Source organism: Canis lupus, chromosome 35 (genome assembly GCF_048164855.1).
Source record: "Canis lupus baileyi chromosome 35, mCanLup2.hap1, whole genome shotgun sequence".
NCBI classification, from domain to species: Eukaryota; Metazoa; Chordata; class Mammalia; order Carnivora; family Canidae; genus Canis; species Canis lupus.
In genome coordinates this window covers 26032647-26104735 of record NC_132872.1, presented here as the reverse complement: position 1 = coordinate 26104735, position 72089 = coordinate 26032647, and the positions used below count along the sequence as shown (strand labels likewise).

The 72089-nt window shown below is 40.8% G+C and overlaps 2 protein-coding genes, 1 long non-coding RNA gene and 1 pseudogene across 20 annotated transcripts; 3 read left to right on the top strand and 1 right to left on the bottom strand.

Annotated features, from left to right (window-relative positions):
- Positions 1–11833: 11833 nt before the first annotated feature.
- Positions 11834–13066, top strand: LOC140625003 (glutathione S-transferase A4 pseudogene; annotated as a pseudogene).
- A 3735-nt stretch (positions 13067–16801) lies between these two features.
- Positions 16802–49077, top strand: GPR15 (G protein-coupled receptor 15). 14 transcript variants are annotated; one of them, XR_012024412.1, is made up of 4 exons: positions 16802–17557; positions 36944–37049; positions 38159–38307; positions 38418–39600. XR_012024412.1 is itself a non-coding variant. In XM_072812119.1 (4 exons), the coding sequence occupies exon 4, from the start codon at positions 43834–43836 to the stop codon at positions 44914–44916; it is 1083 nt and encodes a 360-aa protein (XP_072668220.1). In that variant the 5' UTR covers positions 16817–16936; positions 17413–17557; positions 36944–37049; positions 43795–43833; the 3' UTR covers positions 44917–49077. The 14 variants fall into 14 exon arrangements, 6 of the variants coding, with proteins under 6 accessions (XP_072668220.1, XP_072668224.1, XP_072668223.1 ...); XR_012024409.1 differs by lacking the exons at positions 36944–37049; positions 38159–38307; positions 38418–39600 and adding exons at positions 23044–23465; positions 24315–24390; positions 24584–28454; XR_012024407.1 differs by lacking the exons at positions 36944–37049; positions 38159–38307; positions 38418–39600 and adding exons at positions 23044–23465; positions 24315–24390; positions 24580–28454.
- On the bottom strand, positions 27311–48435 carry CLDND1 (claudin domain containing 1). 5 transcript variants are annotated; one of them, XM_072812125.1, is made up of 6 exons: positions 34862–34947; positions 33964–34014; positions 33433–33742; positions 31160–31270; positions 28895–29032; positions 27311–28754 (listed from the first exon to the last, which is right to left on the bottom strand). In XM_072812125.1, the coding sequence occupies exons 3-6, from the start codon at positions 33722–33724 to the stop codon at positions 28534–28536; spliced, it is 762 nt and encodes a 253-aa protein (XP_072668226.1). In that variant the 5' UTR covers positions 33725–33742; positions 33964–34014; positions 34862–34947; the 3' UTR covers positions 27311–28533. The 5 variants fall into 5 exon arrangements, with proteins under 5 accessions (XP_072668226.1, XP_072668228.1, XP_072668230.1 ...); XM_072812127.1 differs by having other exon boundaries at positions 33964–34007; positions 34862–34946; XM_072812129.1 differs by lacking the exons at positions 33964–34014; positions 34862–34947 and adding an exon at positions 48241–48435.
- Positions 49078–56480: 7403 nt separating the features above from the next.
- On the top strand, positions 56481–59630 carry LOC140624849 (uncharacterized). The gene is made up of 3 exons (XR_012024296.1): positions 56481–57178; positions 57283–58759; positions 59385–59630. It is a non-coding gene; the product is annotated as an uncharacterized lncRNA (long non-coding RNA).
- The last annotated feature ends 12459 nt before the right edge of the window (positions 59631–72089 follow it).

Genomic DNA, 72089 nt, shown 5'->3' with positions numbered 1-72089 from the left:
CTATCACATCTTTCTCAAGATGGTTTCACACTGAATTTGAATAATGTTTATTGCATCGAGTGTCAGCGACTAATATGTTGGCACAATGGATGAGAAGACGGTAGTGTTAAGCAGGGATAAATGTTTAAAGGGAAATTAATTCTTAAGAAGTTAGTTCAATCAGGAATATTGAATAAGACAAGTCTTACTTCCCTGAGGAAGCACTGTCACTTCAGAGACTTACAAATTGATACTATGATAACAAGAAATTCTGTGTTGGTTCATCAGTTAATATTGAAATGTGACCTCATTGTGTATACAAAGATTAACATTTGAGCTAATTTGTAGGTATTTTTAATGGTGGCAATACTTTCTTTTCACATTTTGATTATTGGGGATTTACCTGAATATGCCATTTCCTGTTACCAGGCTGAACTTAATTATGTGAGTTTCCAGAGCTTGGTGACATGGAGAATATTTATTTTATACATACACTATTATGCATGTCATTTATCTCCCCTTTATAGACCATTCCTTTTTAGGATTATATTAGTCCTCATTTACTACCCATTTCCAGCCCAGAAAAATTACTCTGAAGTTGGCAATGCTTGCCGGTGCAGGTCTGCTTTATCACTGAACCAATTTCACCATATGATTTTAAATATTGGTTCATAAGTGATGCTGACTGAGCATAAGTAAAATGTAATAGCTACAGCCCATTCAACTCTAGAAATCATACTTACTATTAAAATTTTAATTCAGTTTAATATCATAACTCTCAGGTTATATTTATAATCTGTCAGGAAGGGACTATATTTGGACTATGTGCAGGGGAGAAAAACCCTGCATTTTAGTAGATAATTGTTCCTACATTGGACCAAATAAAATATCTCCTTGCATAACTGAATATTTACTAAGATGTCTGTAGCACCAGCTCTGGATACATAAGGTAGGAAAGGAAGTATGCTGTGATGCAAAACAATATGAATATACAATATAGCATAGTAACTATATTTATTCCTAAATACTTTATCTGTTTACACTTAATAGATATAGTCATATCATAGTGCCATCTTCTATAGCTCATAAGACATAAATAGAAGAAGTTCTAATTTACTATAAACATTTACGTTGTACTGGTATCATCAAAAATTTACTAATACTCTATGGATCTTGTAGTTAATGGATAAATGCCTTCCAAAACTTCAGAAAACTTAATTTTAAAGATAATCTTAAAAATACAGGAAACGACTTTATGCTACATATGTTTTAAAATATTTTAAGACAATATGTTTTAAAAAATATTTCATAAGAAAACACTTCCTGGTTCACTATTCAAACTCTTAAAAATCAAGCACATCTTATGGATATTAAACAGACAATAAAGAAATATTATGAACAACTTTATGTGCACACATTTGATGATCTAGATGAAATGGATCAATTCCATGAAGCACACAGTCTGCCAAAACTCACACATAAAGAAATCATCAGGAAGAGTAAAGATGAAAGAGTAGTAGGGGGACCCTGGACTTGTCTTGTCCTGGAACACAGCTAGGTTGACATCAAATCATTTTGAACAGATAGGAAATTGATCTGAGGATTAAGAGAACAACCTGCACAATTAGAGGGAGAGAATGTGGCCGGCATGGGGTGCAGAGATGTGAACTGGGGTAGAGAAAAGCTGAGGTGTCACAGAACAGAGGAAGCCCTTTTTGTGGAGAGAAGACAGAAAGAGAAGGGAAGGGAAATAGAGCGACACATCAGATTCCTGCAAGAAAAACACTCTCATAAAAGCATTGACTGAGGAATCAAGAGAAATGGACTGTCACACATTTTTGCAAATAGTGGAGCTCAAATTCTGAGGTTTCAGAAATCTGTGCCATTCACTGGAGTCAAGCTGGGTGAGCAGTGGTGCTCCTGGGGTGAAGGAAGGTGGAGACTTGGGAGTTGACAGTGGATAGCGTTGTATGGAGATGCCCTGGGTTGCACCAAGAGAGAATGTTCCCCTTCCTGGAGTACATTTGCAAGAAGGTATATTGATTGCCTCTCCAAGGACATAAGGCTCTCTGGGCACCATTGAGCGGCTCGTCAACAGCAGGAGACAGAAGTGTATACAGAGGGCAAGATAACCTGGCCAAAGCTTTTTGCTGTGTTACACCATTAACTCCAGGCACCTGTGTGGCTGTGTGACTGCTTTTCTGGGACAGTACAGCACCACACACAGTGCTTCAAGGCTCTCCTCTGGAGGAAGGGAGTAGGTCTGTGCCTTGTCAGGCAGGTCCTTTAAGATGTGGAGTTTTGAATCCTAGCCACACCAGATATAAAACACAGAACTGAGGCACTCAGCATGCCAACAGCCTGGGCACAGGCAGGTTGGGGGCAGGGATCTGATGAAAGCCTGGGACATGGGAGGGGAGATTGTTCACTTTTCTGTGAGAGTTCCTAAACAGCCAGGGAGCAAGCTCCTCCTCTCCTGGGGAGGGGGGGGGCATGAGAGAGCTGGATGATGCCCTCCCCCCAACAACAACCAAGACTGTTGGACTTCAGTGATCAAAACAGTGTCCCCAGGGGAGACTGGAGCTAGTTACACTCACACCCCCACACACACCGAGCCCTGCAGGGGCATCTTTCCCAGAGCAGGTCTGACTATGAGCCAGTGCAGCAGACCTGGCCCTCAGAAAACCAGCACATGCCCCCTACATGTACCAAGTCTGTTGTTCATAGAATGCTCCAAAGCAACAGCTTCCATTCTGGTGGAAATAGGACCAGGCTTTCTTTTTTTCTTTTCTCTTCTTTTGAATCAGGCTTTATTGTTCATTTGTTTGTTTGTTTGTTTGTTTCATTTACTTTTCTCATTTTGGGATTAGATTTCTTCTTTCTTTTTTTTTTCCTTTGGAATCAGGCTTATGGTTTTCTGTTTGTCTATTTGTTTGAGGGTTTTTTAGTTCCTTTTCCTTTTCTCCTTTTTGAATCAGGCCTTCCTTTTTCCAGGTTTATTTTGACAGACAAATCAAAGCACATCTAGTTAAAGGTCCAAAAACTCCCCACTGCAAACAAGGAGGAACTCTGCTGAGGACATATCTGTGTAAAAGAGCAGCCAAAACATGCCAGCAGAGAGCACACAGCATACACCAGAACACTCCCTGAAGCACCAGGTCTTGGACAGAGCAGGACACCTTCTTAATATAGCATTACACTTAGGAGCAGGAAACATAACAAGCTTTCATAACTCACAAACGACAGAAAACTAGACAAAATGACAAGACAGAGGAATTCTCCCCAAAAGAAAGACCAGGAAGAAATCACAGCCAAGGATTTGCTCAACAGATATAAGCAATATTTTCGAACAAGAATTTAGAAACAGTCATAAAAGTACTAGCTGCACTTGAAAAAAGCATGGAGGACACCAGAGAAACACTTGCTGTGGAAATAAAAGATGTAAAAATTTGTGAGGCCAAAATAAAACATATTATAACTAAGATGCAAAGCCGAATGGTTGTGAAGATGGAAATGAAGATGGAAAGCACAGAGGAATAAATAAATGATACAGAAGATAAAATTATGGAAAATAATGAAGCTGAACTGGACAGAGAAAGAAAACTATTAGATCATGAATAGAGACTCAGAGACTTCAGCAATTCCATCAAGCGCAATAAAATCCATATCATAGAAGTCCCAGAAGAAAGAGGGCAGAAGGATTATTTGAACTAATTATAGCTGAGAACTTCTCTAACCCAAGGAACGAAACAGGCATCCAAATCCAAAAGGCACAGAGAACTCCCCTCAAAATCAACAAGAACAGATCAACACCAAGATATATCATAGTGAAACTTGCAAAATACAGAGAATTCTGAAAGCAGCCAGGAACAAAAGGTCCTTAACCTACAAGTGTAGACACATAAGGTTAGCAGCAGACCTGTCCACAGAAGCATAGCAGACCAGAAGAGAGTGGCATGATGTATTCAGACATGTTAAATGGGAAAACTATGTGTCCAAGTATACTTGGCAGCAAGGCTGTCATTCAGGATAGAAGGAGAGATAAAGAGTTTCAAAGACAAGAAAAAAACTAAAGGAGTTTGTGAACACTAAACCAACTCTGCAAGAAATATTAAAGGGGACATTTTGAGCAGTAGAGACCAAAAGCAACAAAGACCAGAAAGAAACAGAGATGATCTACAGGAACATTGACTTCACAGGTAATGTGATGGCACTAAATTCATATATATCAATAATTACTCTGAATGTAAATAGCACTCTGAATGATCATGAGATCGAGCCCTGCATCAGGCTCCACACTCAGCACAGAGTCTGCTTGAGATTCTCTTTCCTTCTCCCTCTGCCTCCCCTCAACTTGTGCCCTAAAATAAATAAATAAATAAAGTCTTAAAAACAAAAGACATAGGGTATCAGAATGGATTAAAAACACAAAACTCATTAATATGTTTACAAGAGACTCATCTTAGACCCAAGACATCTCCAGATTGAAAGTCAGCGGGCGAAGAACAATTTATCATGCTAACAGACATCAAAGGAAAGCTGAGGTAGCCATAATTATATCAGACAAACTAAATTTTAAAACAAAGACTATAAGAAGAGATGAAGAAGGGCACTATATCATAATAAAGGGGTCTATCCAACAAGTAATCTAACAATTGTAAATATGCCCCTATCTTAGGATTGGCCAAATATATAAATTAATTATTAACTTTAAAAACCTCATTGATAATACTACAATAATATTAAGGGACTTTTACAGCAATGGACAGATCATCTAAGTAGAAAATCAATAAGGAAACAATGATTTGGAATGACACACTGGACCAGATGATCTTAACAGATATATTTAAAACATTTCATCCTAAATAGCAGAATAACACATTCTTTTCACATGCACATGGAACATTCTCCAGGATAGATCACATACTCGGTCACAAATGAGGCCTCGATCAGTACAGAAAGACTTGAAGTCAACCACAAGAAAAAAATTGGAAAGACCACAAATACATGGAGGTTAAAGAACATCCAATTAAAGAATGAATGGGTCAACCAGGAAATTAAAGAAAAATAAAAAAATATATGGAAGCAAATGAAAATGAAAACACTACTGTTCAAAACCTTTGGGACGCAGCAAAGGCAGTCATTAAGTGGGAAGTATATAGTAATACAAGCCTTCCTCGAGAAGTAAGAAAAATCTCAAATACGCAACTAACCTTACATCTAACAGACCTGGAAAAAGAATAGCAAATAAAGCCTAAATCCAACAGAATGATGGAAATATAAAGATTAGAGAAGAAATAAATGAGGTAGAAATTTTAAAAAGAACAGATCAACGAAACTAGGAGCGGTTCTTTGAGAGAATTAACAAAATTGATAAAACCCCTAGCCAGACTTATCAAAAAGAGAAAGGCAAAATCGCAAATGAAAGAGGAAAGACCACAACCAACATCTCAGAAATATGAACAATTATAATAGGGTAGTATTAATAATTAAATGTCAAAAAAAAGACAATCTGGAAAAAATGGATAAATCCCTAGAAACATATAAACTACCAAAACTGAAACAGAAAGAAATAGAAAATTTGAACAGACCCATAACCAGCAAAGAAATTGAATTTGCTGATTACTGATTTGAATCAGTAATCAAATATCTCCAAATAAACTAGAGTCCAGGACCAGATGACTTCTTAGGGGAATTCTACTAAACATTTAAAGAAGAATTAATGCCTAATCTTTATGAAACTCTTCCAAAAAATAGGGGTAGAAGGAAACCTTCCAAACTCATTCTATGAGGCCAGCATTACCTTGATTCCAAAACCATACAAAGACCCCACTAAAAACAGGAATTACAGACCAATAATCCTGATGAACATGGATGCAAAAGTTCTCAACAAGGGGCACCTGGGTGGCTCAGTGGTCGCATCTGCCTTTGGCTTAGGTCGTGATCCTGAGTCCTAGGATCGAGTCCCACATCAGGCTCCCCACAGGGAGTCTGCTTCTCCCTCTGCCTCTGTCTCTGCCTCTCTCTCTCTCTCTCTCTCATGAATAAATAAATAAAATCTTTAAAAAAAAGTTCTCAACAAGATAATAGCAAATTGAATCGATGCAGAAAAAACATTTAACAAAGTACAACATCCATTCTTGATAAAAACCCTCAAGAAAGTAGGGATAGAAGGAACATACCTTGACATCATAAAAGCCATATATAAGACCTCGATATCATCCTCAATGAGGAAAAACTTAGAGCTTTTCCCCTAAGGTAAGGAACACGATAGGCATGTTCACTCTCACCACTGTTGTTCAACATAGCACTAGAAGTCCTAGCCTCAGCAATCAGACAACAAGAAGAAATAAAAGGCATCCAAATCAGTAAGGAAGAAGTCAAACTTTCATTCTTTGTAGACAACATGACACTCTGTGTAGAAAATGGAGAAAAAACTCCACCAAAAAAATTGCTAGAACTGATACATGAATTCAGCAAAGTCACAGGATATAAAATCAACTTACAGAAATCTGTTGCATTTCTATATACTAATAATGAAACAACAGAAAGAGAAATCAAAAGTTCCATCCCATTTACAACTGACCAGAAACCATATGATACCTAGGAATAAACCAACCAAAGAGGTAAAAGATCTATATTCTAAAAACTGTAGAACACTTATGAAAGAAATTGAAGAAGACACAAATAAATGGAAAAGCATTCTATGCTCATGGATTGGAAGAACAAATATTGTTAAAATGTCTCCACTACCCAAAGCAATCTACACATTCAGTGCAATCCCTATCAAAATACCACCAGCATTTTTCACAGAGCTAGAAGAAAAACGATTCTAAAATTTATACAGAATCAGAAAAGACCCTGAGTAGCCAAAGTCATGTTGAAAAAGAAAGCCAAAGCTGGAGGAATCATAATTCTGGACTTCAAACTATATTACAAAGCTGTAATCATGAAGACAGTATGGTACGAGCACAAAAACGGATCAATGGAACAGACTAGAAAATCCAGAAATGGACCTATGATCAACTAATCTTTGACAAAGCAGGAAAGAATATCCAATGGAAAAAGACAGTCTCTTCAAAAAATAGTGTTGGGAGGGCAGCCCGGGTGGCTCAGTGGTTTAGCGCAGCCTTCAGCCCAGGGCCTGATCCTGGAAACCCAGATCAAGTCCCACGTTGGGCTCCCTGCATGAAGCCTGCTTCTCCCTCTGGCTGTGTCTCTGCCTCGCTCTCTCTCATTCTGTGTCTCTCACGAATAAGCAAATAAAATCTTTTAAAAAATAATGTTGGGAAAACTGGATAGCAACATGTAGAAAAGTCAAATTGGACCCCTTTCCTACATCATACACACAAAAAAATTCAAAATAGATGAAAGACCTAAATGTGAGATGGGAAACCATCAAAATCCTAGAGTAGAACATGGGCAGCAACCTCTTTGACATCAGTCATTCCAACTTCTTACTAGACACATTGCTGGGGACAAGGGAAACAAAAGCAAAAATGAACTATTAGGACTTCATCAAGACAAAAAGTTTCTGCACAGCAAAGGAAACAATCAACAAAAATAAAAAGCAACCTATGAAATAGAATATATTTATAAATGATATATTGAAAAAAGGGCTAGTATCCAAAATCTATAAAAAATTTATCAAACTCAACACTCCAAAAATAATCTAGTTAAGAAATGGGCAGAAGACATGGACATTTCTCCAAGGAAAACATCCAGATAGCTAACAAACACATGAAAATATCCTCATCACTCATCATCAAGAAATTACAAATCAAAACCACAATGAGATACCACCTCACATCAGTCAGAATGCCTAAAATTGACAACTCACTAGGCAAAAGATGTTGGCAAGGATGTGGAGAAAGGAAAATCCTCTTACACCTTTGGTGGGAATGCAAGCTGGTGTAGCCACTCTGGAAAGCAATATGGAGGTTCCTCAAGAGTTAAAAATAGAGTTACCCTACAACTCAGAAATCACACTATAAGGTATTTACCCAAAGGATACAAAAATACTGATTCAAAGGGGCACATGCACCCCGATGTTCATAGTAGCATGATGAGCAACAGCCAAGTTATAAAAAGAACCCAAATCTCCATCGACTGATGAATGGCTAAAGAAGTGGTATACATATACAATGGAATCTCACTCAGCCATCAAAAAGAATGAAATCTTGCTATTTGCAATGATTTGGATGGAGCTAGAATAAGTTATGCTAAATGAAACAAGTCAGTCAAAGACAAACACCATATGATTTCTTCCATATATGGAACTTAAGAAACAAAACAGGTGAATATAGAGGAAGTGAAAGAAAAATAAAATAAGACAAAAACAGAGAAGGAGGCAAACCATAAGACTCTCAACTATGGAGAACAAACTAAGGGTTGCTGGAGGGTGGGGGTTGGGGGATGGGCTATGTGAGGGACTGGGCATTAGGGAGAACCCTTGTGATGAGCATGGATTGTGATCTGGGCGTTATATGTAAGTGATGAATCACTAAATTCCACTCTTGAAACCAATACTACACTATATGTAACTTGAATTTAAATGAAACCTTGGGGGAAAAGATAAATCATCTGTATCTCGCAAGCAGACGTTTAATTTTTAAAGTTCAGCTTATCAGTTCTTTCTTTATGGATCATGCCATTGGGATTATATCTAAAAAGGCATTGCCAGCCCGAAGGCATCTAGATTTTCTCTTACGTTTGTTTAGAAATATAAAAGCAAATCCAGAAAAAAAGAGTTAAAAGGGTTGAGATGGCTGATGGTTGGGGAAGGCAGAAATTACAGTGAGGGTACTATTACAGTGAGGGTACAGTGAGGATGCTATTTTTCATTTTAAGCCACATAAAGTAATATGGTTTCCAAATTCTGCATACAAACCACTTTGACAAAAATCAAAGATAAATTTTAAAACATTAGTAACTGTGCATTACATTCAGCTTGAACATTTTGTTCCTTTCCACTGCCAGAGTCGATGGTATAAAACTAAGTTGGTATTTTTGAGGAAGGATATGTTCATTTAAAACATTTGCAATCCCAAGCTTCTTTTGGCTTCTATGTCCATCAAAAATATTAGAAACTCCCTGAGAAGATGCTTCCAGTACAAGAAGGGGTAAGAGAATATGCACCATATTTGCCAAGGCAAGACCCAAAGAGAAGGTGTGTGTTAACTGTTACATACAGGGAATGAAAGTATTGTTGGTAAAAGGCGAAAGATGAGGCTTCAGGTATCTAAGAAAGGTAAGAGTTTGTGATGTTCTTCCTGAAAAATGCCAGGGCTGGCCCAGGTAGAAAACAGACAGGGCCTGATCCAGCCACTGGCCCTATAAAATATTGCAACCACAGGATGTATTGGCCCCTGTGGGAGGAAATCTTCTTTACTATCTCACTGTGACTTATGCTTCCGTTGGGTTATTGTCATGTGGCCCTTAAACTCAGGAATTTAACACAACATAACCACTATAGTATCTCCCATGATTGCGGGGGGGTGGGGAATAAAGGAAGAGGGGGCGCTGACTGTGCTCACCTAGGCAAGTTCTCACTCTACTATCACACAGTTGCAGTCAGATGATGGCTGGGGCTGGAATCACCTTAAAGGCTTTTCCACTTGTGTGACCTGCCATGGTGCTGGCTCCCAGATGGAATCACAGTCAACATGGGGTGCCTCCTTGGGACCTGGTGTTACAGGTTGGATTGTACCCCCCTAAAAAGATTTGTTGACGTCCTAACTCTAAGTACCTCAGAATGTGACCTTACTTGGAAATGAGATCTTAAAGAGGTAATCCAGTTAAAATGAGGTCATTTGGGGGGCGCCTGGGTGGCTCAGTCAGTTAAGTGTCTGCCTTCCACGCAGGTCATGGTCTCAAAGTCATGGAATGGAGGCCTCGGCCCTCGGCAGGATACCTGCTCAGCAGAAAGTCAGCTTCTCCTTCTTCCCTCTGCCTCCACACCCCTCTCTTGTGCTCTCCAATAAATAAATAAAATCTTTTTTAGGGGCACCTGGGTGGCTCAGTGGTTGAGCGTTTGCCTTCGGCTCAGGTCATGATCCTGGGGTCCAGAAATTGAGTCCTACATCAGGCTCCCTGGAGGCAGTCTGCTTCTCCCTCTGCCTGTCTCTGCCTCTCTCTCTCTGCATCTCTCATAAATAAATAAAATCTTTTTAAAAAATATTTTCAAAACAAATGAGGTCATTTAGGTGGACTCTAATCCAATATGATCAGTGTTTTATGTCAAAAGAGAAATTTGGACACAGAGACAGATAAGCAGAAGGAAAATAATGCAGAGAGACACATGGAAAATATATGGAAAATATCATGTGAAGATGGAGGATTGGAGTGATTCTGCTCTGAGCCAAAGAATGTATAAAAATGCCAGCAAACCACCTGAAGCTTAGGAAGAGGCAAGGAATGATTCTTTGGTACAGGTTTCACAGGGAGTACGGCCCTGCCAACACCTTGATTTCAAGCTTCTAGACTCCAGACCTGTAAGATGATGATAAATTACTGTAGTTTTTAAGCTCCCCCCTTGTGACCTTTTGCCACGGCTATCCCAGAAAAAAAAACACACCTTTGTTTCCTCACAGCAAGACTACAGGGTTCCAAGGATGAATGTACCAAGGGAACAGGGCAGAGGAGCATGGCACTTTGAGGGTCTAGTGTCGGATGCCCCATGTGGGGCATGTGTGCTATCCTTCACCACTGACACAGTCACAGAGGTTTCCTCACATTGAAGGAGAGGGGACAGGGACCCCTTAATGGGAAAAGCGTGAGCATGACATTGTAAGAAGGGCATGTGGAATGAGATATATAGTGTGTTGGCCACCCTGTTTACACAAATTATAAGAGTCCAGGAAAAATTGAGAAATATAATAGGGCAGGAGTGAGGAATCATCAAAGGCTAAGTTCAGAGACAGAATGTTAAGGACTGCTTGACTCACCTGTTCTATGTAAAATGTGTCTTCCCCTGTATAAATGTAAGATCGCTGTTTTGAAACAAAAAGGAAAGCAGTGGACTCTGAGTTTGGCTCTTCAGTTTCTGGGCTCCCTCACTTCTATCCCCCCAATAAGCCAAAATACTACGAGAGAGCTATATTGTCATCCCCATGGGACATGCAAGAAAATAAATCCCCATATGATTTAGTCCCCTGATCAGTATCCCACAGTCATATCTGTGACCTGAACCCCAGGCTAACGACAAACCCACACTCGCACTCATCACCCAGGAAGTCATGAAAGATCCTCCAGGGGTTGCACTGAACTGTTTTAGTTTGGCCCAGGCAGTGGAGAAAAGCATAGTACTTTTAAAAAAGTAATTTCCAAGATTTAAAGACCAGGAGAATATTTATAAAAGCAAATTTCAACTTCTCTTGAAAAGCTGGGAGATATGGCCACAATTAGTTCTTTAGATGCCACCTGCCTGTCCCCTTTGAACATTTGAATGTGTAATTTTGTGTTACAAAATACTGCCTCTCATCAGACTTCATTATTTCAATGGTTATTACAGTGAAAACATTTGCCAACTTGCTATTATAAACTATAAAATACGCTTTTGAATAATTTCTCACTGTCTCAGCTCACTTTTTACAGCAAAAAATTTAAAAAGGAGAGAAGTAACCAAAAAGTCCCAGAAAGGGGCATTTGTCAATTCACTGATTATTTAATATATAGTCAGATATGTAGTGGGTGATTTAAAAAGCAAAAATAACAGTAAATAAATAAGCAAAGTAAGTTTCTTTTTCAAAAGGAAAATTTCTCTGTGTGCCTCTCATGAATAAATAAAATCTTTTTTAAAAAAAAGGAAAATCGTATACAGTAGACTATTGACTGCTGAACTATACATTTTTAAAAAATTGTTTCAGTTTTTGACCGCTCGCTGAGCGCTTTGTAGGGCTCCGGGTGCTGCGAGCCGACTCCAGAAAGCCTGAAAGGCCATCATGGCAGCGAAGCCCAAGCTCCACTATCCTAATGGAAGAGGCCGGATGGAATCCGTAAGATGGGTTTTAGCTGCTGCTGGAGTCGAGTTTGATGAAGAATTCTTAGAAACTAAAGAACAGTTGCAGAAGTTGCAGGATGGTAACCACCTGCTGTTCCAACAAGTGCCCATGGTTGAAATTGATGGAATGAATTTGGTGCAGACCCGAAGCATCCTCCACTACATAGCGGATAAACACCACCTCTTTGGCAGGGACCTCAAGGAGAGAACCCTGATTGACATGTATGTGGAGGGGACGCTAGATCTGCTGGAACTGATTAGCATGCATCCTTTTCTAAAACCAGATGATCAACAAAGGAAGTGGTTAACATGGCCCAGAAGGCTATAATTTGATACTTTCCTGTGTTTGAAAAGGTTTTAAGGGATCATGGGCAAAGGTTTCTCCTTGGTAGCAGCTGAGCCTTGCGGACATTATTCTACTCCAAACCATTTTGGCTCTAGAAGAGAAAATCCCCAATATCCTGTCTGCATTTCCTCACCTCCAGGAGTTTACAGTGAAAATAAGTAATATCCCTACAATTAAGAAATTCCTTGAACCTGGCAGCAAGAAGAAGCCTCCTCTGGATGACATCTACGTGAGAACCGTCTACAACATCTTTATGCCATAAGCATCACATACATCTGTGAGTGAGAGCTAGCCCCTAGAGATTGCTGTTCCACAGTAGCATCTTAATTGATGCCAGGCTGCCCTGATCCCAGCTCTGTCATGGTGCTATGTATAACTGTTCCTCAGTTGGTCTTTCATGTCAAGATCTTTTCTAGAAACATTGACCTTTTGTTTTGTCCGGTGGATAATTGTTATGCAACTGTTTTCTGAAAGCCTTTTCGGAGAGGCTTGCATTTAAGTTAGATCTGATATAGTTATTCATTTCCTGATAACCAGAATGGGCAGGACCTTGTATTCTCCCTTGAGCTTTTTCTCCCCCGCTTCTTATCCCTGTCTAAAAGCAGTATCTTCCTAATTTTTGGTGTTTTGTAACAACCCAGAATATCTAGTGAATAATTCCTCTCAGCTATAATAAATCTGTGGTGTAATGAAGGCAGTCAATATTAGCCAAAATAAAGAATTTACAAATCAAAAAAAAATTGTTTCAGTTTTATTGGGCAGGAGGTACAGGTCTGACTTTGACAGAAATATGGTGAAACAAAGCCAACATAATTCATTTTAAGCAAATATATGTTTTCCTTTTATTAACTATGAACTTATTATTTTACTTAAATTACCTTCAACTCTTTGCATTATGCTTTTTGTTGGTGACTCAGTACCAATCCCAGGAGACAGACACAAGACTAGTTGGTCTCGTTTAACGTGTACACAAGGCAATTTTCTTTCATAAAAGAACGAAAGCCAAATGCTAATGTGAGAGAGACTGCGTTATCAAATTAGGTGCTAATGCCAGAGAAATGAATCATTAGATGCTGATACTAGTCACAGATAGATTTTCTTTAATACTTGAGAAGGTAAGGATAAAATCACATGTGAAATAAAAGAAAATCGGCTGAGATAAAAGTCTAGACCTTTCTGTGAAGAGAAAAAAAATCACTGGGAATTTTTTTTAATTTTTTATTTAAATTCGATTTGCCAACATATAGTATAACACCCAGTGCTCATCCCATCAAGTGCCCTCCTCAGTGCCCATCACCCAGTCACCCCATCCCCCACTGGAATTTTCTTTAATGCAGAAATATGCATCTGTGTGGAACTAATTCTTCATAAAAGCAAAGAGGGAAGGTGAGAAAAGAATTACCTTTGTGCTGTGAACACTGATGGGCAGATTAGGCAGGCACCTAGGCTGACTGGTATGTCCTCTTGAAGGGGGCTGCAGGACATATGTTTAGCATTTGCCATAAATCTGAACATAGACTAAAAAAGTGACTTGAGGTCACCACAACTGGGGACAACAAGGAAGGGAAAGTTGATTCATTCACCCCTGAAGACAGCTCATAGACTAGCTCTATGAGTGTCAAAGGAATGTAATTTGAGGGGCTCCAAGCTATTCTAATCAAAATATCTCTCGACCCTTATAGCAAGTACATGTTCCACCAGTAGAATATTGAGACAAATATGGTGAATAGATTTTATCTTTCCTGCCAAATTAGTAAACAATAGCACAATTAATCAGAGGGGTATTGTCTGTGGACTCAAAAATGAAATATGCTCCGCATGAGAGAAAATGATCTGCATTGTGTTTTTAGTGGCAGTCTCTGCTCCACATGATTTCCCAGAGGGCAGGGGTGCGGCGTGCATTCCCAGGGCCTAGCGCAAAACCTGGCACCAGCTGAGGGGCTCAAAGTCTATATTCAGGAAGAAAGAAAGGCAGGCAAGAAGGGAGAAAAAAATAAGAAACCAAAAATTAAGAATACGATCTTGGAAGTCCAGGTGTTCAAATGGGAATAAGTTACCTGGAAGCTCTGACTCATCATCCTAACAGCACAAATCAATTCAGTAGGTATTTTGACAATGATTCAGAAGGAAACAGCCCAGAGGAACGAGGCACAAACCTAGGAAGCCATCGTTCGCATACACCAAAAGCCAGATAACTGCCCCAAACATGTGACTCCCAGAAGGCCAGGTGGTGGCCTGAAGACACCAGGCTCAACAGAAAGAAGCAGAACCCAAAATGAGAGGAACAGAATCCCTGAAACAAATTATCTTCTCAGTTTTATGTTGGCTGCCCTGTCTGTGTGGCTCTCAAAAGGACACATCACCTGAGAGCTCTCTTTGACTTATTTTATCCCAGGAAGCAAATGTACTACTGAGATCTATTATGACAAGAATTCTTGCAGAAGCAAGCTATGACCACCACGGAGATGAAATCTATGGCATAATTCCCACAGGAGCCTGAGGGTTGCCCTCCCCTTTATGGCCCTGCAATGTCCTTCTCAACCCCCCGGACCACGTGTCATCTTCCTTCCTGCCATCCCCAGGAAAGTGTATACTGAGCTCCTGTTAGTGTAGGAAAGGATACAGGGCTATACACAGTAAAAGGAATTATATCAGCACAATCTCTGCTCCTTAGAAATTTATCTAATGCAGGCTAGTTAGGAAAGAAAATGGTATCAGATATATATAGTGTATTCAATACAATTGACCAACAGTAGACTAATAGAACTCCATCCTCCTCAATACTTCCCTCCTCTCATGTTTTCCTTCTATTTAACTAACTTTGTAATTAAACATGTAGCCCCTACTTAAAGGGAAATACTCATTTTTGAGACATAAGATTTATTACTCTCCTCCCAAGGCAACGTGCACCAAGAAAATGACTTTCATTCATTGGAGGACTGATGAAAGGAAACAATGAAGCACAACAACTTAATAATTATTGTATATCTACATGCTTACATCTGAAAACTGAGGGTTGTGGATAACCAGACTTAAAAGATTAGTTCATACAGGGTGAAAAGTCAGCTCATTTGTTTATTTACTCAATACGTTCTCATTGAGCACTTTACCCTAGAGTCTGTACTGCACTAAGCACTGGTGTACTGTGAGGGGAGTCAGACAAGACTCCTGTTCTTGTGGGTTTTAACTAACCCAGGAGAGGAAGAAGACGATAAGCAGAAATTATTACAGTTCTATGTTGAGTAGGCTTTAAATGTAACTTACTTTGTCATCTCAGTTTAGTTCTATCAAAAGTTCCATATTCCAAATTGAGATGTGAGGCTTAGATGTGAAGGATTTGCAGGAGGCGTGTCTAAAAATCTATCTTGGAGGTTCTTCAAGAAGTTAAAAATAGAGCTATCCTATGACCCAGCAATTGCACTGCTGGGTATTTATCCCCAAGATACAGATTTAATGAAATGAAGGGCACCTGCACCCCAAAGTTCAGAGCAGCAATGTCCCCAATAGCCAAACTGTGGAAGAAGCCTCGATGTCCTTCAAAAGAAGAATGAATAAAGAAGATGTGGTCTATATATACAAAGGGATATTATTCAAACATCAGAAAGGATGACTACCTACCATTTACATCGATGCAGATGGAACTGGAGGGTATTATGCTGAGTGAAATAAGTCAATCAGAGAAAGACAATTATATGGTTTCATTCATATGCAGAATATAAGAAATGGTGTAAGGGACCATAAGGGAAGGTGGGGAAACTGAGTGGGAAAAGAATCCAAGAAGACAAACCATGAGAGACCCTTAACTCTGGGACACAAACTGAGGGTTACTGAAGGGGAGATGGATGGGGGGATGGGGTAACTGGGTGACAAGCATTCAGGAGGGCTGTGATGTGATACGCACTGGGTATTATATGCAACTGATGAGTTATTGAAAATGACATCTGAAACTAATGGCGTACTATATATTGGCAAATTGAATTTAAACAAAGAAAAGAGAAAAATAAATAAATCCTATTCCTGAAACTAGTATTACACAATATGGTAACTGGGATTTAAATAAAAACTTGAAAATAAATAAATAAACAAACCTATCTTGGGACTTTCAGGGTCTCACTCCCCACAAAAATATATAAATGCTTTGGGGTTAATCAGAGTTTGGAAAACTAGGAGAGAGACATCTCTGGGGAGAGATGCTGCAGGCTTACAGGCTTTCCCCAAGTCCCAGTCACTGTGGTGAGGAGGGAAATAGCCAGTTGAAAAGGGCTTTACTGAGGGAGCTTGCCATGCGCCCTCTGACTTTTGACAAATCTGTGAATGAATATTTGACTCACTCTTGAAAAGTCTGGCAACAAAAGGGGTCAGTCAGATGAGCCTGAAGCATGAAGCAGTGAAACCCCAAACTGAGTTAAGAGAGACTTAGCTGTTCTTGTTTCTTGGGGGCTAAATGTCTTCATCACAATAGGAGCAGACTGGGAGTCCTGGTTAGAGAGAGAGAGAGAGAGAGAGAGAGAGAGAGAGAGAGAGAGAGAAACTCTTGAACACCTGAGAGCAATATGATCCCAACAGAGAGAAATCAGCCTACCAGGAACCCAGGGACTGAGGGGGGCGTGGTAAGCACACAGCTAAAGTAGAGACATTGATTTCACTTGTTAAAAGAAATACAGTCTGAAGGTCTGTAGAGGGAGGATCTCTGAGAAACTTTCCAAAGTGGCTTTTAAAAGAAAAAGAACCAGCAATTGTGCATGAGCTACATGCCCCCAGGTCAGATGACAACTGTACCAGCCGCAGTAAACTGTCCCTCTCCCTAATCTACTTTTGCCACAGTTTGACCCTGAAGGACCAGAAAGTCTCTGCCCACGTAGGAGAAAGTGACTGAGGGCTGAGAGACACTCAGTCCCCTCCCTATGGTAGGCCCCCCAGCCAGAGACAAGGTTGAGCTAAGAGAAGAGACAGTTTCAACTTTGAATGGCATTTTAGTTTTGATACTTCACTAATTGACCTGGATTATTGGAATGGACTGAACTTTTCTCATGTCTCTCGCAAAAAGGCCTTCACTATTATTTAGTGACCCCAGAACCTCCCTTAGATTATATTAAGGTATGAGACCATTGGACCATGGAGTTTAAAAGCAGTGATGACAAGTAGAATCACTCCCCAACCTGGACTTTACTGCCTACCACATTCAAGAACTTCGGGGTGTGTGAAATAATTAGAGGGAGAATGAGCCTGAGGTAAGTGGTCCGGGGAAATGTGCTAAATAAGGAAATATTAAGCTTAATTAGAAAAATAAATAGGAGTAATCCATGTAAAAAAGTGGGGAGGGTGTGGGGTGTGGGTGGGGGGTCAGAAAAAGCCATTCAGGAAGAGAAAAAGGCCTTTAGAAAGCCTGCGGTGGGAAAGGAGATGGTTCTAGATACTGTGACTGCATAACAAATGATCCCACAATGTAGCAGCCAAAACAACAAATTATTACTATCTCTTACAGTTTCGTAGGTTGGTGGGGCTTAGCTGAGGGGTTCTTGATTGGAGTCTGGTAGGGTTACAGTGAGATAGTGGTGAGGCCAGAGTCATCTGAAGGCTTAGCAGGACTACACATCCTAGTCAGCTGAGCACATGATCAGAAGATGACTTGGCTGTCTACACAAGGTCTCTCCATGTGGTCTGGGCTTCACAGCATGGCAGGTGGGTTCTGAGATGGAATGTTCCACAAGTGAGGATTCTAAAACTAAGTGTTTTAGAATAACCTTTTATGACTTCGTTGCATTACTTAAGTCAAACTATTGGTCAAAGCAATATAAGCCAGCCCGGATTCATGGAAAGGGAACAGAAAACACAATGAAATGTGTTGGGTGGGTGGGAGGGTGATCAAAGAATTATAGGGTCATGTTTTTAAACTACTGCAGGCATGGCCCATTGTAAAAATTCAATGTTCAGCTTGTTTGAAGAATAAAATTTGCTGGCGAGAGTGAAAGGCCATATATATCCTAAGAATAGGCCAATATATCCTAAGAATAATGGGACAAAATGAGAAGATTGTCGAAAAAAAAAAATTATCAAGGGCAATTTGGGAAATAAAAAATATATTTTATTTATTTATTTATTTATTTATATAAATATATATATTTATTGAACCAAATATCTTCCTCTGAAATAAATAAATTATTGTTTATTAAATATATATTAATCAAGATGAGCACTATTTTAGTAATCGAGAGAGAATGGCATAATATTGGGCAGAGTTCTTTGAGAACAGGTCCTGATTGGAAATCTATGGTAAAATGTCCTTTTGATGAAAAGTTACCTCTTGATGAATATGCCTTTGAAATGATGCATCTTCATTTCCATCAAAGTACTCATACTCCCCTAAATTTACCTATTAAATTCCTAACTTTATCTAACAGTGCCCTGATTTCGGTTGTAGAACTTTCCTTCATAGTTTAAATATAGATAAGGATACATCGACTCCATCAAACTTCTCCAACAGTGTTCTGAATTTTTTGTTTTTATTTAAATGTTATTACTGAGTATGTGTTTTGATAGGATCTCACAAAAGGAAAATATTATAACTCTTACAGTAAACATTGCCACATATGTGGCAATTTGTTTATGGATAATAGTAGGGAATCGAATAGGACTTTGGGGGCAATTGAGTCTCTCCTGAAATTTGTTGACTGAATAGTTGTCATTATTCATCAGCTTTTTCAACAGGTGGCTCTCAGGACCAGTGTGTATATTACTGGTGATGGCATTTCTTTAACATTAGGTGGCATCAGTCTCTATCACTTTTAAAAATTTTAATTCCAGTATAATCAACATACGGTGTTATATTAGTTTCAGGTATACAATATAATGATTCAACAATTCTGTACATTATTCAGTGCTCATTACAACAAGTATATTCTTAGTCTCCTTCACCTATCTCACCCATCCCTCCACCCACTTTCGCTCTGGTAACCACCAGTTTGTTCTTTGTGTTTAAGTCTGTGCTTTTGTTTGTGTGTCTTTTTTCTTTGCTCATTTTGTTTTGTTTCTAAATTCCACATATAAGTGAAATCATATGGCATTTGTCTCTGACTTATTTCACTTAGCATTACACTCTCTAGATCCATCCATGTTGTTGCAAATGGCAAGATTTCATTCTTCTTATGGCTGAGTAATATTCCATTGTATGTATATATTACATCTTCTTTATCCATTCATTTAATGGATGGGCGCTGGGTTACTTCCAAAATTTGGCTATTGTAAATAATGCTGCAATAATCATAGGGGTACATATATCTTTTTGAATTAATGTTTTCATATTCTTTGGGTAAATACCCAGTAGTGGAATTACTGGATCCTATGGCAATTTTATTTTTAATTTTTTGAGGAACCTCCATACTGTTTTCTACAGTGGCTGCATCAGTTTGCTCTCTCCTCAACAGTGCACGAAGGTTCCTTTTTCTCCGCATCCTTGCCAACACTTGTCGTTTCCTGCGGTTTTAATTTTAGCCATTCTAACAGATGTGAGGTGATGTCTCATTGTGGTTTTCATTTGCATTTTCCTGAGGATGAGTGATACTGAGCATCCTTCCATGTGTCTGTTGGCCATCTATATGTCTTCTTTGGAGAAATGTCTGTTAATGCCTTCTGCCCATTTTTAATCAGATTTTTTTTGGGGGGGGTGTTCAGTTGTATAAGTTCTTTATATATTTTAGATACTAATCTCTTATCAGATATGTCATTTGCACATATCTTCTTCCATTCAATAGGCTTTTTGTTTTGTTAATTGTTTCTTTTGCTGTGCAGAAGCTTTTTATTTGGATATAATCCCAATAGTTTAATTTGGTTTTGTTTCCCTTGCCTTAGGAGACATTTCTAGAAAAAACAGTGCCACAGCCAGTGTCAGAGAAATTACTGCCTGTGCTCTCTTCTAGGTTTTTTATGGTTTCAAGTCTCACATTTAGGTCTTTAATCCATTTTGAATTTATTTTTGTATGTGATGTAAGAAAGTACCTCAGTTTTATTCTTTTGCATGCAGCTATCCAGCACCATTTGTTCAAGAGACTGTGTTTTTATTTTTCCCCATTGCATATTCTTGCTTCCTTTGTCAAAGACTAATTGACCATATAATGCAGGTTTATTTCTGGGCCCTCTATTCTATTCCATAGATCTATGTGTGTATTTTTGTGCCAGGACCATACTGCCTTGATTACTACTACCTTTTCAGTATATCTTGAAATCTGGGATTGTGATATCCCCAGTCTTTTTCTTTTTCAAGATGGCTTTGGTTGTTTGAGGTCTTTTGTAGTTCCATACAAATTTTAGGATTATTCGTTCTAGTTTAATTAAAATGCTATTGGTATTTTGACAGGGATTGCATTAATTCTATAGATTGGGTGGTATGGATATTTTAACATTTGATCCTCCAATCCATGAATGTGGAATATCTTTCCATTTGTTTGTGTCATCTTCAATTTCTTTCATCAATGTTTTCTATAGTTCTGAATTTTTATCTTCTAACCAAGTTGATAAAAAACTTTAAACAAACAAAAAAAAGTTAAACATTTTCTAATACAAATTCCTCATATGAAATGTGCAAAAACATCACAAAAGCCACAGTGATTAACTTCAACTGTCCATTTGCCATCACAACTGGCAAAGGACTGTACCCACATCCTCTTCTAGGTAAGGGAAAGAAAGCTATATCTATAAATCTCAAAGTTACCTTGTAGGACCTGTTATAGAGCTTTCCCTCCAAAGTGTTAAACTTGAACTCTTGTCTATCAATTTTAATTCTTTCCTAGATAATGTAATTTTAAGCATATATTTTACAATGGGGCTTTCTAATAATTTCAACTTCACTCAGAAACCTCTTACTTCTTGAGCAACTACTCTATGCAAGGCAATGTGGAAGACATTGGGAGACTAAAAAAAAAAGACTAAATAAATAGTAAGTCCTAGTAGAGTAGATGAATGCATATTAATCAGTGTTACGCAAGGTAGAAAGTGACCAAAGACACAGGAAAGAGGTTACTTGGTGTGCTATAAGGAGTTCAAAAAAATAAAGGACATTTTAGATGAGCTTTAAATTATTATTCTATTTGGTAATGAAATGGTTATGATTCTTGAAATTGTAATTTCAGCGAAGTGACATGGATAGGATTTGAATAGGTTGAGAATAGTATTCCAGAAATAAAGGCAATGTAGCAAGAAGCATGGTCCTAAGAAAGTGCAAAGTGGATCAAACAATAGTGAGTTTAACCAAAGCTAAAGGAGAGGACAGAAAATATTGCAAAGCTAGAACTGGCTAGCTCTGCTAGCACTTGGATGGGAGACTAAATCTAGACTATTCTAGATTGTTTCTATAAGCAATGGGAGATCTTTGAAAGTTATTGAGTAAAAGGTTGAAGTGATTAAATCTATGCTTTTGCAAATTGGACTGGCAAGGGATATAAAATGGACTACAGGAGAAAGCTGTCAGCAAGGAGACCAGCAGAGAGGCTACTGTCATCCAGTAGCCCAGACCAGGGTAGGACAGGGGGCTTTTAGTGAGATAGACATTATAGGAGTAGAATAAAAAAGCCTTGGAAACCAACTGGATACATAAGGCATACATATGGCACATAAACAAGAGACATACATAAGGCACAGAAACAAGAGAAGTCGAAGATGATGTCACCATTGAAAGTCTAGGTGACAGGAGAAACACAAAGAAAATGGAAACTGGAGAAATCATGAGAAGAAAGAGGAGTTTAAACCTGGACATACTAAGTTTTAGGTATCATGAAAATATTCAAATGGAACTGTCTGGAAGTCAGAAAGCTTAGACCTAGAGCTTTGGAGAGAAGGCAAGGCTGGGGATCTGAAATCATCTGCAGGGCAGCCCCGCTGGTGCAGCGGTTTGGCGCCGCCTGCAGCCTGGGGCGTGATCCTGGAGACCCTGGATCGAGTCCCATGTCAGGCTCTCTGCATGGAGCCTGCTTCTCCCTCTGCCTGTGTCTCTGCCTCTCATTCTCTCTGTCTCTATAAATAAATAAATAAAATCTTTAAAAAAATATGTTTGAAATCATCTGCAGATTAATTATGGTTACCATTTCTTGAAATCCTATGATGTGCCAGACACTAAGTGTTTTGCATGTATTATTTAGGCCTCACACCAAATGTGAAGATGGACGTTTATATTCCAGTGGGACATAAAAAATCTATTTAAATTGGTAAAATTTCTCAAGCAGAAAAAGGAAGAGCTGGGATTTTAAGTAGATCTGTGGGTGTGAAAGTCTTGAATTATCTACAAGGTCACACTGCTATTCACCTAGGACGGTCTCTAGCACATGGAGGAAGTCCATGCTTCCCTTCTGTGGAGGACAGGAGAAGGCCCCGATATTCTCAATTCAGAGAGCAGGCCTCTTCTTCCCTTTTCTCCCTCCCATCACCTTTTTAGTTCAAGGGTGGAGGAAGGGGGAGCATCGCCTGGGATGATGGCTGCAGAGTTAGGATAATAAAATTGGTTCTGCTACCTTTGTGTAATAGTCCAAGTGTCTGAAGTCTTTCTAGAATTTTTTTGGTTACTTTCTTGCCTTACATGGCCTTGAATGCTCCTTTAAGTGCAGGGCAACAAGTGCCACTCTGCAGCTTACTATGAGTGCTCGCCAATAAGGCCTGCGGTGTGCGTTCCTGAAACCTGTCGCCATGCCTAGCTCTGAAAATGAACAATCTGAATCAAACTGCATTGCAGGTGGTTGCAGTTGACTTGAGGAGCCTGAGAACAAGCCACAGAAATCCAAGCTTTTCCTGTTCCCTCAACGGAGGTGGATTTAAACAAGAGAGAGACAGGTTTTTTTTTTTTTTTTTTTTTTTTTCTGAGGCAGCTAATCCGAAATTATCAACTGATACTTAGCAAAATCGTTGAAAAACCAAAGAGCCCACATTAGCACAGTCTTGTCTGAGACAAAAGATAAAAGCAGAAGCTTTAAAAATTCTCCCACTTTGAGATGCCAGGATGGCTAAAAAGCCCCTGCAATGGGTGAAGCACTGTCTGTTTGGGAGTGGCCCTTACACTGGAAACTGAGTCTCCTCGTGAAGGTAGGGCCAGGCCCAGCCCTCACCCTGCAGGACTGCCAGTGCGCACCAGCTCCAGCTCCCCATGGCACAGGCCAGGTAAAGGCACCCCCCCCCCCCCGCCCCGTGTGTTGTGTCAGCCTTCAAAAACAAATACCTAACATTTCAGGATCTACTTAGCTGTCACAGTAACCTATCAGGGCAGATGCTATTTTATCCTCATTTTCGGTGTCCCTTCTCAAGCTAGCGTAGAGGTGAAGGTCAACCACGCATGCCTCTGTCCCCTGTGATTTGAAACCAAAAGAGTAGCAATGTGATGAGCCAATAAGCAGACAGGGGTCAAAGCACACACTGTATTTATCAAGGCCTAACCACTCCAAAGTACAGGATCCCCAAAAGTCCTGGAATAAAGAAAGTCATTTGGGATTGAAGCCAGAACAAATGGGGCTTCCTAATACCTCTTGCCAAATCCAAACCTCGGGGCGAGCCCTGGGAGGGTGTGGGGTCTGCAGGCACACTCCTCACGCACATCTCCATCCCGCAGTGGTGTGACAATGGGAGCTTGCCTCGAAGGGCCAGTTTGCAGCAGAAGAGAGTGCGGCAAAGCACAGCAAAGAAATAGCTTCTAGAAAGCAGGCACCATGCTGGGTCTGTTGACTGCACAGAGCCCAGTGTCCCTCTCTAACAATCTGCCGAGGAAAGAGGGAATCCTATAACTTGCCTTTAAATGTAGTTTCAAATATAGTTCTCAAACACAAGTTACTCACCGGAATCACTTTGAAAGGTTTAAAGAATAGTAGTGACCTGGCCACCCCCCCAGACCAAATAAATCAGAAAATCTCTGGGGCACAAGTATTTTTTCAAGTTCTCCAGGCAATTTCACTGTGCGGCCTAGGCTGAGAACCACCGCTTGGTCAGCCTGGTAACCTCTTCCATCTCTTCATGCAGCCCGTCAGAACAAGCATTCTTTGGCTACTTTATGTTCAGCGATTTACATAATCTGCACTGCAACTGTATGAGGCAGGTATGATAATCATAGCATTTCACAGATGGGCAAAGTGGGGCTTGGAAAGGCTAAGTGACAGACCTGGGATTACAAATTTAGCATTCCAGAACGTCTCCTGAGCTAGAAACTTAACCATTGCGCACGGTGCTGCCTTTTGTGCATGATCCTAGCAGTATCTCCGATCATACTGTATTCTTTCTTTTTTAGGAAGGAGCAAAAACAACTGGAGAAACTAAAAGAGTTCACTCCAGTATTCCCTCACTAAAAAGAACATAAAACTCCTGCTGTGGAAGCTGAAGAAGCAGAATAAGGGTTTCCAACACCTAACTTTTGTAGAGATTTCAATAATGTGTGGTAAGGAATAATAATAAATCGAAAGTCGCTGGGTGTTACAATGCATGTTGGCAAACTGAATTTAAATTTTAAAAATATATAATCCACTACAATCAATCAATCAATCAACAGTCGGAGATGGTTTTAAATTGTTGAGCAGACAAAGTCAAAGAGTGTAACTTTTTAAACAGAATCAGCTCACTGGTTTTGAACAGCCGTCCTCGGTATCTTGAGACTGAGACTAAGAAGACTGGATAGCACAGAGAAGCCTCAGGCCTAAGGATGGTGAAGTACGGGCCGTAGGAGGTTATGGGAATGTGGGAGTCCAGGTTGCCCACTGACAGCACGAGCTGCATAGAGAGAAGCAGGAGCAGACACCTAGGAGGCTGAGAGGGGCGGGAGGGCTGAAGCAGAGTTGAGGTCATGTTCCCACCCTGAAACACTGAGTGAGAGATGAATGGTGAGGCGTCACCCAACAAGTCAAGTCTTTTCAGAGGCGAAGACAAACCAGAATTACTTTTTTCTCCTAATTTCATAGTTTGAAAACACAGCAAAGGTAGAAACTAATATGAACTGGATCTCACCTTAATGTAAGTTTGCAGGAAGGGGGTAAATGTTAATATGTCAAACATATTAACTTTGCTAACAAAACTTTTAGCACCTGAAGAAGATTTAAATGACTCTTACGGCAATTTCTTCCATAGAGCAAATAATCTAATTCATTCTTTTTGCAACTTAAAAGTGGCAAGACACTGGCATGCATCATAATTTGATCCAAGGGAAGATGCATCTCAGTAGGATAGTATGTTGGAACACCTAGTGAGCAATACGAAAAGAATTCCTATACACAGATGTTTCCTTGTTTTATTCCTCTCTTTTCAAAGTATGAATCATTATTCCCTTATGAATAGAAGGCTGAAGGAGGACAAGACTCCACCTATGTTGGTCAGCGTAGAGTTGCGTCAAGCCTGTGAAATCTTAATTTGTGTCTTCAAAGCTAAGCCATTTACTTGCTAGGAAATCTCAGGAAGTTTTGTTAACAGGCAAAATCTGGTTAGTCCAATAGGTCGTTTTCATTTCTGGTGAGAGTTCACGTGAAGGTTACTTTTTAAAATGTCCTCACACCATCTTCTTAGAGTCAGCTGAACATGACTGAGTCTACATTGTAAGTTTTAACAGGGCTGGTCTGCAATTTGGTGACATCTCTAGAATAGATAAACAAACTAAATTTGATCTGTTTGACGGCCATCTCATTTTTCTCACTTTTCATCAGTCCTCCTTTAAGTGACTTAGCAACTCTGTCCCCTCCCAACACACACACAGGAATGCTCTGAGCAGGTAAATGTTAACACATGACTCTTACATCATTAACTTATTGAGACCCCAGAGTATCAAGATAGTGGGTGCACAGCATTAACTGAACAAATAAATTCTAGGATTATTCTGCCCTTTTTACTGTGTCAACTTTTACTGTTTTTATGGCTATCTCTAAAAATTTTTGAAATTAATCTTTCACCAACAAAGATATAAAAGATATTTATTCACAACATCTAATGAGATTAGGAATCCTAAGATTTTAAAACATGTTTCTTAAATTGCCATAAAACTCATGCCCTGAAAAACTTAAGAGTTAAGTTTTAACATTGGGGGTCGCTTTCAAAGATTAGGTGAAAAAGAAATGAACACTTTACTTGCCACTGATTTTCTATGATCAGTTTTAATAAAAAATGGTCAAATGTCAGCAATTTCATATGGTTCTACCTGAAGAGAAACAAGAAACAGCTGAAAACCTAATTTTCACAGCAAATGAAACAACACAGACCCGTGTTTTCCAAAGAAAAAAAGCCTTTGCAAGAGAGGATGACCTCGGCTATTTTGAAATGTGCTGGAACTATCGACGACACATATTCAACACCAGGGCTTATGGTGCTGGCTTTCCAGAATTCAGGATGCTAGAAGTGAGGCTCTAACCCCAAAGTCCGATACTGTTTCCACAGTGCATATTAAAGACTGATGTCGGACTGATGGTCACAGACAACTTTGGGGTGACAAGAAGAGACGGGGGCGTTGTCCAAAATAAGTATCTTCCCAACACAAAAGTGCCACCTTGGTCAAGAATTTTAAAACCCCACGCCCAAGCATTTTGTATGTTTACTTAGCTTTTCTACCTTCCACCAAAGGTGCTGAAAGACAATGCAAACCTCAGGAGGGAGGAAGAGAGAGAAGAGGGAGTAACCAGCAACTGCAGAGGCAATAATCGGCTGTACTGGCTTTGTTGTAAGTCAGAAGCGGACCTGATTATCTCTGTACAACACAAACATCCACAGCCATTACAGGACCTTATAAAAAAAAAAATCTAGCCACGTTAAATATGATACTTAGAGATCACAAACTACTGTGAAAACATGTTTTTAAACTCTGAAATCTTAAAGGGATAAAGAGCCTCGTTTTCTAATGGGGGCAAGAGCTTCCCTTATTTTTTGGAAGATAAAACAGAGACCTCAGCAACAAAGCATTTTCCAGAGAACCAGAGATATCGTTCAGAATCCTGTACTTCTTTATCCTAAAACATTGAGATTTAAATCAACTCAGAAAGTATACACAATTGAGTTTCTTCTCATTTTTTATTTTATTTTTATAAAAAAGACAGATTCAGGATATTTGTAAGAAATTACTAAGTTACATTTTTTTTAAAATCTGTCAAGTGCTACAGTAATGGAATAAGATTTTTTAAAGTTCAATGTTTATAGACATGTTTATAAAAAAAAATGACTGAATTAGAAGATGTTAAATAATGTTGATACACACCAGGAAGGGATTTAGGCAAGGAAAGGCACATCATTTCACCACAAGAAATAAAGACCATAGTTGGAAGTTAATGACCAGCCAAAGCTTTAGGTCTTGTGGTAGTTTTCCTAGCTCTGGAGGGTCATTATGGTTGAACCTTCTTCATGGTATTGAGCTGGAATAAATAGACAGCGGTTGGAAAATTTTACTCTGTGACCCCAAAGTAGTGTTACAAAGAAAGCACTCTTAATGAGCCTGATGTGTGAGGAGGCAAGGAGCAAAAATCCAAAATGGTTTGGTTGTACTGAAAATCCTACTGACATATTAAGGAGAGTTAAAAAAAAAAAAATTAAAAAAAAGTAAAATAAGGTTAATCCTCTTGTCTGGCTGAATTGGAATTCTTGCAGTTACAAAGTTAAAATTTCAAGTAAACACTGTATTTTTCACTTCCTTTCTTGCAGACAGACACAGTATAGATAAACAGCTGCCATATTTCACCTTGAATAAAATTTTATGCCAGTATTTGGGGGAAAGGATCTCAGATAGTTTCCTTATTTTATATAGCTTAAGTCTTTGAATATAGCACTAATGTTCTGGCTGACTGGCTATCTACAACAGCAAAGTGACCCTAAGTCTTGACAAAATGAGTTTCTCAGAGACACTAAAGAGTTTCTAGTTGAACAGATAGTTATTTACTGAAAAGTCTAACTGACATCAGCAGAAGTCTTGGGGCCAATTTTCCCCTATCAATTTTCTTTCACAAATTTGTCCCAAGTGTCTACCCATTTCTGGCTGTCTGGACTCTGAACCTAGATTAGTTTGTGCAAAAGATGGAATCATTCAGAATAATGCTTATAAGTTTTAGTGGTATTAAGAAAACAACTGTCTGTGTGAATAAATAGAATGGATTTTCAGGATAAAATGGTATATCCACAAAAAAATTTTTTTTTAATTAAAAACAATGGGAAAAGGGAGATAAGGAAAAAATATCAATATTGAAAAATAATAAAAATGGCAATTGCAATTCAGGCAGCTTCCCCCTCATGCCACACGATATGCCTTCATTAAGGTGTACTCTTTCCGGTTGGTATGGGCAGCCCAGATGAAGAGAGCGGAAGCCATGAACTGTAAGGGAGCTGAAACACACGCCAGGCAGAAGGACCATCCAAATTCACCAGACACATTCTCAGGCAGCTCTAGCTTCTGGTGTAGTAGCTCAATTCCAGCAACATAACAACTCACGGAGCCCAGGGTACACAGACCTCGGGGGAGAACAAAACATAACTAGGTAAGGGCATCGTGAGAGCTTTTCAGGCAGCACGGCAACACTGCGTGTGTTTAAGGATTACGATCCCTCTGTCTCTATGGAGGAGGAAGAGGTAAGTATACTGACAAGCCTCACCTGCAAGGAGATGGAGAATGCCCGTGGCAATGGTGGGATACAAACTTCGGCAGATGCAAGCACAAAATCCAATCACAGCCCCGAAGCACATCAAACCGAGACTAACGAACGGTAAAAGGAACTGGCAACGCCAAAGATCTAATTTTGAAAAAGACAAAAAAGAAATGTTACCTCAATTTCAGACAGTTTTTTCACAATGACAATTTCTTTTATATACTAATTAGATCTTTTCTCAAAAAGTGAAAAAGGAGGGGCCCCTTGGATGGCGCTGTCAAGCACCCCACTCTTGCTTTTTTTTTTTTTTTTTAAATTTTTTATTTATTTATGATAGTCACAGAGAGAGAGAGAGGCAGAGACACAGGCAGAGGGAGAAGCAGGCTCCATGCACCGGGAGCCCGACATGGGATTCGATCCCCGGTCTCCAGGATCGCGCCCTGGGCCAAAGGCAGGCGCCAAACCGCTGCGCCACCCAGGGATCCCCCACTCTTGCTTTCTGAGGCAGGTGGTGACCTCAGCACCGAGCTGGGCTCCTTGCTCAGTGGGCAGTCCGCTTAAGATTCTCCTTCTCTCCCCGTGCCGCTCCCCCGCTCATGCTCTTTCTTTAAAATAAGTTTTAAGATCTTTTTTAAAAAGTGGGAAAGGAATACTTTCTTTCAAGTAATATTGAAGTTTCTTTTCTAAAGCAATTGCCCCAAAGGATCCTACCTGGTGAAAGTAAAGGGACACTAACAGTTAACACTGAGGGCTCACTGTGTGTCAAGCACTGTTCTACCCATGCTTGATATAGTCATCCTCCCAAAATCTCTAGGAAGGAAGTACTACTATTATTATTATTTTTTTAGGAAGCACTATTATTCTTCATTTTATAAATGAGTGAACTGAGGCAAGAGGTATAAATAACTTGTACAAGGTAACACAGTAAGTGGGAGTGCTAGCACTTGAAGCAAAACTTTCTGGCTCCACATACAAATGAATCTATGTCCTTATAGGATCTCAAGGCAGGAATAAGAAGGAAATGAACAGTGATTATAAAAGATCTGTTGAAAGACTATACATAAAGCACAAAGCAGAGGATCGCTGCGCTCCACAAATGGCAGCTGTAATTATCAGAAATTCCCTCAACATCAGGTGAAGAAAGCTGATGCCATTACAAAGCATCCCCCTCCATTTTTACATTGTTTTAATTTTTAGTAATATATTAGTCTCAACTCTAAACCAAAGTCTACTCTCTAGTGCTAGTTTTACTTTCTGGAACTACATAGTTTTTTCTCCAACTTCCCTTCAAAGTCTGTTAGTAATAAACTTCTTTCCATATATTCGCAATACAAAATTGAATACCTTGAAGAGCACAGGTTTAACTGCAGGTTACCTATGCAGATTTTTAAGAGAACAGTATCATAAATGTATTTTCTCCTCCTTAGGATTTTCTTAATAACATTTTCTTTTCTCTAGCTTAATGTAAGAATACACCATATACTACAACATACAACATAGGTGTTAATGGAGTGTTTTAGGTTATTGGTAGGGGTTCTGATCAACCCTAGGCTGTTAGTGGTTGTGTTTTGGGGGAGTCAAAGTTATACATGGATTTTTCAATTGCATGGAGGGGTCGGTGCTCCTAACCCCTATGTTGTTCAAGGGTCAACTCAATGCTTCTCTTCATGGCATGGTCAGTCTTGTGGGCAAGCTCCAGTAAGTCTCTACAGCCTAAATGCCAGGTACAAATCTGAAGACAGTATTTCCTAGGTAGTCTGACCATCAAGGAATAGAATAATTCCTAATAAATATTTTCATTTGTTTTTGATATCTACACTTTTGTTGCTACCACCTAAACCTGGATTAACATTTTTGGTAGCCTTGACTCTTGACTCCCATACAGCTTGCAGTCAACTTTCTTCACATACCCCTATCTGAACTCAGGTAACTGAACTGTTTATCTCTAATACAGGAATTTATTATTCATCCCTATTAAATTCACTTTTTAAAAGGGCCCACTAATAACATATTTGGGGAGATCTGGATTCTGTCATCCAACGTGTTAGCTGCTTCTCTCAACTTCACATTTGCAATTTGGTTAAGTGTGTATCTAACTTTAAAATGTTATCAACAGAACAGAGTTCACCGGGATACCATTAGAGATCTTATTTCAAGTTGATGCGATGTACTGACTCATCCTGTTCCAATATCAGAGATCAATGAACAGAAAATGTATTTCCTTCCCCACCCCCCGAACTGTACCACTGAGATCAATGTACATGTACTCACAGGTCCGAAGTAGATCAATCCCACTATTGTGGTTTCCAGGATCAACAAATTTCTCCATGAACTGCTCATTTAGCGTGAAACTCATGCATTTTGTGACCACATCAAACGACTCTGGAACACGAATAACAATGATTGCTTATTGTTTTAATCATAAACATTTAACAGTAATTATTCTCTGAAATAAAAAGTGATATAGAAAGATGTTCCCAGAGGACAGCAACCTCTTTGGCCTTGAGTGACACATGGGATTCACAGATGCCCAGTGGATGCCAATGGTTGTCAGGAGTGGGGTTAAGACATGGGCACAAGAAAGTAAAAAAAAAAAAAGGAAAAGTAGGAGCAACAAAATGAATGAGAATAGATATAGGAAAGAAGCCTAAAAAAGAGGAGAAGACAAAGAAATAAATAAGATCTTTAATTTTTCTATCCCAAACCTATTCCCCCCAGCCATCTTCCCATCTCAGGTAATGACAGTTCCATCGTTCTAGTTCCTCACACCAGAAACTTTAGTCATTGTTACCCACATATATCTATCCCACCAGGAAATCCTCAGTGAGCCTATCTTCAGAACCTGTCTAGAATCCAACCACTGTTCAGTGCCACCACCATGGCCTACGTCACAGGCATCCCTCACTGGGTTCGTGCAATAGCCTTCTGGCTTCCATCTTTGCCTATTGCCTATCTGTTTCAACACATCTGTACAGGTGACCAGGTCATCTTTTCTCGGCTCAGAGTTCCACCACATTCAAAGCAAAAACCGATGGGATGCCTGAGTGGCTCGGCAGTTGAGCATCTGCCTTTGGCTCAGGGCGTGATCCCAGGGTCCTGGGATCGAGTCCCACATCGGGCTCCCTGCTTGGAGCCTGCTTCTCCCTCTGCCTGTGTCTCTGCCTCTCTCTCTCTCTGTGTCTCTCATGAATAAATAAATAAAACCTTTAAAAAAAAAAAAAAAAAAAGCAAAAACCGAAGCCCTCATCATGCCTAGGGAATCCTGCAAAGTTTGCCCTACTCCCAGAGTAATTTCTGACAGCATTCCCAATCCTCCCTACCTCTCCCTCTGTTCCAGCCCAGTGGCTTCCCTGCTGGTCCTTGAATATTTCAGGCATGCTCCCACCACGAGGCCCTTGCGGTTGTTCCTTCCAACCTAAACGATTCCCTCTGCAGTTTTCCATATAGCCAACTCCTTCACCTACATCAAGTCTTTACTCAAGTGACATCGTCTTTCCTATACTACTGAACATCGGAACTTATGCCCATCACATCCCCTTCTCTACATATTCCAGATCCCTTTATTTTGCTGCATTTTTCATAGCATGCATCATCTTCTAATATACTATAAATTAACTATTATTTATATTATTATGCTTATTCAGTTTACTGCCTGCACCCCTTATTAGAATGTTAGCTCCCCAGGACTAAAGGAATTTACTTTTTTTCCCTGATGTACTACATGGGATACGGAGGCATGTAATATTTGTTGAATGAATGAAAAATGATTGGTAAGATTCAAACATCAAATGCTCTTATACTCTCGTAATTAGAACCAGAACATTTTACAATTAATTTCAACCAATCCCCCAACTTTCACCCTCCCCCAAACTACTTTCTTTTTTCCATTATATAATCACAACAATTGTCCTTTTGATGTACGGTAACTGTTGTGCTGCCAACTGAATACAGTGCTTCCCAATAAGTGGTCAACAAAAGTTATCATAAATGAAAACAAACTAGAAGTTGTTCCTTAGAAAGAGCTCTAGAGTTTCCATTTTAATAATTGCGAATTAAAATTTTTTTTAATGTTAAGAATGTCAGTCGAATTCTATCCTCTAAGACTCACAGGGCAAATGATAATAACGACCAAAACACAGCTAACACAGAAAAAGATTATCAGTTCGTATTTGTTGATTTGATCTGGATACTAATCCTTTTACCAATTACCAAATATTTTAAGTCTCCCGATGTATTCTTCAAATCATTTCCTCATGACACGTGTGAGATAAATAAAAAGAACTTTCCTGAGTAAGTAGAGATTTAAAATGGCTTTCCCAAGATAAGGACAGTTACTTATCCAACCACTATTAAGGAGTATCACGGTAAATCATAGAAGTTGGGCAGTGAATGTACGTGGTAGAGAGAGAGAGGAGACACGTAGGTCTATTTCTTTGGAGAGAAAAAAAACCCCACAAACCTGCTTATACATAAGTGGGTCATCATCACATCACTGTTTATTTTTGAGTAGGTGAAATAGACAGAAGTTAAAATAAGAGAAATACCTGTCCTTTCTGGTGGGCTATACCAGTATGTGTTTTGAGGTATAGTGATACACCGTCTCCACAATCCCATGGTGCCATTAAATCGGAAAAGTGCATCATTGTAAGTCTTTTCATCTGCCTCGTCACTGGCAAAGTCGGTCCAGATGCTTTTGTTCAAATCACTGGAGTTTTCTTGAACCGGACTCCGATATTCATACCAGAAGTCTGTGCCAATGGAGGCTGCCATGTAGATGGTGGAAATGAGGCTAAGCACACAAGCAATTACAAATGCTGTAGCAAAACGGTTATCCATTCTGGCATTCAGACTGCTCTGTTTGAAAGTTGGAGAAAGAAGAAAGTCAGACTTCGAGGACGAATACAGATTATTCTGGACCGAATTCTCTCAAAATCGCCCTTTATCCTGTTCCCCACCCCTTGGCCCTTAAAGCAACGCGCAGTCATTAAGGAATAAAAATAAATAAGGGCAAGCATGTTCTTAAGTTCAAAATAAAAGCTCATTATCACGAAAGTACTTATTCGATGCTCACATACCCAGGATGCTACGGAGACAGAGGTCTTGTTCTCTAGTCTATCACCTGCACACTAAAACAGACAACACTGAAATGGACATACACATTACGGGCACGAACAACACACATGCTCAGGGTCAGGGGGCGCCGGACACCAGGTCTTCACGACAGTCTGAATTTTCATTCAAGCTGCAGAGCATTGAGGGGTTCTCTCGGGCTTGGAGTGTGGGGAAGCAGAGAAACTGGCTCCTCCCAGATTCCTCCGAGGAGGAAAACCTCCGACGAGGTGGAGAGTCTGGAGCGGTTTGGCAGAGCGCTGAGGGCTGCGAGGCTGCGGGGCTGCGGGGCTGCGGGCAAGGCTGGGCCGCCTGCAGCTCCCGGGGCGCCGCCGGGTCTCCGCCCCCCGCCCCCCCCCCCGCCCCCCACACTCTCGCATCTCCGCATCCGCAAACTGAAAGATCCCTCCTCAGCCGGAAAGAAAACTGAATCCGGCAAAACGAGCGCGCTCGGGGCGCACGGGCCGCGCCGGACCCTCGGGGCGCACGGGCCGCCTCGCCCCTGCGGCCGCAGCGCTCGCAGGCGGCGGGGCCTCCGCTCCCGAAGTTGCTCCCGGGTTCTCCCGGCCCCGGCCCCGGCCCCGTCCATCCCGGGGCCCTCCGTGACCTCCGGAGGTGCCGGCACCCAGGGCGGCCGGCTGCCCGGGCCCGGGCCCGACACCCGGCGCCGTCTCCGCGCAGGTCGCGGCCGGGTCGCGGCCGGGTCACGGCAGGTCGCGGCCAGGTCGCGGCCAGGGCCCGGGGCGCCAGGCCCCTCCCCAGACCGCCCGGCCCGAGGGCAAGCCCGCCGCGGCGCGGGACCCGCCCCTCCTCCGAGCGCCGCCAACGCCCGCCGACCCAGCGACGCCGACCCCGCTCACTCACCGCCCATCCTCGGGCCCCGCCAGCTTCCCCCTCCGGCTCAGACCACAGCGCCCTACTCTCCCCGCGCCTTCTCTGACGCACTTCCCTGCAGATCCCGCCCCCTCCATAACTCCCGCGCCTCCGCCTCCAGCCGACGCCGGGCCGGGCCCCGCGGCCCAGGGGGCTTGTGGGAGTTGTAGGAGGGACGGACGCAGAGCTGTGGGACGCGGCGGCCCGCATGGCTGGCGCCGCGCGGTGCACTGTGGGGGTTGTAGTCCCCTGCGGAGGGAAGGCGGGGGCCCCGGAGCGCGCCGCAGCGCTGGTGGAATCGTGTGTTCTTTTCTTTTTATTTATTTATTTTTATTATTAATGAAGAGAGAAAGAGAGAGAGAGAGAGGCAGAGACACAGGCGGAGGGAGAAGCAAGCAGGCTCCATGCGGGGAGCCCGACGTGGGACTCGATCCCAGGTCCTGGGCCGAAGGCGGGCGCTCCACCGCCGAGCCCCCCCACCCCCCCACCCCACCCCCGGGCGTCCCTGGCACCGTATTTTCTAGGAAGGAAGGAAGGAACACAGCTCCGCCGACCGAGACGACCTGTCCCTGGCCACCGCCAGTCACTGCGTGCCACTGACAAAACAGGTTTCCCAGTCCTGTGCTCTCCCTTGTCGCACACCCTACCTCTAACCGTGTCAACAGCAATAAGGTTACACTCTTGAAATATCAGCCTATTTATGTTCTCTCCCCGTTGAGGCAGATAGTCTTTCTGGTTTTACTGCTGAAGTGTAGACTGGGAGGGATGTGACTTGACGGGGCCCGCCTAGAATGGAACGACGTTGTTTGGATTTCGCCTGACTGACGTTAGTGGCTGCCTTCTCTTTGTGGCAAGTGATACTGGTTTTTCTATTTCATGTAGTAAAGTTTCATTTTAAACTCAATTCCAGTGAAATTCAAGTGTTAAGTTATAATACTGACGATGCCAGATATGTCAAAAAATACCTGAATTTAAGAAATTGTTTAGGTAGTGTGAAAAAGACTGAATTTGGGGGAATGCGGCCTTAAGCAAAAAAGGTCACAGACAGCCTCAGAATTTGCAGATGGCCATGCGTTCACGGCAGTAACAGAATGACTCTAAGCCTCCAAGTATTGCACAGAAATTCATTGACAGAAAGCAGAGACATCTTCGCCATAATGTGTGTGGACCCCTGAACATGACCGAGGGCGGGTAAATGATGGATTTCTCAACAGATACCTACAGAGACAGCTAACTCAAGGACCAGAAAAGCTCTCAGACCCGAGCCATCCCCAAATGCCTTGCAATTCATCTCAAAGTTGATATTAAATTCCTACCATCCTGACAGATGGTATCTGTTTCTCTGGAATTATATTTCTTTTGCCTGAGTTGGCCAACTGATATTCATATCCAGGTCATAAATAAAATAAAGTAATAGCCAAATACAATATTAAAATATAACTGGATTTTCATGTAGAATGCCTGATCAGAGGAGAACTTTGTCAGACGCACCAACTAGAGAAAGTGGTGGAGGTACGTAGGCAAAGTATTTATGTGCAATTTGATTCTTCCCAAATTTGTTTATATACCAGGAAATATCTTTGTCCATTGGCCTCCATTAGAAATCCCCTACCTTCAGAACTATCTCTCTGGTGAAATCACATGGTAAATAAACCCAGGTAAAAGGGAAGTCTGAAAGAGGAAGAGGAAGATAACACCTCGATTCATAGTCAGGGAAGCTGAGCCCAGGGTGAATAACTGACTTGAATGATGAGGTGCACTGACTAGGTTTGTGATGTTAGACAACTTAGCTAACCTCTTAAATCTCAATTTTCTTTTCTCCAAAATATGAATGCTGATAATACCCCCTTTCCCAAATGACCATGGTGAGGATTAAATGAAAAAAATGCATATAAAATGTCCAAACCCAGGGCCTAGGGCATAGTTAACAATCATTAAATTCTTAGTGTTTGCAAATATTTGTTGACTATAAAGTTTGGTGAGGGTCATTATAAACAGCATCTAAAAGCCTCTGATTCTCCCTAGAAGCTGGAAATAAGCCATTAATAGAGGTACATGTTCTGCTCACTTCAGCAGGTTTTTGAACCTCTGGACTAACTGCAGTTGACTAGGAAAGACTTGCCACGACCAGATTCCCGGGCTGGGCTCATAGCATACATAACTCTTCATGATTCAGGAGGTAGGTGTTTCTGGGGAAACCTGTAAAGGAAGATGCCACTTTTATCCATCAAGTTTGCAGAATGTGTAGAGAACAAGGACATATTCCACTCACAACTTAATACGGACCTGCAAGTGTCTGTGAGTTTGAAGTTGCGACCATCCTGCCCACTTGGCACAGAGGACTTGAACTGCCTCGTGACACTATTACCACCAAGCACATAACCATATTTCTCATTTCTCTCTGCATCTTGGGTGTTTTCTGTTTTCTGTTTCAGGTGCTTGCTTGTTATGTGGCTAGGCAAAATAAATCCCTAAAAATTAATGGAGTTCATTAAATTTCTGCTTCCATTCCTTACTCTGCTCTTTGGGAAACAGTAGCTGGCCTGACATATTTTCACAAATGTTAAGGATGATTTAGTGTAACCAGGTACAGATTATGATATTTAGGTTTAAAAATAAAGTTGAGGGGCACCTGAGTGGCTCCGTTGGTTGAGCGTCAGACTCTTGGTTTCCATTCAGGTCATGATCTCACCATTGTGGGATCAAGCCCTGAGGAAGGCTTAGTGCTCAGCATGGAGTCTGCTTGAGATTCTTTTCTTCCCCCTCCCTCTTCCTCTCTCTCTTCCCCTTGCCCTGCTTACTCTGTCTCTCAGATAAATAAATAAAACCTCTTAAAAAATAAATAAGTAACTAAAAATAAAGTTGAACTAGACCTCTGGCTTAATTTGTTAATGATGGTTCTAGTTTCAGCAGGAAGGTGTTCTGGTTACACTATATTTTAAATAAATCCAATAACTGAAAATCTAGATATGCAGATATTATAACTTGTTTATATTATTGGTTTATGTCATGACTCCTTATGTGAGAATTCCCTTCAATACCAAATTCTCTAATACACTTAAATATTATTTTTAATCACACATTTTTGAAACTAAAAATTATCTTAAGAAAGATATTCCTACATTATATTTTTTTGCATATGATTTTGTCCTGGTTGTTTTCCTTATAAACTTTAGAATGCAAAAAAGCAGAAAAATAGAAATATATGCAAGCGGTGGGGTTCTAGTCAACAGCCTTCCTCAGAAAAATGTATCAATCTTTCTATTTCCTTGGACCAATTCATTATAGGACAATGGCAAAATTAACCAAGGACAAAGCAGAAAGAAAATGCATCAAAAATTCCCTTCATTTTAGCAATTTCTGTCAAATACTACACACACAACAATAGTTGTTTAGCTCTCCATGCTTCCGAAGGACAGTGAATGGATCAAATGCAGGTGAGAAGTTTAAATTTAAATTGTTCTCTATTTTAATATAATCAATGTGAGTCTTTAGTATGTCATCCTTTCTTTTAAAAAAAAAAAGACTTTATTTATTTATTCATGAGAGACCCACAGAGAGAGGCAGAGACACAGGCAGAGGGAGAAGCAGGCTCCTCGCAGGGAGCCTGATGCAGGACTCGATCCCAGACCCCAGGATCACACCCTAAGCCAAAGGCAGATGCTCAACCGCTGAGCCACCCAGGCGTCCTGGTAAGTGATCCTTTCTGAGTCCTAGGGTTCTCATTCATAAAATAGATATACTGGATGATCAGTAATAATTACTTGAAGCTCTAAAATTTTATGATTCATAATTCTGCTGGTAGAAGAATAACGTAACTCCAAAATATCGTTGTCATGGAGCCACGTTAAAGTTTCATTGGGAGATTCATGTATCTACACCTCCAGTGATGTACAAGAAGACAGAGATTGTGGGAAATGCAGATGGATAAAGGAAAAGAGGAAGGGCCTATGCTTCTGATTAGAAAAGATACAGCCACACAGGCCTTTGCTGTTTCAATGATCAACAATAATCATGGAAAACAGAAGTTGTCTAAAAAGCTTGTGAAAAGTCTGTATTCATTGGGAATAATTCAAAATTCAAGCATGATTCATTCCAGAGCTACAAATATTGACACTCTGTTGTATGCCAGACACTGTGCTGGATACCAAGGACACCAATATAAATAAATGCCATTTTTGTTATGCACAACCTAAATCCAGATTTTTTTTTTAAGATTTTATTTATTTATTCATGAGAGACACACAGAGAGAGGCAGAGACACAGGCAGAGGGAGAAGCAGGCTCCATGCAGGGAGCCTGATGTGGGACTCAATCCCAGGACTCTAAGATCACGCCCTGGGCCGAAGGCAGATGCTCAACCGCTGAGCCACCCAGGCATCCCCCTAAATCCAGATTAAACCAACTATTATGAAGAAGCCTGAAGTATATGTGCCTAACATAGGAACATCACTTTTGTTTATGTCAATATGGGGGACCAAAGGAAATAATCTAGTGAGGGAACGAAGAGAGGACCCTGGTTAACAGCAAATATGTGCCACTTAACTTGGCACGATATGTTACATTACATTATACTACACTCTCCAAGTAATTGTCCAAAGAAAAAAAATCACTGACTCTTAGAACATAAACAGATCTCTTAAACTGGCCTGTTTTAAATGGTCATACACTTTATGATACTTAAGCAAGAAATGGACAAGAGAGGGATGCCTGGGTGGCTCAGCGGTTAAGATCCTGCCTTCGGCCCAGGGCATGATCCTGGAGTCCTGGAATCGAGTCCCACATCGAACTCACTGCATGGAGCCTGCTTCTCCCTCTGCCTGTGTCTCTGCCTCTCTGTGTGTGTCTCTTATGAATAAATAAATAAAATCTTTAAAAAAAAGAAATGGACAAGAGAGTATTTCAAACAAATGAACAAATGAATCACTCTGACCGAGAAGATTAATGAAGAACAAAACACTTTGCTTCATAATCTTTGTCACTTATTCAGGAACACATTAGTAGAGCATATGAATCCTTTCTTTCTGCTGTGCTATTTGCTGCATCATCTAATTGACCCCTACTTAATAGGAGGGACCAGAGTGATTGATGGGAAAAACAGAAGTAACATGCAATAATGCCTGTTAGGGTGGCTGTACTTACACAAAACCTTAGCCGACGTGTGACGTGCGATAATACATTCACTTCAGCAGGTATCTCACCTTACTCTCTCCCCGTCTTTGACATTTGACCCAATTCTGAACATATGTCAGGAATTGAGATGCAGAATAAGGAGGGCCCAGACATCTAAGTTAATTCTGAAAGTTTTGCAACCTCCAGGCTAGAAAATTGCTAAGAAGTTCAAGTGTAGAGGTGATTTGAGAAAAAAAAAAAAAAAAAAAAAAAAGTTAGCCAAAATAATAACAAAGCATAACATATGAAGTTGGTTGACATACATAAATTAGAAGAGTGATTCTAAACTTTGGTGTGTGTAAGTATCACCTTGGAGGCTTGTTAAATATAATGTGCTGGAGTCCACTCCAAATGATTCTGACTCAGTAGAGCTGGGACAGGGTTCAGAAAACTACAATTTAGGAGTCATCCCTGATGACTCTAATGGGGAAATGTGGCCTGGCACCTACCGGTTCAAAACAATGGCTCTGGGAGTCCAAAAAAGACTTCAGTTGGCTAACTCCCATGTGCTAGAGACAGTGAAGAGGTAATAGATGGTCTCTCCCTTCAAGTTGCTCATGATCAGCTCGAGAGGTCAGACACCAAAACAACTAACCATGTAAAATAAGCTAATAAGAACTTAATAAGCAGTATTGTAAAGAGTACTTAGAGAACACAAAGGTGGAAGCAATTATCCCTGCCAGGGATGGAAAGCATAACATATAAAATTGAATATAAAGTATATTTATATCCTTGTATATAAAATAAAGGATAGTTGAGCATTTTTTTTCTGTAAAAACAATTCTTAAAAGTGGGTGTGTGTAAAAAAAAAAAAAAAGAAGTGGGTGTGTGTGTTGTCATTCAGTTATAAATATTTACACCTTACTTTTTTTTTTTGTTTTTTGGTCATCACCTTGTTCTTGCTGCCTTTTCACAGGCTTATGATATCTGGGTGTGGTTTCTGAGTTTTGGTCTATGTGCAGTTGATTATTTGTTGTTAGTATCCTCATGTTTATGTCAGAGAGCATTCAAAGTTCCAAAAATGACCGTTGCACCAAGCTTATTTAGAATGATGACTTCCCCTACTTTATCTTGTTGGCTTTTATTGTGGGTTCTGTCTTATAATAGCTTTGCACTCTGAGTTATTAAAAGCCCAGGAGTAGGCTATTTGTTCCCTTTTTTGCCTCAACACACTTCATTTGTTTTCTGACTTGGGTCCCAGGATAGTTTCGAAACATGGTAGATATTCTCGTATTGCAACATATCAAAATAATCCAGAGTGACTGTATTATGGTAAAGCAAAACATTTGGTCTACAGCTGCTTCAAAGTTTAGTGAGGAAGTCAGATTCATTTGTGATAGTTTACATCAATAAGTCAACAACGTTTGAATGCTGAAAGAAAATTGAAGGCCTGCAGAATAAATGTAGACCAGATGTTTTCCTCTACGGTATGAACATGAACTTTTTTCCATTTTAAACACTGGTGTGGGGAATTCTTGAGACACGAGAAAAATAGATACAGATATTTAGAGACATATGTAGATCTGGTATTTAAATATTCTATGTTGACCCTATCAATCCTTGTCATGTAAATATTGTCCTACTTCAAACTATTTGACAAAATGAATTATTCTATTAAATATTTAAGGCTTACTCAGTGGGAAAGATTCCTATCCCAGAAATGTCAAAGCATTAATTAGTTTCTCTCATCTGCAGCCTATACTTAGGGAAGGATACGCCCCCTCACGAACAACACAGAGCTGCCAGGGACACAAAAGGAGGCAGAGCCAAGTCGTAAATCAAATTCCAAGTGACTTGCTCGGGCTGCCCCAGAGCTGGGGAACCCTCATTATTCCCTGCCCTAGACCACACGCACCTGAGCCTGCGATACCTTAAAACACATCAGGAAAAAAAGAGCAGGATCACTGTTTTCAATGTATGAATCGTGGGAGAAATAAAAACTCAGTTTACGTGTTTACATGTAACAATTTTACATGTTTATTTTGTTTTTTTTTTAATTTTTATTTATTTATGATAGTCACACACAGAGAGAGAGAAAGAGAGAGAGAGGGAGAGAGGGAGAGAGGGAGAAGCAGGCTCCATGCACCGGGAGCCCAACGTGGGATTCGATCCGGGGTCTCCAGGACCGCGCTCTGGGCCAAAGGCAGGAGCCAAACCGCGGCGCCACCCAGGGATCCCCTTTTCTATGCAATATAGTAATATCAACCTGAAACTGGAACTTTGGCGATGAAATGAGGTGGAGGGAAGGAGAGAAGGAAAGAGCGAGCCCTGAGCTACTTTGGCAAGAAAGAAGAAAGAAAAAAAAAGAAAAGAAAAGAAAAGAAAAGAAAAGAAAAGAAAAGAAAAGAAAAGAAAAGAAAAGAAAGAAAAGAAAAAAGAAAAAAGAAAAGAAAAAAGAAGGAGATGGAGTCAGTTTCAGATTTTCATTGTCATTTTCCTAATAGGAAAAAGAATAGGTGAGAGAAAAATAGGATAGGGTCCTTCTGATGTTGGCCTGGGTCTCAAGTGTTTTGAAGGTACCCAAGATATTTCTTCTATCTCGCCTGTACCAGCAACTGCATTATAATGTCACTTCCTAGAGGTCTGTCTCTTGCTAGGTCAATAATCCCCAAAGTGAAGTTCACTGATGTGTGGAGGTACTTAAAAAAAAACCTAGTAGCTCAAAAGCTAAAAAATCACTGCTACAGTAGTGAGGTGTGCTGAAGAGAAGATCAGAGGGGACCTAGAGTCTGCTGAAGGATAGTTACTGGAGGATTAGTAGGGAGAAAATCTCCTAATCAAGGATGTTGCCTCACCAAAGGGAACCTCACTGATTGAATTACAATAGCAGGTCAGAGTGTAAAAATAGTAATTTTTAAACCTGTGCCTATAAGCTACACAAATAACAAAAATGCCTACAGCTGAACCTCAACGAATACACAGGATTGCTAATTACACAGGATCACAAAACCAAGAGTTTTCCTAATTAATTCAAATAAACTAGCATTTCCAAAGCACCTACCATGTGCAGGTTACTGTGCTAATGACAGTGAGAAATTGTTACAAATAATAATAACAACAGCACAAGACATGTTCCCAGTCTCTGGAGGATTTTTTTAAAACTTATCGAATGAAACAGAATTGTGTGTGAACTGAAAAAAAAAAAAAAAGCCAAAGAAGTGGCAAGAATCTCATACCCTAATTGGAATAATTATGTTTGCTCCAGACATTGACTGGTATGATTTGGGAAATTATTAATTCACTCTTTTGGCAGCGAAAGACTATTTTCCTTACTTCGATATAAAAACAAGGAGTATTTTTGTCATCGTTACCTTAAAATTCTGAAAGAAAGTGGTGTCTTGTATGTGTAACAGAAAGTTAGATCAAAAAGATTTTCAGTGTCAAAAAGAAAAAAGAAGGAAGGATGTCTTCAAAGTAGGTACAAGGGGAAAAAAATTTAATTTGTTTTTTGATTTCTGGATTTAAAGAAACAAACAATACCTTCAAGACAGAAGTCAAAAAGCACCCCAGTCTCCAGGGCAAATGCAAATAAGGAGAACCACAACCACAACCACCAAACACCAATCAGGGTGGTGTTCCTTGTAGGCCCCTTCTGAGGATTGGTAGAAACTGCATTTTTTTTATGTCTGTTTTCACGCTTGTCCCAAGATCTTTTAAGGGGTGGGGTGGCCAGGGTGATGGGGAAGAGGCAGCCACTGTATAAAAAAGAAGCCACCTTGAGATTTCTTCTAAAATTGTACAAAAACTTCCTAGATAAGAAAATAGCAGATCTGGGGCTGCTGCTATCTGGTGATGGACCCAGAAGCGACGCCAGTCTATTTGGATTATTTCGAGGCTACAAGCGAAAATCCTGATGTCGAGGATGCCCACTCGCACGGTCCTTACACATCTGTCTTCCTTCCGATCTTCTACACGGCCGTGTTCGTGGCGGGAGTGCTGGGGAACCTCGTGCTCATCGCTGCCCTGCACTTCAAGCGGGGCAGCCGAAGACTGATTGACATCTTCATCACCAACCTGGCGGTGTCGGACTTCGTCTTCCTTGTCACGTTGCCCCTGTGGGTGGATAAGGAAGCATCCTTCGGGCTGTGGAGGACAGGCGCCTTCCTGTGCAAAGGCAGCTCCTACACCATCTCCGTGAACATGCACTGCAGCGTCTTTCTGCTCACCTGCATGAGCCTCGACCGCTACCTGGCCATCGTGCGGCCCGCCACGTCCAGGAAGCTCCGGCGGAGAGACTGCGCGCACGCGGCCTGCGCCCTTGTGTGGCTGGCCTCCTGCCTGCTGGCCTTGCCCACCGTCCTGTCCAGGGAACTCACCCTGATCGAAGAAAAACCATACTGCGCAGAGAAGAGGGCTACTTCCACGAAACTGACCTGGGCCCTGGTGGCCCTAGTTTTTACCTTCTTTGTCCCCCTGGTGAGCATTGTCACCTGCTACTGTTGCATTGTGAGGAAGCTGTGTGCCCATTACCAGCAATCCGGAAAACACAACAAAAAGCTGAGGAAATCCATAAAGATCATCTTCATTGTCGTGGCGGCCTTTGTGCTCTCCTGGCTGCCCTTCAATACTTTCAAGCTCCTGGCCATCGTGTCTGGCTTGCAGCAGGAAGTCTACTTTTCCTCAGCTTTTCTCCAGCTGGGCATGGAGGTGAGTGGGCCTTTGGCGTTTGCCAACAGCTGTGTCAACCCTGTCATTTACTATGTCTTTGACAGCTACATCCGTCGGGCCATCGTGCGCTGCTTGTGCCCTTGCGTCAAGAACTATGACTTTGGGAGCAGCAGTGAGACATTAGACAGTCACCTCACTAAGGCTCTCTCCAACTTCATTCACGTAGAGGATTTTACCAGAAGGAGGAAGAGGTCTGTGTCACTCTAGCTGACTGTGACAATTTAAGCTCTGTTGGTGGATTGGACAGTTAATTTGTATCGGCAACAAAGAAAGGGGGAAGTATTGCTGATGCTACTCATGTTGCCTGGTAAACACAGGGAAGGGTTCATTTTTAAAGCAATGACTGAAAAGCCCTGCGTTCATGGATATAATTGGATCATATGCTGGATTGGGGTTTTTGTTTGGGTTTTTTTTTTTTTAGAGTGGCCTTCTTTGACTCTCGTCAATCAAGTTCACACGTAAAATACGACTCCTAGGGTCCTAGAGTTCTGACCGAAAGCTCCTTTCTTCACAGTTGCCTGTGTACATTCAGGCCTTTTCCTCTCCCAAGAACCATGGTACTTTGATCCACTCCACCCTTCATATCAGGCTCCTATTGGACTACATCTGAGGGATTCTCCCCATTTTCATCTGATGAGAACTGTGGTGACAACACAGGTAGCAAAAACTGTACCTATGGCCTGTAGTGAATTGTTACTGAGTAACAAAGTAAGAGTCTGGCCTTAATCTTTAAAGGTGTGTTTATTGATTCCTTACTGTCTCCTAATATCATCTTTCACCCTGTGCCATTCACAATAACTCTGGACTGGCAAAAAAAAAAAAAAAAAAAAAACTCATGGGAATAAAATCACTTTGTATTCTGTTTATGATTCGGGACTTACTTTATGGTCTGGTCTTCTAGAGTATATTCACCAGAGGGCATAGGACAAAGTTTCCTTGTAAGATACATTGGTAAACATGTATCTCGTTGTAATAGTACAGTAACTATTTTTCAATAGGGTTTTACTACATTCTTTTGTTTTCATTGACTTAATAAATTAGGATATGACTTTGCTTTAATTACATGGTTTTAATTACCCAGTTATTCAGTTATCAAATGAAAATGTTAGTACTAACATAATTGGAGGGCATCAAATGCTTAGCTACACCATCATGTGGGTTATCATTTTGTATTTTAATTAAAATGTTAGTGCTACACATTCCCTGTAGCATTATTTGCTTGGTATATATAATTTCAAGACCTGATTCAGTAGTATAGAAAGACAGGATGCTCTGTGTTCAGCTGAAGTTAAAAATCCATAATGAAGGTGTCATTGGTGTTTTATGCACATTTTTCCAACCCCAGAGACTTTCCTGAATTCTTTTGCCTAATAAATATTTACTGAGTCTACTTATACCTATATTCCCGTTAAAGACTTTGAAGTGAAATACATGTAATTAGCAGCAACCACAAAAGGCTTTGCTGCAGAAAACATACTATTGTAAACATCTTTTGATTCAAGAGAAAGTGGGTTATGTTTTGACCGTCAATGTTGACTCAAATGAATTACTATTTTACTTCTAAATATTAGGTCTGGAAATCAGAGAAAGCTTAGAAACTTTTCAAAGACTAAGTAATTCAAGGTCATCCCATGTACCTTTCAGATTAAGAGAAATCTCAAATATTGGGTATATTCTTATAATCTATTTAGAAGTTAAAAATATAGTTTTTGGGTTTTTAAAAAATATTTTATTTATTCATGAGAGAGAGAGAGAGAGAGAGGCAGAGACACAGGCAGAGAGAGAAGCAGGCTCCATGCAGAAGCCCGATGTGGGACTCGATTTCAGAACTCCAGGATCACGCTCTGGGCCAAAGGCAGATGCTCAACCGCTGAGCCACCCAGGCATCCCAGTTTTTGGTTTTATAAGTCAGTTAATTTAATCAGTTAATCAGTTAATTTAGTCAGTTAATCTCTTAAACTTTTATTAAATAATATTTTATTATTTAGGTATTTTATGTTGTATTAATTGCTATTGACACATTAATATTGATATTGATATTAACAGCCTTTTAATACTTTGTCATAGATATAGAAAAAAGGACTATAAATCATATGAAAAAAGTTTTCTTGGAAAACTTCAAAACTGAATTCAAAACAATTAAATAGGTCTCCAAAGGTTAAACAAAATATAGAAAGTAGAAGACACCTCCTTTTTAAAAACAAATCTGCAAAAGCACTATTACTAATCAGGAAAATAAGTGTCCTTGAGAAATGCTAGTTTAAAAAAAATAGCTCAATCAATCAAGTAAAGCATTTGTTAGGAAATGAAAAAAAAATTGGGTTATTAGGTTCAGCTTCATCCTTATGTACGGCCATTGCCCAAATCATTTTAATCTTTCATACCTAAGAGTATTTGGCAATATCTATATCTATAGAATTCTCAAGGATATTATAGGACTCATAAAGTTTTTTTTAAATTTTTAGTTAAAAGCTATTGGGTTTCTATTATTAATTATTGCGTGTTGTTTTAAAATTTCCAAACTAGAAGGGCACCTGGGTGGCTCAGTTGGTTGATTGTCTGCCTTCGGCTCAGATCCTGGTCTAGGGGTCCTGGGATCAAGCCCTGCATTGGGGCTCCCTGCTCAGTGGGGAGCCTGTTCTCCCTCTCTCTCTGCCCTTCCCTCCACCTTCTCCTGTGTGCATTCTCTCTCTTTCTTTCTCACTCTCAAATAAATAAATAAAATCTTTAAAATAAAATATCCAAACTGGAATATCAAGTGACAGTCACTCTCATTTAACAAATATTAAGAATCTGTCTTACTTCTGTTTCATCCCTTTCGTTTTTGCTGAGAATATGTAAAATAACAGAAGAAAACTATATTGTTGTACTTTTTAATACCTTAAGTAGATATGCTAATTTTGTGCATTAGAAAATCTTACCATATTGTATATTCTTAATGCTCTATTGATGGAAGGATAAATAGACATAATTTTACAGATAGAATAACTCTGACAGTAAAACGTTCGAAACTTGATTCAGGTTGGTATGTCATATATGGATTCCTCTGGTATAAAAATGTAATTTACATTATAATAGCATCAAAAGGTTTAATAAATTATATGGTTAGGTCTCATTTTACATATTTTTAAACTAATATTTTCACATTTTAATATAAACAAATGTATTTATATACATATATACATACAAATACATGCAGAAACATAGCTTATCAAGATTTAATTACCTCAGACTACTCTAAGGACTACTTGGTGGTAATTTCATGTTATTATTAAAACAAGTCAACACACATTGCCATAAATTTCTAGAAATTTAATCCGACATCCTAATAATCATGCCTTACCAGTTATATCTAAAGCTAGAAAAACAAAATAAAACTTAAAAATAAATAAATGAGGAAATCACTGCTGATTAACTTTATTTGTTGTCATTTGTCTACATGGTCCAAAGCTGTTGCCAGGTTTTTAATGACAAACATAAAAGGATTATCATCTCTCCAAACATTTCTCAAGCAATTTTTCTTGAACTTACCACAGAAAGGCTCTCCAAGAAAGTCTGCGTAAGATGTCATCAAATAACTTAGTATTAATTTTAAAGTCGATGTTCTTGAGGTGCACATAGTCGCAAACACACATTCACTCCATTGGGGCTATGCTGAAAGGCTAAAACTAACCCGATGGTTCTGGGAGTCCTGTAAATTGTCCACTCTAATGAGTCCAGGTCACCTCTGAGTAAGACTAATGCCAGTGAGAATAGCTGTCTTAAAGGAAATCTATGTGCGTGACTGAGGGTAGAATGTTACTAGGGGTCACAAGTTAATGTTTAAATAGATGCAGAAATGCAAGTATGATGGTGAGCTGAGTGAAAAAAGTCTTCTCCTATGATTCATCTTGACTCTTCCAATCATCCTTTATACCCCCTGGCAATCTCAAAAGTGAGAAATGACTTGTCAGGTGTGGGTGCCACAAACAGCAGTAAGCCTGTTTTCCTGCAGAGCTCATTCAAAGAAGTTAAGCAATGTGAAAAGAGTGACAAATTTACCTGTAAAAGAGCCACTGGTATAGCCAGCTAGCAAGATGATGGCCTCCAGCACCGTGAGAGGGAGAAAAAGCAGGTGAATAATTCCAGCCATCAGAATTTTTACAAATGGTTATTGGATTTTGCTCTCCCCAGAGACTGGTATGGATTGGACTGTCCTTTGCAAATGCCAGTTCTTGCTTTTTTTTTTTTTTTTTTTTTGCCAGTTCTTGCTTTAAGTGATTTTCTCCCAGTTAATACTCTTTGTTTTTATCAAGTCTATTGAGTGAACAATTATCAAGTCTAATTGAATTAACAGTTATGACTAGAGTTTACCTAGTGTACAGGGAAAAACAATGACCTGATTTTATACTGCAGATACAAAAATCCATTTTAGAATCAGTTACTCTTGTCACTTCTTGTTGTCTTTACCATCTCCTCAATAGAGTTAACGCTTCTTAAATGTATTTTAAAAATGCATCTTAAGACTGCATCCTGCAACATTAAAAAGAAAAAAAAAACAAACCTACTTTAAATATCCAATGTGTCGAATAAATAAATAAATAATAAATAAGTAAATAAATAAATAAATAAATAAATAAATAAATAAATAAATATCCAATGTGTCAAATTAGTAATGAAGTGAAGGCTCTTATAGTAAGTCAAGTCATAGTAAAATATATACTCACATGAACTGTCCATTTACTAGTCTAAAAGTGGAGGAGGGAAGTATTCTGTTAGTTGACAGACATTATTATTAAACTAAAAAGTTATTGATTTAAGTATGTGAGTAACAAATTTCTAAAATCCAAAGGTAGTTTGAAATTATGGTGGAGCTTTTTAAAGTTGACCACATGTGATTAAGTTAAATTAGAGTTAACTTAGGCAAGTCACCCATTTAGAGAATTTATGATACAAAGTTTGTAATATTTTTATAATGCTCTGCAGACCCAGTAAAAGTAATCATCAACCTGACATCATTTGGTGCTTTCTTATTTGCTACCTAGGAAGATATTAGCTATTGCTATTGATAGTTTCCTATTGCCGTTGTGTTTATAAGTATTAGGCTTCATCTGTTAGTACTCCATGATGTCAACTTTGATGGAACAAAACATTTTTATCTGCTAGCTCCTACCAATTCTGATTAGAAAGATTTCATTTCCATATTACTCTTAAGTTCAATGAAACATAAATGGCTCTCCCTGCTAGAACACTTCATGATCTATACTGTACAAATCCACTCTTCTATTTGCTCTTAATTATATACAAGACAGAAGATATAAATATTCTTGTGATGTTCTTAGATCAAATAAAATAGTATGCATCCAAAAATATATGTGATTAAATACTTTTCAATTTCCAAAACATTTTCTGAGGCAGAGTCTTCAACAAACAACTTTGCTCTTTGTAGCGTACAGCAAATATTTAAGAACTTTGTATTGCAAATCTTTCACAAATCTCTAAATTTGCAAATTCTAGAACAGTATATCATTTACTTCATATAAACTTCATACAGCATAACCTGTTCAGAGCTACTGCGTGCTGTGTAGAAAAAAAAAGCAGAATTGAAAGGTCAATTCTGCATGTTTGACCTCACCCAACAGGTCATTTATGGCTCATCACATCGTAGGTCAGTGGTTTAAATCTATGCCTTTTATTCCATAGACTTGTGGAATTCTTTGAAAATAGTCAATAATTCAAAAATCAAATTGTTGATGCAAAGTGTCTATTGTACACAATGCACTAGGATAGGCGAAAATTTGTTTCATAACTGAGAGATTCCAAAACAGGCACATTGCGGTCACTAAAAGACTTCTCTCTCTCTCTTTTATACACACACACACACATACACACACACACAAACACAAAATGAATCTTGTTGCTGACACTCAGTCTAAAGGACTTGACAGAGTGCAAGAAAGAAGAAAATTAGGCAGAGAAAACACGTAAGTGAAAAGGAAATACAAAATAAAAAGCCATATGTAAATATACAACAATCACAACAAAAATATAAATGGATTATAATTCCCTATTAAAAGACTGAACAAATAGCCTGCTCCCAGTCATCCACTGTGTATATGCAGCACTAATAGACACTGCAGGATTTAGAGGTAGAAGGAGGATTTGTTTCTTCATGGAATCTATAATCCCCTGTAGTTACTGATATTTTGAACCAAAGAATGAGGTACTAACGCCCCAGAAGAGCTTGTTAGATTTAATTTTTAAAATTGCAAGACAAATCGCTTTCTTTGATCTTTTCCAATATTTAGGAAAAGGCCCCTGAGCAGTCCTCATACAAGTCACTTCATGTAACTGCCATCTTGATAGGGTCGTTTCCTAAATATTGTCATATTTCCTTAAAGAAATGTTCATTTTTGCATCCCCAAAGAAAAAATACCTTCATTGTTTATAAAGATTCTCAGGTGTGATTGTTTTATTTTATTTTTTTAAGATTTCATTTATTTATTAGAGACACACAGAGAGAGAGAGAGAGAGGCAGAGACGCAGGCCCCGTGCAGGGACTCGATCCCGAGTCTCCAGGATCACTCCCCCGGCTGAAGGCGGCACTAAACCGCTGAGCCACCGGGGCTGCCCAGGTATGATTGTTTTAAACACGAGAATGCATATCAAATAGTATTAGGTTTAAATTTATTTTCAAATGACAAACTAAAATAAGATATGCAAAATAGATAGCTCTATATACATCTTGCCCAAAGACAGTGATTTAATAAGATGCCCTCTCACTTAACCTCCCTGTAGACCAAAAGCAAAACTGACAACTCAGGTGGAGAAGTGGCAACTGAGAAATGAAACCTGGCCCATGGTTTCATGTTTAAAGTAAAAGAAAAAAAAAATAAAATAAAATAAAGTAAAAGAAAACAGAAAAAAAGAGAAAAAAACTCAGACCAGTTACAGATTGATGGAGATGGCTACTCTATTTTAATGAAAAAGATGTCATGTGGTGCAGACTTGACTCATGTGCATTAATAAAAATAGTTTAAAATCAGAAAATGAGTAAAGAGAAAGAAGTAAATGCAGAACTGCATAACGTATATGGTACTTAGGATTTTAAGTAACAGTAACTTCAATCTTGTAATTCAAACAGAAAAATTACAACCAATAAACTACAAAAATATTTAGCATGACAATTAAAGACAGCTACATGAAAATCACAAAATATGATTTTTACTTATTAAATTGGCAAAGATTAAAACGTTAAATACTGAGATTGACCAGAACTGGAGGTGTGAGGTGTGGGCAAGACTTCCTGGACTGTCGACTGAGTGTCAGTTGATTAAGCTAGAAAAAATTTAGAAACATCTAACGAAAAGCAATTCTGCCTCTAGGATCTTAACGTAATCATGGAATGTAATTATGGATGTAATTGTGGCCCTGTGCAAAGATATATGTGCATGCATTTTTATTGCAGCATTGTTTGCAAAAGTAAAAAAATGAAAATAACCTAAATGTCCACTGATAGAGAATTGACTGAATAAATTAAGGTTCCTATCCATCCTTACAATGGAGGACTATATAGCCTTTAGAAGTACTGTATGATGTACTGACTTAAAAAACCTTCATAATAAATTAAGTGAAATTATGTAACAACAACAAAAAGCAAACAACAAAACAGTATCTATAGAATGATCCTATTTGTGACTATTTCATTTATATCAGAATATAGGAATTCCAGATCCCTATACACAAAATGTTAACTTTATTCCTCATTATGTGGTGAGGTAACAGGTGATTTTTATTTTTGTTACTCCTTATATTTTCCAAAGAGAATATGCATTAATTTTGTGGTAAGAAAAAAAAAAAGCTGAATTTAAAAACATCAATTCGGCATCACAGGCTCTCCAGTTCTTCATTCACTAGATTTCTGGTTTCTGAGTGAGTATAACCCCTACATTGGCCTTGACACCTTCCCTAATAATCTGATGATTCTATTCAGGGGGGCCTTTCTGTTACCTGTACAAGCACCTGATTCCTTAAGAGCAACAATTTCAGAGCTGCTACCCATTTAAAAATTTTAAATGGTGATGAAGGGTTGACCATTCTGGCATTCATTCCCCATTTCCCAGGACCCTGCCCCCCGTAGCACAGCAGCATTACCATCTGCTTATGGAGTCATTGGCAGTATGTCCCCATGCTGGGGAGACAGTCCCCCCCGCCCCAGGGAGAGAGGGAGAGCCGTGTCTTCATTCCTCTGTATCCACATCCTTGTTCCAAATCAGGTACTCATGACTGTGGAACTAAACTGAACATTCTAGAAACATCACACCTTCAGCTAAAATTAAAATGAAGAATTTTTACAAATGCTGAATATTCCAATTTTTAAGTTTTGCTTCTTTTGCTTCTAATATGTTGCAACTGTGAAGGCCTCGAAGCCCCTACCAGTCACACTTCATTTAGGAACACGCATCTTGCCCCTCTCAGCTAACGTTTTTAGGTCATTCTAGTTGTATCATGATTAGAGAAATAAGTGGTATAGCAACTTTTACTGGATTCCTAGTCAGTGCTTTCTCTCTGTTGACATTTATTTCCTATCGAAACGGAAGACTTTTCTTAGTGCAAACCCAATACAGTTTGTAATTTTAAAAAGAGCAATTCACAGTTATAATCATGTGATACTCCAGAGTTCCTCCAGCTATTGCCAGGAGACTGTAAGCCTTTTCACAAACTCCAAGCCCATATTCCATATTAGACAGTAAATAATGCATATGACTCTGCACTTCTGAGAGGAAATGAGAACAGTATTATGGGTCAAGAAATTGGGAGATAAACTCCTAAACACTAAGGAAAAATGCCATAGCAGTTAATAGTCTGTTTCCAGCACTACCTGGAAAGAGCAGAGCTAACTCAAATACCATGATATAGGCCTTTTAATCATTAGCTTATAATATTCATTATGATATAGCTACTACCATAGGCAGAGTAGTATAGCATTGTGGCTAAAGAACACAGATCCAAATTTGCCATCTGTTATCTGTGAAAAGTGAGCCTGTTTCTTTCTTTTTTTTTTTTTTTTTTTTAGATTTTATTTATTTATTCATGAGAGACACCGAGAGAGGCAGAGACACAGGCAGAGGGAGAAGCAGGCTCCATACAGGGAGCCTGATGTGGGACTTGATCCCAGGACCCCGGGATCACACCCTGAGCCGAAGGCAGACGCCCAACCACTGAGCCACCCAGGCGTCCCCAGTGAGCAAGTTTCCTAATATTCCTCAGTCTATTTCTCTCCAAAAATGGGGACAGTTATACTTGCCTTAGATCACATCAGCTCTAATTAATTAAAGAGAGAATATAAAGAATTTGGCACAGTATCTGGTTCACATTAAGAGCTTGATGAATGACAATTCTATTTTATAGATAAAGGAAACAGGATTCAAAGAAATCAGATTTCACATAATTCTTAATGAACTGGACCAAAAATGAAACTTTGATTTCAGTGAAACTCAGGCTTGCCTATGGGATCCCAAAGCTCATGCTTTGTCCACTTCACATTTTTTCCCTCTGATCCCCAGATTCTTTTTTATTTTTTAAGATTCTATGTATTTATTCATGAGAGACACAAAGAGAGAGGCAGAGACACACACAGACAGAGGGAGAAGCAGGCTCCCTGTGGAGAGCCTGATGCAAGACTCAATCCCAGGACACACCGGGATCACACCCTGAGCCAAAGGCAGACGCCCAGCCACTGAGCCACCCAGGCATTCCCCCCAGATTCTTTAACAGATACTGTTAACACCACAACCTTCCTGTGCTGTAGTTTATCCTTTCTATCCCTAATTACTTTCCAAGGCCGAACTCTATTTCTTAATTTTTCTGATACAAATACCTCATATCACCAAACCCTTCGTCTGTTTGTGGCTAACACAATGAAGATGTTGCTCAAGGGAAGAGGAAGTCCACTTTATTGAAAATACAATCTCAAAAGAATAGTATTTTCTTCTAACACAAGTTTCCCTGTGATGTGATCCCCTAATTGTGACCCACCAGAAATGACACTTTCTATCCTTTCCAGTGGTCACTAAAATCTTATATAGACAATCAGATGTATGCTGCACGTAGGAAATGGACGGCTCTCTCTTTCACTCCCTCTCACACCAACCCCACATTAAAAGACAGTAGCATCTATGACAGTGACCTCACAGGAAAACATTTTTTTTTTTTTACAGAGCACATACATACTAGTTAAGAATTATAGCCTCATTTTCTTTATGTCTCAATTTTTTTCTAATCCTGGATTGCTTACGACATTCCTATGGCAAGAAGAAAAGATAAATCCAGTGCCAAAGCTCCCCCTATAGACTGTGTGCCTATGGGCTGTGCCACCAAAACTGGTATCAAATACTTAAAGTTTCATCATCTTTCTTATTAAATGCATTTTATTATGACCAGAAGCTGCACCCACTGGTCTACCTGCAGAAGAATTTCAATAGACAGCACTCTTGTCCTCCAGGAACCTCCTTTATGCTTTTCAGAAAGTGTATGGATGATTTTGTATAAATGACTCCCTAATATTAATAAGGATTTCCAAATGGAGATTTAAAAAACATAGGGGTTTTTCAAACGAGGAACATTATAAACTGCCTGAAACACATAAAAGCTTGATTTAAATTTACTTTAAATGAGAAGTAATATTTTCTATACAGCATTTTCAGGAGCACCAGTCAAGAATGTTCTGAAGTAAGATGACAATAAGGTCAATAATCAAATGACTACAATTAAGGAGAAAAGGAAACATAATTTTTAGGAATAAGAGAGCACAGGGGCACCCAGGTGATTAGCGGCTGAGCGTCTGCTTTGGGCTCAGGTTGTGATCCCGGGGTCCTGGGATCGAGTCCCACATCAGGCTCCCTGCAGGGAGCCTGCTTCTCCCTCTGCCTGTGTCTCTGCCTCTCTCTCTGTGTCTCTCATGAGTAAATAAGTAAAATCTTGAAAAAAAGAAGAAGAGAGCATAGTATTCAAGTACTAAACCTGATATTTATTTTATAAATGCAGATATTTTTAAAAATAATTACCTCCACTTGCTTTATTTTGGAATTTTATTAAAATGTTAACAAGAGTTGTTTTAGGTAGTAGAACCAAGGGTAAATTAATTTTTAATTTTAAATATCTTTCTGGACTTTTTTACATTTTTCCTAATGAATATGTATTTCTTTCTTAAACTTTAAAATAAAGGATGCTGAGATAAATGTCACATGTGGCATAAAGCATACATTAATATTTCAGCACAATTTTGCCTCTTCCTCTAAATTCAAAATAAGATTTTTTAAAGTGTCATGTTCATGTTTAAATTTAATTTCCAAAACTTTGGGATTATTTAACTTTGGACAAAGCCTTAATAAAACTCAACCAAATCATATTTGCTCTCATATCAAATGCAGCAAGTCATCGTTTCATTCAAAGCTTCCAATTTACTTTTACTAAATTGGCTTGTCTGTTAAGTCAAAGGTCAGGCTAGTCTGTGTGTATAGATGCAGTTTTTTCATCTTATTTTAAAATATTTCAGCTTTTCAATTAGGTGCAAATTAGAACTGGTTGGTTAATAGCTAACTCTGAGTTTTACCATTTATTCCAAATGCTCTGTTTTAAAATATTTGCAAACAACACATTTCTCAAAAAGTGCAAATATTTCCAAGGGAAAGATTTCTAAAATAAAACTAACAATTTTTTCTTTTTAATTTGAGCAATCAGACGAGGAAGACGGTTGACTTTTAACGTTTTTCTCTGTCACTTGGATTTACCTAGAAACCTTTTTAGCTTTCAGGATGTCTAAACATTGTTTACTAAGGACTGAAGGAAGGAGAACCACTAACACCCAATTTTCCATTGTAACGGTAGAGCTCTGTTACCAAGAAAAATGCACGGGGCAGATGACTTGTACCAGGTATCCACAGTTCTTATTGCAATGATTTTTAAAAATGAAGATTAAGAATGAGATCTATGTTTATGGAGTATTCATTTAGTACCAAGGAACTGTTAAATGGTTCACATATGTTATCATACTTGATTTAATCCATAAACCAACCTGTGAGGAAACCTGTCCAGCCCACCTTCCTTTTGTCTCTTTTTCTACAGTGGTCAGACCTTCTTTTCAGCCTGAAACTTTCTCCCTAGCATCTCTAGCTTCTTCTCTCAATAAATGTCTTTCCTACTCCTCTGCTGTGGTCTGCTTGTCCACAAACTTGAAATAACATATAAAGCAAAGGAGAAATTCTGAGAGAATGTAAATTTTCCTGGGTTAAAGGACCCCTTTGGAAAATACTTTCTTTCGGATGTGTCAGAGATGGAGCAGGTTATCCATGGGAATAACAAGCTCTTTGTGCATTTTCAGACTGCTGAAGTCATATGGTAAGCAGAGGGTTGAGGAAATGTGCCTCTGACAAGTATCTTGATTAGCTGCTGCCTTAAGGAAAGTCCTTGATGACACCTCAGCTGATAGGTAATAATTCCCAGCACTATAGCGATGGCTACTATTGTAGTTATCATTAGAGTTCACCTATTTGCATCTTTCTACTCTTTCCAACCTTTCACCCACATCCCTAGAAAAGTAAAATGAACAACGCCTTCAAATAATGGAGTAAAAAAACATAGTGAGATGTAGTGAAAAACATAAAGGCTTTAGAATCAGCAAGCTATGAGTTGGAAACCACAACAACAAACCACTAATGAAGTCTGTGTGATCTTGGACAAGTTATTGACATTCTCTGGCTCTGTTTTCTCACCTATGAAATGTGAGTAACGTGTTTCTTTGAGTTGCTGAGGAGTAAAGTAGATTTATGTGGGTGGTAAGAGTAACGTTGGTTCTGTTTTTAAATTCTGTATGAATCCTGGATGCACAAGCACAGTTGCATATATACCTTAAAAAATGTTAATTTAAAATAATTTAATTGTGGAGACTTAAGATTTATCAAGTTGCTGTTGGAGTATATGTCAACTATATATAATATTAAATATTAGGCAGACTGTATACATACCAAACATGCAGGCCCCCAAAACAGGATCCTCATTCATGGTCAATACATTTATTGTGGCTTTTGGGTGGCGAATCTTATAAATTATATTTGAGAGCTAGTTTATTCAAAGCATTATAGTACATTTATTATTTAGCTCATTAGTGCGGTAACAGAAAGCACTTTTAAAGGGGTAAGATGATCAGTCCTTATCCCTGTGACTCTGTGCATTTTCTTAGAGGTCTCTGTAAGATTTTTCAGCTGGATTAACTAATGCAGATGTGTGTATACCTATAACTCTATCAGAAATTATGTATAAAGAAGGAGAGAGGACCTAAGGATCTACCAAATCAGAATAGCTTTTGGCTCTGAAAATAGGAGAAAATATTGGCTATGGTCAAAAAGTTCTCTCTTTGAGTCAAAACCTTTCTTGGCTTTGACATTTTGATGATGACTCAAAGTACAGAAAAAAAATCTACAAAAATAGATCTGCAAATATTTTAGATGCTCCTCAGACAGACTAAAGCTTCAAGATATCACAAACATTTTATGCCTGTCTCTTTATAGGAAAAAGAAATAAGAAATAGATGTAATTTCTTCCCACCTGTAACTGGTGCCTACAAACAACACTGCCCTCTGGAATAATTAAGTCTATTTTGGGGCAAGGGCCTGGGTGGGGAAGCAGAAGGGACAAGGAAGAGGATGAGAAATGGGAAGAAGGGTTGTAACTGTTACTTTTTCCCTTTATTTTAGGAAAAAAAATATTTCCTTGTCGGTTTTTTTTGTTTTGTTTTTTGTTTGTTTGTTTATTTGTTTTTTGAATCTGAGAAGACTGGCCAGATGAGGACCTGGGAGGCCAGGAAGGCTTCTCAGGAAGGGACACAGCAGGCAGGCCAAACTCTCAAGAAGACTCTTGCTCTCAAACCACACATCAGCTCTGCCCCTGAGGGCCCTGACCCAGTGGGAGAGGAAATGGCCCATGGCTGCTCCCCCCTCGGCTCCTCCACCCTTGGGTGACCCTACCAACGGCAGCCACGAATGAATTACTTCAGCCCCCCAACCATCTTCAGGTGAATGCACTGGCTTCCATTCTAACTCTTAATGTTTCTTTAGCCATTTCTGTTTTTGCACTTCTCTGCTTTTTATTAAGGTCAAAACAGCATTAATGGTTGTTAGCATGCGAAATGGTTATTCCCCTCCCGCCCCCAGTCTTGTTTTACTGTAAAACACAGAAAGTGAGAAACAACCACAACAACAACAACAACAACAACAACAAAAACCCTCGTGGTCTCTAGAAACAGTGCATTTGAAAATTTCAACATAAAGTTCGAGTTAAATTCAGACTTACTTCAGTTAAGTTTATGTGCCAAGTTTTAAATGAAAATTTGGTTCTCTGCATTTCAGACGCATAACTGTTTACTATATTCTATTTAATGCAGGCGTATCACAATGTGCATGATAGATAAAATTAAAGGCTTATTTATATCAATTTTTATAGAAGACAGCACAAACATTGCTGTCAGAAGAGTTGTAAAATCATCTAATGTAACCCAGTTTTCAAATGAGGAATTAAGTGAAGAGTCTTATTCAGAAGCAGAAAAAAATTTCATATTTTCAAACAAATCATCGAGCTAGTCCACATGGCTACAATTACAAGTGCTGTTAAATTAAGACAATGATGTATTTGTCTTTCAGCGGGTAAATTGCTCCTGCCCCGAGTGCCCACCTGTCATAGCCTCTGTCATCTTCAACATCAGGCAACTAAAGGGTCAATGCTTTGCCAGCAAGAGGCCTTTGGGGGAGCCAAGGCTCCTGCCCAGGAGAGTGGCTGCAGCCCAAAAGGATGCAGCTGCTGACAGTCTTGAGTACTCCCACCCCTGCTTACAGTCCGTGTGGGCAACATAAATTCCCAGCTGTACTGGCCATCAGGTGGGGGACCCAGCATCCATTCTTTTTTTTTTTAATAAATTTATTTTTTATTGGTGTTCAATTTGCCAACATATAGAATAACACCCAGTGCTCATCCCATCAAGTGCCCCCCTCAGTGCCCGTCACCCAGTCACCCCCACCCCCGCCCTCCTCCCCTTCCATCACCCCTAGTTCGTTTCTCAGAGTTAGGAGTCTCTCATGTTCTGTCTCCCTCCTTGATATTTCCCAGCATCCATTCTCACACTCTGCCCCCACCCCCGGGCAATCATCTATCTGCTCTTTCCCACACAGCTCCTGTATCTTGATCAAACTTGAACCCACTCTCAGCCCCATGGAGAAGCCTCATATACTTCAGATCCTCAGGATACCCTCCAGCCTCTGGCCACAGGCCCTGCAGGGTGAGCAAGCCACCGCTATCCAGAATGCCAGGACAACATTGCCCTCTCTCCCCACCCAGGTGTCCTGCTGAAATTTGCACCCACCTTAGTAAGAGCAAGGGACCCAGTCTTGGAATAAAATTTACATTGTTGACAGTAAAAAAAAAATAGGAAAAACAAAACAACACAAATTAGAACAAAATAACCTGGGTCCTTAGTTATAGGGCTGAGTCGCTGGATCAACCAATCCTGAAGTCCTCCCTAATTTGGACTTTTCAGTCACCTGAACCTAAGCATTTCTTTTGTTATTTAAGCCCTCCTGAGTTGGGTTTTCTTTTACTTGAAAGTTTATGGGACCACCTATATTAATACGGAGGTCCCCCAGCCAAAACTAGCCAAAATCCTCCAGTACGAAATCCTCAGTGAATTATACCACAAAGTTATAAAACAAAGCAGAATTTCTCAAAATGTGTTCTGAAGAATGGCTAAAATTAAAAAAAAAAAAAAAGACAAGAAACAAGTGTTGGCGAGGATGTGGAGAAAAAGAACCCTCTTGCTCTGTTGGTGGGAATGCAAATTGGTGCAGCCACCATGGAAAACTGTATAGAGGTTCCTCAAAAAATTTAAAAATAGAACTACTCAATGATTTAGCAATTACGTTGCTAGGTATTCAGCCCAAAAATGCAGAAACACAAATTCAAATGGATGCATGCACCCCTATGTTGGTAGCAACATTATTTTTTATAGCAAACCATGGAAGCAGCACAAGTGTTGATCAACAGATGAATAGAGAGACACCTGGGTGGCTCAGCGGTTGAGCCTTTGACTTAGGGGATGATCCCGGGGTCCTGGGATCGAGTCCCACATCCGGCTGCCTGCAGGGAGCCTGCTTCTCCCTCTGCCTGTGTCTCTGCCTCTCTCTGTGTCTCTCATGAATAAATAAATAAGATCTTTTTAAAAAATGAAAAGAAAAATAACATTTAAATTAAAAAAACAGATGAATAGATAAAGGAGATGTGGCAGATGTGTGTGTACATATATAATAGAATATTACTCAGCCATTAAAAAGGATGACATCTCGCCATTTGTATTGACATAGATGGAACTAGAGAGTATTATACTGAGCAAAATAAGTCAGTCAAAGAAAGACAAATACCATATGATATTACTCATATGTGGAATTTAAGAAACAAACAAGCAAAGAAAAAAAAGAGGGACAAACCAAGAAACAGATTTTTAACTACAGAGAACAAACTGCTGGTTATCAGAGGGGAGCTGGGTGGTGGGGGGAATGGGAGAAAAAAGGGATGGAGATTAAAGAGTACATTATCATGATGAAATAAACTAAAATAAAATACGATGATAAAAAATTGTGTTCTGAAGAGCACAACTTTCAAGAGAAGTTGGTAGTTATGGTCCTAGAGAGGAACAGCTCAATAGACAAAGTCAAGTAGACAAACCTGGATCATCCACAAAGAGGATTTGTGCTATATTCGAAGTATAATTTATTTTTATTTATCCTCATTCAATTCTTTTCAAATCTATTCAGTAGGGCAATGATTCCCTGCCCATGCCTGAGGACCTTGGCAAGTCTATCAACTTTTCTACTTATTCTTTGGGAAGATCTTTAAATCTCTTTAAATAACATTAATTCAGAAAACAGAGCAACTTCTGTTCTTTCCTTCCCTTCACCATTCACCTACTCACCAGCTGCTAGGGGAAAGGTGGGGTAGGGGTAAGTTTGCCAGATTTTGTAGATAAAAATACAGGGCGCCTAGTTAATTTGAATTTCAGATGAATAACAAATAATCTTTAATATAAGTATGTCCCAAATGTTACATAGGATATACTCATAATAACAATTGTTCATCACTCATCAGAAATTCACAATTTGTGGATCATGCTGTATTTCATCCGGCAGCCCTAGGTGAGCACTGGGGGTTCGGAGGGGGAGGGGGTTCGGAGTTCTTACTTTCCTGAGTGACTTCACGTTCCTTGGGCACAGCAGATGGTGAAGGTGACTTGCACGTGCCAATTTGGAGTTCTTCGGACATTCCATCCTGGGAGACCCCTCGAGCATCAACTGTCAAGTCTTGAGGGGCACTCCTCATTCCCTCAGGATGTCCACCCCAATTTAGGCCCTAGTCCACCAGCCGCAGGCCCCCCCCATGGGTACCACCCTCTGCATCGTCTTAGGGGAAGGAGTGAGACATCTTTGCCCCCATCCCCCTCCCCCCCCCCCCGCAGCAGCAAGCTCCTAGAGGGGCTACCAGAAGGCTAAGGAGCCAACTTCTGCACCTACATTTCCAAGGAGAGAATCAGCCTCAGTCTGCAGTGTCCCTGACATATGGGAACACACATTAATCTCTGTAACCGTCCCACTGGAGCCACTGGGCTTGGTGTAGGAGGCAGCCAATCTCCCAAGGGTGAAAGATGGGGGCTTCATTGCACAGCTACTAGTCTTTCCTAAGAAAATCTCACAAAAACCTCTATTCTCCGAAAGGATCCAAGAATTGTGGAATAGGTCCCCAGATATTATGCTGATAGCATCTGCACATGGTGACTTAGCAACTCACTTAGGAACTTAGCCTTTATTTTATCTCGATTCCTAGTTGAAATTTCAATTTTACATGCTGTTATATAGGTTTCTTTTCTGGGAAATTTCTCACAACTTTTAATATAGCATACATTATGAGTCTCCACGAAGGGGTGGTAGTTTGCAGTAGTTCCCAAATGTATTTAATTACATAAACTTTTTTTTTTTCAGGAGATTTGAATAAAATTGGTGTTCTGTGGCACAGAATTTGTAATGTATTGCCCTAGAATTTTTTTTTTTGATGTTTGAGAGCAAGATTAAGAAATCTGAGTCCAGATTTGAATTCCAGTTCTGACAGTCAGTGTGTAACTTTGGACTCCGTGCCTCAGTTTCTTTCTTTCATTACAGACAATGGGATCTACCTCACTGAGTTGTGGTGGAAGAGAAATTAGTCAAAAACCATGGCAACAGTGGGAACAGTGTCTGGCACAGAACATGTGCTCAATAAACATCAGCTGCTATTAGTAACAACGGCATTGGTGGCAGTAAAAGTAGTGGTCGTGGGGCTGCTTGGGTGATCATTACCAAATGGCAGAGTTTTAAACACATCGAGACACTGTGTCATTTTGCAAATCCACGTGTTTCTACTTTTGCACATCTGAAAAGCAAACGTTTCCGTGCCGTTGAGTAGGGCCAAGCGAATCAAAATGCCCCAAGCGTCCTTTAAATAATGCTATCATTTTTGAATCCCCTCTTGTCTAGAGATGCAATACTTTTTTGCAAATGTTGAACATCATTCTCCCGGAGTTAGAAGATTATATAATCAGGAATTGCCTCCCAGGTTATCATCAGGTAGTTTTTTAGAGCAAGGAAAGAGCTTGATCTGAAAGAAAAGGAACATCCCCAGCAACTTTGGGTAAGAATAAGAACTGCGAAACACAGAGTGGCCTCCTTCATAACCGGATCCCTAACAGTCTGCAAGCATTGCTGCTCTGTGACTTTTTCATCCCCCACAGCTCTGCCCGGAGCCCCCCCCAGCAGCCAAGCACGCCACTGGCATCGCATCTCAGCCAAGTCTTCCTCGCAGGTGAACCTCAGAAAGGGCAGAGCAAAAACCCCAAAGAGCCAGCCCAGCCCGCCCACACCCCAAGCCCAGCTGTAGACGCGTGGCTGCACCCAAAGTCGCGGTGAGGAGCACACCCAGCAGGGTGTCAGGACGTCCGGTTCTGAGGGGCACAGGAGCCTCAGTGGCTTGCACATTCACACTTGTGGCACACTGCATTGTGTGGGATGAGCTCCCTCCCCCAAAAAAGGTGTTGGAGTCCCACCTGTTGGCCTCTTCAGATGGGACCTTATGTGAAGACAGGGTTTTCCCAGAGGTCATCGAGTTAAAACAAGGTCTGTAGAGTGAGCTCTACTCCAATCGGGCCCCAGGGGGGTTGGACACAGACGTACCCAGAGGGAACATGTTGGGGAGAGACACGAGGAGAAGCTGGCATCCGCAAGCCAAGAGATGCCAGAAGCTGCCAGAAACTGGGAGAGAGAACAGGGCAGATCCTTCCTTAGAAGCTTTCGGGGGAAGCATGGCCCTGCTGACAGCTTTCAGACATCTGGCCCCCAGAATGGTAAGGGGACACGTTTCTGGCGTCCCAGGCCACTGGTTTGCAGGGAAACTGACGCACTGGATGAAGGCAGATCCCTCCACATGTGCCGATTACTGAAAGCGGCCTTCCTGCGCCCTTTCCTGCGCACTTTCAACAGCTCCCCTATGAAGCTGGTAGAAGTTCTACACAGAAGCCCACGGCAGGAAGACACGAAGGAGGTAAAATTAAGCTGACAAGAATGCCATCGTAGCCTTCTCAGTTTTAATTTCAAATGGTTAAGAAGATACCTCTCGTACCGAAGGGGTCACAGGTGTATTCTCCTTCTGAAGCTGCCACATTTCTAAAGAAAACACTAGGGGATCCCTGGGTGGCTCAGTGGTTGAGCGCCTGCCTTCAGTTCAGGGTGTGATCCTGGGGTCCTGGGATTGAGTCCCACTCGGGCCCCCTGCATGGAGCCTGCTTCTCCCTCGGCCTGAGTCTCTGCCTCTCCCTCTCTGTGTCTTTCATGAATAAATAAAATCTTAAAAGAAAAGAAAAAAAAAAAAACACTAGTGTTAGAAACCAGCCATATTACGTCAAGAATACAGGCTGGCCCCAGAGATGCTCCGGTTGGGTTCCAGACTATGGAAATAAAGCACGTATCACAATAAAGAGAGTCCGTTGTATTTTGGTTTCCCAGTGCATCTGGAAGCCACAGTTACACCGTAGGACAGTTTCTCAAGTGCGCAATAGCATCATGTCTATAAAACAATGTACGTACTACAATTAGAAAATACTTTATTACTAAAAAATGCTGACCATCACCTAAGCTTTCAGCAAGTCGTAGTCACCGATTGCAAATCATGACAGTGATTACAATAATAATGAAAAAGTTTGAAATGTTGCGAGAATTAGCAAAATGTGACACAGACACAAAGTGAACAAATGCTGTTGGAAAAATGGCACCAATAGGCTTGCTTATCACAGGGTTGTCACAAACCTTCCATTTGTTTAAAAAAAAAAAAAAGCATCTGTGAAGTGCAATACAGTGTCACACAGTAAAATGAAGTGTGCCTGTAAATTCTGATTTTAATGGATAAACCCTGGGATCCAACCAGTGGTAGAAAGGCTGCAGCATTTACTGGTTCCATTCCGTTCCCTGTAACTAGCAGGTGGGAGCTCGAGCCCAACTCAGCCCTGCACATGCCCGCCTCTGAGACACCAGGTGCCCTCATTTATGGGCTACAACTAAAACAAAGCAGGTGGAGAAAGTGGGCTACCTGCCTCGGGTGTGACCTAACCCCTGACTATTTGCTGCAAATGTCTTCCTTATAATTAAAAAAAAATTTTTGACAGAAATTTTTGGTGGCTGGATCACCACCAGATTCCTGGTAATGCACATTCCTCCAAGCATACCTTAGAAAATTCTCACAGGAGTTAACAACATTTTCCCTTTTTTCTATTGTCCTCTTCATTCTTCCTGCAAAACACCCCAGGGAGGCCTTTGCTCCTCAGGCCTCTATAATCTGAGTAGTGGCACATGTCAAGTCCAAAGTCTCTGGACAGAAAGATTAGACCAAACAAAACAGGGTTATAAATTTCATGGGATCTGACACTCCCAGTAAACACCAGCTATGGGGCTTTGCATGAGGACCTTCACCACCTCAGTTTCCTATGCGTGAAGGGAGGAGGTCATACTGCATGGCTTAAACCACCCTTGTGACATGAAAATCCCATGACTTGGAGTCTCTATCCACAATTGAGAAGGGTATGGATACTGCAATGCTCTCACACTTTAGGTTAATTTTAGAAAGAACAAAAAGAAGAAGGCTCCCTGAAAGATGGACGCGTTGCCAAAGGCAGGGTAGAGAGGTGTTGTGGTAGATTCCTGTGGAAAGAGTTGAGGTGTTAAATGCTCCTAGATGGAAATAGAGAAGCAAGACTTGCAACTGCAAGGGACCAAGGCATTCCCAGGCAGAGGGTCTCACCAGGCAAGCAGAGACCTTGGGGTCTCTCCCTCCCTCTGGTCCACTTTCTGCCCTTCAGGCTACACCAACTTTTACCTCCAAAGCCCTAAGACAATTAGTGGGGTGTCCCCGTCCCTCTGTCTTTGCCTCTCTCACGCTCAGGTCATACAAACTCTTCCTTCACACTGAACATTCCTCTTGTATTCTTTCCTCCTAGTAGGTGATGCGCCCAGTTCCCGGGGGAAGGGCCTGCCCAAAGTCCAGTAACTCCAGGTGGCCTAACAGGGAGGATGATAAAGGGTAGACCAGTAGCCCGCGGCTGCTAACCACGAGCTTGAATCTGGGTTCAAAAGGAAGCAGATGGGGAGCAAGTGCCAGGCCTAAAGGAAGAGTCGAGGTGCCCTCCCTAACCCTCTGGAGGGGCTGCCCGGGTGAAGCCATGGAGGGGAAGCCAAGGGAATGAACCCCCTCGAAGCCGATACGAGGCATTTTGAAAACACTTCAATCCTTGCTAGTTGGAGTGCCTCCTGAAAGAATTCTCACAATGTCCCCAATCTGGTAAAAATGTATCCTTGCTGAGGGAAGAAGCCAGAGGCAGGGAATTTCTGTGCCAATGCGCTCTCTAAGCGATGCAGACTTTTTGGTGTGGGATAGATGTAAGTACGCAAACCTACAAGGACTCCTTACTCACATAATGAGCTCTTCCTCCTGAGATTAAAAGGTTGACAAAAAAATCCTAAAATTTTGCTATTTGTTATTCTTCGTAGTTAAATAAAGGAGAGACTGGGTTTTCTCTGGATGCGCTCGGTGGGGCTGCATGTGCCCAATGACCTCATCCCCAGGCTGAAAGCTGGGGGCGCGGCTCCCTCTCCCAGGTGCCCGGGGCCTTCCACGGCTCCACCCTGCAGCCACCTCAGTCGGGGAGTCTTACACCGTGTCCTGCTCCCTCATCCATCCCGTGGGCTCCCTGAGCAAGATGGGTCGAGTTTAGTCCCATTGCAACACCCGGAGCACAAGCCAGATTTTCGGCGATGTTTGCCCTGGGGTGGCCCATGGGTTGCAAAGGGTTTCCACTTTTCCCTCCCAGACTCACAAGACCTGTGACTCATCAACGGTTTCTAGTTCCTGGAAATGGTGAAATATAATAGTGTCTCTGTCAACAAAATCTCTGTGAAGCAGAGGGATCAGCTTCTGCATCCTTCCTCTTTTAGTCCCTCCAGGCTTTCAGATGGTGTTAGTAGAGACCACAAAAGCCTCCTTAGTCTATCGCAATAGGTCATCCCCACGCAATAACCGCTCCCTCCCCCGCAAGCCACCCTCTGCGGGCAGTGGCATGGGTGATGCTTCTGTCCTATGGGCTCCGGTTGATCTTGTAACATCCCCGGTGTTAATCATCACTAAGGAACATTGACCCTTCAGGGAGGCCATGCCAAGGAGCCTCTGCTCAACAGTTTGTTTTCTTACGGGTTTGTCTAAACCAGAACTCTTCCACTTCTGAACGCAAGCGGAATTTAACTGGGTGGGGGGCAGCATCCGCTAGCCTTCCCTCCCTGTCTCCCCTGTAAGGGAAATCAAAGGAGACCCTGGAACACCACCCTTGGGAGAGAAGGAAAAAACAAAACAAAACAAAACAAAAAACCACCCTTCTTGGTGCTGAAGATAGGTAATTTCTAAGGTAATGCAAGACACTTAAAGGACTTGCCATATACAACAGGTGATATAAACTAAGATTAGCTTTTTTTTTTAAGATTTTATTTATTTATTCATGAGAGACACAGACAGGCAGAGACACAAGCTGAGGGGAAAGCAGGCTCCCTGCAGGGAGCCCGATGTGGGACTCGATCCCAGGACCCCAGGGTCACTCCCTGAGCTGAAGACACGCTCAACCACTGAGCCACCCAGGCATCCCACTAAGATTAGCTTTGAGGGAATGGAGATGATTATAGGATGGTTCACTTTATGGTCCTTTCATTTGTTCAAAGACATTAAGCGTTACCAAGCCGAATGTTTGCCAGTTGCTGGCAACCAGCATTGCTCACAGGCTCTCCCTAAACTTTAGATGTTACCTGAAGGGCAACTCTCAGGTCTTCCCACACACCACCTGGCTCAGCCTGCAACAGGTGGGATTAAGTATATGGACCGTAGATCTGGCCCAGTTTGGCATTTCCTACGATCTTACGGCGTTTTTATTGTAAATATTGATGTACTCGAGTGCATAAGAACAATGACGACCTAATCCAAACCCTCTGACCTGAGTGAGGAACATGTATAAAGATACAAAAATAATCATTCCAACAGAAGTCTTACCTGCTCATCTGATTAGAATTCTCTTTTTTTTTTTTTTTTTAATTTATGATAGTCACAGAGAGAGAGAGAGAGAGAGGCAGAGACACAGGCAGAGGGAGAAGCAGGCTCCATGCACCGGGAGCCCGACGTGGGATTCGATCCCGGGTCTCCAGGATCGCGCCCCGGGCCAAAGGCAGGCGCCAAACCGCTGCGCCACCCAGGGATCCCAGAATTCTCTTTTTTTAAGACATGGATGTTTTGGTCAAATAGGTGACTTTTTCTATCCCAGGGATGGGACTAAGTGAGCTTCTCTAATATCAAAGTTTCCTTTTCTACCAACTTTGTTCACTGTCCTGCTGTGCAAAGTCCTTGTGTCTGATGACACCAGTCCGATACGCCCCAGGCTGATAATACCTTGAATTCTTGCCAACAAGAAAGAGCGCTCGTGGAACACGATGATTGGTGACTAAACCATTTTCGAATGTTACCCGTTTGCTTTCTTTCTAGAGGACATCCACACAGGAACGGCAACAAAAGTTCAAAGAAGCCAAAATCTTTCTTCCCCTTCTCGCCACACAAGTTACCTCCTCCTTTATAAACAAGCGATTATTCACAAAGCCGGTTAAAAAGCAGTTTAGATTTAGGATCCATTTCGAATCCCTCGGCCTCGTATTTTGTTTTTCTCCTGTTATTTAAGAATGATCTTATCGCATATATCAATGCAAGTACTGAAACGCTATTGTGATTTTTTTTTTTAAATGTAGTCAGAAAAACAACGGGGGGGGGGGAAACATGGGACTGGTTTTGAAAATGGTCATTGAAACCAAATTTATCTCAGGAAGAAAAGGAAACCCACAATGCAGCTCAAGCAAGATTTTTCTAATACTGTACTTGTTGACTTGGAGGTGACTGATCCTTAGGAGAATGCACAGCCCCCCTCCTCTGCTATTCAGAATAATCCTCTTTCTACATAATCATGCAGAGTCTTACCTTAAAGGGACGATCACAGGCTACTATGTCACTGCTCTTTTGTTCCAGCGAAAAAAATCATACCTTGGTGTTTTTTTTAAAAAGTTAAATGAAATCCAGAAAACCAAATAAGAGACAAATGTAGAGAAAAAAAAAAAGAAAGAAAGAAAAAAAGGAAACCAGATGTGTGCCTGTATTTCAGGGAGGAGGGTTTCTGAAGGCTTCTTTTTTTTTTTTTTTTTTTTTGAGACCTTGTGGGCTCCAGCTAAGGCTGAGGTTAGCCTGAGCATCGCGTGCCATTCTTGAAGGGTCCTGGGGGCTGACTCATCTGCTTCACCATTTCTTGTGAAAACGAGAGGTGGTGGCCATCACTGGAGAGCAGAGGGTGGCTTGGTGACTGATCTCTTTACTAAAATGAGTGGGGCCGTCACACGCAATGTTCAGAATCTCCCGGCTGCCAGACAGACCCAGCAGCCCTAGAGAAAGGAAGTTATTTCTATCTAAGAAGACAGGTGGCAACTGAAAATACAAATGAAGAAAAGGAGAGTAAACATCTTTTTCAGATATGTATCAGCGGTGACAAATACCGAGCACAGATCCCAGCTCTCCTGACTGCGGACGGCGAAGTCAGAATAGAATTGATCGCTGTGTTTTCAGAGTTGTGCCCCCCTGAAGTATCACTTCGCTTTTAACTGTCCAAAGAACCCTTTAGTTTCCTTCCTCCAAAGCAGGTGTGATTTTAATAGGGGCGCGGGGGTCCAGGCCGCGCACCCAGCCCGAGCCTGGAGGGCTGAGCTGGGGAGCAGGTGCAGCAGGTGCGGAGGCAGGTAGGAGGTGGGAAGGGCCCAGAGAGGAGGCCTGGGAAGGTCAGGGCTCCTTTCCTCCTGGGGGGGGGGGGGGTGCTGGGCTTCGGACTGAGCTCACCCACCGGAGGGACACACTCTCCCTTGGACTCGGAAAGGAAACAGCAAAACCAGCACCTCGGAGAGCACTTGACTGGAGTGGGAGGAGGGACGGGCGGATACTTGCCCAACGACTTTACCAACAGCTCTATTTTAATTCTTAAAACAATCTGGAAAAGGGACTACGGCTTATCCGAGCTCTAGAAACGAGAAGTTGAGCTCCGGGGCTTCAGGAGGAGGGGAGCCCTGAGGAGATCAAGGCAGGCTGGTCCCCACTGCGGTGCGGAGGCCAGGTGTCTCCAAAGCAGGTGCGCCCTCCGTGTGTCTCCAAAGCAGGTGCGCCCTCCGTGTGATCGATCCACATTTTGCATTCCTTCCACTTAAGGAAGCACGTTCTCTTCTGTTATCTCAAGCTGTCTCCACTCCAAGCACTAACACGGGTGCCTGGTGGCCCGGGTGGTGCAGTGGCCGAGTCTTGGTTCCAGCTCAGGGCACGATCTCAGGGCTGAGGCTGAGCCCTGCTCGGGCAGGGCAGGGGAGGGGGGGCCTGCATCTCTCTCTCTCTCTCTCTCTCTCTCTCTCTCTTTCTCACCTCTGCTTCTCCCCGCCCGCCCTGCCCCAGTGCTCACGCAGGCCCGCGCTCTAATAAATAAATAGATCTTAAAAAAAAAAAAGCTCTGATAGGATGCTCTTGTTACTAAACTTTTTATTCAGGTGAGAAAACCGGAGTCCTGGGATCACTCACCCAGGAAATGACAGAGCCTCAATCAGAGCACAAATCCTGTGCTCTCAGTTCTTCTGCTCTTTCGGTTTTGCCTCCAGCCTTTCATCTCTACTCCCCTCCTTCCCTACGGCCCTGGGAGGCCGCGACGTCGCTGAGTTCCCGAAGCCAGAACTGAAGTTTCAGTTCACCCGCTTCACAGCTCCGCTCCTTCCCTGTTAAAACGCAGAAGCCCTCAGAGGGGCACTTTTTTTTTTTAAGATTTTATTTATTTATTCATGAAAGACAGAGAGAGAGAGGCAGAGACCCAGGCAGAGGGAGAAGCAGGCTCCATGCAGGGAGCCCGATGTGGGACTCGAATCCAGGACTCCAGGATCAGGCCCTGGGCCTAAGGCAGGGGCTAAACCTCTGGGCCACCTGGAACGGGCACTTTAATCTTTCATTTGCACTTCAACGTGACAAAGGGTCTGAGATTGGGTTACTTTTCATTGTTTTAAATTATTTTTAAATTTTTTAAATTGGAGTTCAATTTGCCAACATATAGCATAACACCCATTGCTCATCCCTCCAAGTGCCCCCCTCAGTGCCCGTCACCCAGTCACCCCAACCCCCCACCCACCTCCCCTTCCACTACCCCTTGTTCATTTCCCAGGGTTAGGTGTCTCTCATGTAAAACTTTACTTTTTAGAGCAGTTCTGGGTTCACAGGAAAATTGAAGGGAGGGCACAGAGATTTCCCAGCCACCCACACGCACAGCCTCCCTGACCGTCAGCATCCCCGCGAGAGCGCTACATTCGGCACAGGTGATGACTGGGCAGTAGCTTACACCCCAAAGTCAGAGCTTACATTAGGAATCCCTCTCGGTGCTGCATATCTCAGGGGTACGGAGGAGAGCCTGTGTCCACTATTACCGAACCACACAGAGCCCTTTCACTGCCCATCCACCCCTCCCTCCACTCTAACTCCTGGAGACCACTGATCTCTTTATTTGTGCTTCTGAAATCAGTTTTTAACGGAGGTAGGTGAGCATGAGAACAGCAAACAAAAAACATAGTAAATGAGGGCATTTAGTTCCTAAGATATAGGGGGTGACGTGGGCTGGGAAATTGATATCGAGAGATAAACGCTAG

Coding starts and splice junctions, on each gene's coding strand:
- CLDND1 (XM_072812127.1), bottom strand. Junction 33,743..33,963: donor CTGTCTCCGTAGCATCCTGG/GTATGTGAGCAT, acceptor ACTTTCAAACAG/AGCAGTCTGAATGCCAGAAT. Junction 31,271..33,432: donor TAGCCCACCAGAAAGGACAG/GTATTTCTCTTA, acceptor TTCGTGTTCCAG/AGTCGTTTGATGTGGTCACA.
- GPR15 (XM_072812119.1), top strand. CDS start 43,834: ATGGACCCAGAAGCGACGCCAGTCTATTTGGATTATTTCGAGGCTACA.